Source organism: Carcharodon carcharias, chromosome 4, assembly GCF_017639515.1.
Source record: "Carcharodon carcharias isolate sCarCar2 chromosome 4, sCarCar2.pri, whole genome shotgun sequence".
Lineage (NCBI taxonomy): Eukaryota > Metazoa > Chordata > Chondrichthyes > Lamniformes > Lamnidae > Carcharodon > Carcharodon carcharias.
Window position 1 is genome coordinate 72,773,857 of NC_054470.1, and position 58,189 is coordinate 72,832,045.

Consider the following 58,189-nt stretch of genomic DNA (forward strand, 5'->3'; position numbering starts at 1 on the left):
ATTGGATCAGTGGGTGAGAGATATACAACTGATGATATAGATGCAGCAAAAATAAAAAGTTCTTGAGCAACCTGTGTCTTCAAAAATATTGGGGTAAAACGCTCAACAATTAAACTTTTACATTTGATTTAAGCTCTGCATTGTGTTTCTAGAATGGCTGCAAAACCCTACATGATTTATGTGTCATGACTTGGATTATTGTTGTGTTAATTATGGGGACGTATATTGGCCCAGAATTTCTAATCCTCTGGAGGTTGTCATATGGAGAACAATTTTGCACATCTAATTAAACTCTGATTTGAAGTGTTTCATTCAAATGGGTAAGTTTTCCAAAAGCTATTTCCTCACTGGAAGAAATTGATAAATGAAGGTACAATTTTATGGGATTTTACTATCTCCCACAATAACTTTGGGAAAAGATTGGCAGAAAATGTGAAGAAACTGCAATACTTATGGTGAGAAATCAAAAGAATCTCTAGAATTTTTACCTCTGGCTATATGTAGATTCAGTTACCTAAATGTTATGGCTTTACACAGTAAACACTCAAAAATGAAATTCCAGATCAGTTCTTTTTGTCATTTGATTTAGTAAATAAACTATATCATTTATCTTAATTGAAGCTTCTAGTTTGAAACAATTACATCAAAACAGATTTTTGAAACTGAGAATACCACAGTATCAGTTCTGGGATGCAAAAATTATTGCGATAAAATACCACGATGAAAATGTTGCAGAAATCATGAGTTGAAACAGGAAAGAAAATTTTTTAAAAATTTTAAATCAAAAAATTTCCTAAAAATTAAACAAAATATCTCTGGGAATAAAGATGCTGAATTGACCCCAAGAAATAGAAGATTTTTACCGAGCAAATGAAATAAGTTCCCCCTAAAAAAGACAACTATCTACTTTTTTTTAGTAAACAGCTCTTTATATTTCCCTTGTTGACATGAGTTGGCACAGCAGAGACCAAGAACCAACTCTCTGCTTTTCTCTGTGTCTGTTTGCTACATCTAAACTTTAGTCACTGAACCACAGACACCAAAAAAGAACAGGGAGCATTGTTCCAATCCCTGGGTCAGTTACACCAGCACCGGTATAAGGTCTCAAATGAAGAGCAGAAAAGGAACATTTCAGGTACAATTTCTTCACAGAGAAGCTATTGAAAATGTAAATAGGAGCAGTGAAAATAGAGGAAAGCTGGTTAAATTGTTGATGGGCAGGGCTGTTAGAGATCTCAACCACAAAGGGGAACTAAACAGCAAAATCACAGGAACTGTATCGTTTTCTATTTCCCCATCCATGTCACACATCATGGCCTGTAACTTCCAAGCTTCTGGAAGTTGTAACAGGTTTGTACCCCAAAGATGTGCTGGGGAAACACCAACCCCCCCGAAAGTCCCCAGGTAAAGATTGCCCGGTAATTTCTCAGGAACTTCAAACTTCTGTTGGGCAATTACCCTGCAATCAGAACCACCCGAAAGTATGATTTAAATCACAAAGTTCTGACTGTCTTACAGTAATAGTTACCCAGAAAAAGTTAGAAGAATTAAAACCACTTCTAACTGCTGGGTAACAATAGTACTGACACCCGCCACAGGGCTCCCCCTCCCACCCCAACCCCCCCCCCCCCCCCCCCCCCGGGACACCCCATGAACACCTGACCTCCCACACCCACTGATCACTCACCCACTGATCACCCCACCTGATCCCCCAACCCTCTCACTGACCACCTGACATGCACCTGCTGACCACCCAACTCCCCTGAGCACCCAACACACCCCATCAAACACCCAACACCCACTCCCCAACAGACACCGTCCCACTGACCACCTCACATGCCCCCATTGACCACCCAACCCCCCTGAACACTCATGCTACCCACCGCCCCTCCCATCCCTGGTGACCAACCCGGCCCCATATGCTGAACTCATGGATAAACCACTGCAATTCTGAATATTAATTCCTATACCTTTTGTCTATTTTTCAAATAAGTTATAATCAGCCTCTACTGTGGGTCCATGAGGTTTGCCTGGAATTCCTCCTTTGTCGCAGAGGAGGGCGTGGACTGTATTTAGTTTGTTGTCAGTGACATAGTGGCCTTGAAAAAGATTCAGAGGAGAGCAGCAAGAATGATTCCAAGTTTAAATAACCGTAATTACTCAGAAAGACTTAAAAACTGGGGTCTATTTACTCTAGAACAACCTAGATTTAGAGATAGCTTGATGCAGATATATGAATTAATGAAAGGACTGGATTGTGTGCATGCTTGGAGAGTATTTCAGTTTGACAGATTGAGAAAAGCCAAGGGACGTGCATTTGAACTATGCAAGAGGAGGAACATACTAGATGTTATGGTTCTTTTTTCAGAGTGGAAGTTGTTGCAGCTTGTCCACTGTGTGCTGACACCCTTCAGGCATTCAGGTGGGAGCTGAATCAGTTCTTGGCTGGAATAGAAATGGTACATGTAGGAAGTAAGTAAAATAACAGATGCCACACATATGATCAATGTGATCTCCTGTACTGTTTCAATTGCCGATGAGGGTTGGAGAGGAATTTCACACGTTTGTTTCCCTTATTCACCTGGGCATTTTTCATGCTTTTTTGCCTCTCTCAGGAGGTTCTATAGCTGCAGTTGTCATTGAGGGGGGTGTTGGGTGGAAAAGTGGGGCCTGGATGGCAGCGAAGAGAGGAAGGAAGTATCTTGTCATGATGTTCCAGGCATCATGAGTGTGAGGCAGGCTGGATGGACCAGCTGGTCTTTTCTTTCCAGCCTTTTCATACGTTCTATAATATCCATCACGTTTCTACTTCTCTTTAGCTTTGAAGAAGAGCCAAATGGACTCAGAACGTTATCTCTGTTTCTCTCTCCACAGATGCTGCCAGGCCTACTGAGTTTTCCAGCATTTTCTGTTTTTATTTGATTTCCAGCATCCACAGGTATTTTGCTTTTATCTTTTCATACGTTCATTAGTTTATGTGTTTCACCTATTGTCTTATTGGTGTTACTGTCTATTGGGATTTGATTGTTTTATCACGGCTCTGGAGTTCCAGTTGCAAACTAATGTTTGAAATAATAGTGGGGATTATTCAAACTGCTGGAAAATGGTCTATATGCAATTTTTAAATTGGCCACATGGGGAAGCTGTAACAAACATGGAAATGTGCTGAGAAAAAAATCATTATCAGCCTCCAATTTTATTTACATAAATGCTCATTTCAAGATTTTAGCTGAGTTGTAAGCTTCTCAAATCTCCTAAGATGGCATAAAGGAAGAACTTTTAAAAAATGGATTCCTTGGGACACAGTGTTGCTGTCAAGGCCAGCATTAATTTCCCATCTGCAGTTTGTGATCTAACTCAGTGACTTTCCAAAGAATTTGAGAGCGCAGTTAAGTCAACCACATTGGTGTGGAGTTTGAATAACATATAGACCATAGCAAGTAAAGGAAAATAGTGAACCACTACTCGTGTGCTTCGAGATTCACACAGGAAAAAGGTTGGGCAGGACAGACAGAAAAGGTCAAGCTCCTAGTTCTTTGTCAATGTTGGAATAAACCCAATGTTGTATGAAAAGTTAATTTTAAATTTAGAACTTGTCAAATTCAGAAAAAAAAACAAACCAGAAAAATAATTATAGAAAGGAAGAATGAACTTGAATTTATTTAGCATTTTTCACACACTCAACAGGTCACGGCCAATGAGTACTTTTGAAGTTCAGCCACTGTTGTAATGTAAAAATGTGGCAGTCAGTTTGCACACAGCAGGAACAAATATATGTTATATCCGCTAAGACTGCCTTATGCACCAATTCCACTGTAGCAATATAATAATAACCACATAATCTGTTTTAGTGGCATTTGTTGACGGATATATGTGAGCCAGGACACCAGGAGAATTTTGCAAAGCAGCAGAATCAAGATAGAAACACAGGTGGGGAGATTTATTGAGCAGGCCAAAGGGAAGCAGAGGGAAAAGTTCACTGTTTGGATAGTGCAGATGGGATGCTCCTTTAGTCTAAGAAAAGCCATCACTGCCTAGGGCACACTTGTACAATTTTGCCATTCAAAATGAGTGAGCATCCAGGACATGGAATGGACCCATGTCATGGGCTCAAGTGTCACAAGAAAGTGGCATAGAGACAATGTGCTGATGTAGATATTGGTACAATCAGGAACTATTTTCAGGAGTAGATACTGCACCAACTCTATTGTCCCAAGAACCTAGGCTCCACTGAAGAACCATGTTTCAGTTTCCTTACAGCACTTGATGCCTTTCCCTGCCCCTACATAAAAACTCCTGTAACTGAGGTGCTGATACTGCCAGCCACAGAGAAGAATACTGATCAGCACTTGTTCCAACATGGCTCTGGGTGTTCCCTGCAGAAGATTGTGAAGATGTCACGGTGCTTTGTTTTTCCGTTACATTGTTCTGCAGGGCTATAGTAATGCTGGAGGTACAATGTTGTGCATTCTTCAAGAATTGGTGCATAAGGCAGTCTTAGCAGATATAACATATATTTGTTCCTGCATCAACTCCCATCTAAAGGCAAACGTGGAAGGAAAACAATCCCAAGTGTAGAGCTGACATGTGTTGTAGGCTCACAGCCAGCCAAAACTTTCTTCCTTCTCTGCTATCTTCACCTGTTCCTGCCCACTTATGAATTGGGATTTACCTCGCCAACATTTCTCACTTCCTTTAGGGCCATTGAGTTTAACTAACCTGATGGCAGGCAGCCACAGGAGCTGCCAGTCTGATTTCCTGCATTCAGTTATCACGATCAAGAAGCCCACTCAAAATTGAATGAGGCCGGCCCTAGCTGGCAGACAATCCCGCACCTTGGCTAAGAGATTCCCTGATGCAGGCCCTGGTAGCATCACATTATTTTCTGCCTCGTCTGCAAGGTTCACCTTGCACACAGACCCCGCAACTGCCACAACACTTCAGTTATGCAGTGAGAATATGCAGCATTATCACTGAATGATATTCCCACCCATAAATGTGAAAAAAATCAGCTAGATTTCAGACACTCCGCATAAATTTATAAAAGATTACATTTCAAGCCAATTTTTTTTGAGAAGCTAACCATAACATGGTCAGTAAGGAAGTGTATGGAGATTATCTATATAGACCGTCTTAAGGCATTCAAAAAGGTTTTGCGTAAGAAACTTAAAAGAAATTACATGGAATTGGAGGCAACCTAGTTTGCTTGGATAGAAAATTAGATTGGAGGTAGGAAACAGGCATATATTCAAATCAGCATGAACAGACTAGTGGTGCCCCAGGGGTATTGGGGCCACACTTTTTTCTTATTTATAAATGATTTAGTTGAAGGAAGAGAACTTTATATCTAAGTTTGCTAATGACCCAAAAAGTTAAGTGGCATTAGTAGATGAGTGCAGAAAGTTGTAAAGGACCATTAATAGGCTATATGAATGGACAAAACAGATGGAGTTCATTGTGGAGAAATGTGATGTCATCCACTTTGCACCTAAGGAAAGCAATTCATTTTTTAAAAGCTAGGATCTATGAATAAGCAGAGATTTGAGGTTCAAATGGAGCTAGTGAGCATGTACAAAAATAATTAAAAAGGTAAATGAAATGTTGGCCTTTATCTCAAGGGGAATGGATTACAAAGGGGTGGAACTCATGATAAATTGTGAGGGCAAGTTGCATAGTCTAGGCTTGTATTCCCCTGAATATAGAAGATTAAGGGGAAATCTATTTTTTTTATCCATTCGTGGGGTGTGGCATCATTAGCTAGGCCAGCATTTGTTGCCCATCACCAATTTCCATGGAGAACATGGTGGTGAGCTGCCTTCTTGAGCTGCTGCAGTCCATGTGATATAGCTACACTCAGTGCTGTTAAAGAGGAAGTTCCAAATTTTGACCCAGTGACAGTGAAGGAACGGCAACATATTTAAAAGGCAGGGTGGTGAGTGTCTTGGAAGGGAACCTCCAGGTGGTGGAGTTCCCATGTGTCTGCTGCCCTTGTCCTTCTAGATGGTAGAGGTCATAGGTTTCAAGGCTAAGAAGCCTTGGTGATTTCCTACAGTACATCTTGTACATGGTGTACACTGCTGCCACAATGTTTGTGGAAGGGGTGTCAAACAAGCAGTTTGTCCTGGATGTTGTCAAGCTCGAGTGTCGTGGGAGCTGCACTCATCCAGGCAAGTGGGGAGTATTCCATCACACTCCTGACTTATGTCTTGTAGATGGTGGACAGGCTTTGGAGAGTCAGGAGGTGAGTTAATCTCTACAGGATTCTTAGCCTCTGACCTGCTCTTGTAACCACAGTATTTATAAGGCTAGTCCAACTCAGTTTGTGGTCAATAGTAACTCCCAGGATGTTGATAGAGGGGGATTTAGCAATGGCAATGCCATTGAATATCAAGGGGCAGCAGTTAAATTATCTTGTTAGAGATGGTCATTGCCTGGCACTTGGTGTGGCATGATTGTTACCTGCCACTTGTCAACCCAAGCCTGGACATTGTCCAGGTCTTGCTGCATTTAGACATTGTCTACTTCAGTATGAGAAGTCACGAATGGTGAACATTGTACAATCAGCGAACATCCCGATTTCTGACCTTATGATGGAAGCTCGTTGATGAAACAGCTGAAGATGGTTGGGCCTGACACTACCCTGAAGAACGCCAACAACCACAACCATCTTCCTTTGTGCTAGGTATGACTCCAACCAGCAGAGAGTTTTCCCCGATTCCTTAGCTTAGCTGCCTGATGCCACAGTCAAATGCTGCCTTGATGTAAAGTTTTATGATTAAACAATTTGATAAGCTAGATAGAAAAACTATTTTCTCTTGTGAGAGCCCAGAAAAAGGTGGCATAACCTTAAAATTAGAGGTAGGGTGTTCTGGGTCATGTCAGAAACCATTCTTCCCAGAAGAATCTGGAATATTTGTCTTCCAAAATACTGGGCCAACTGAAATCTATAATAATTTTGAAATTTCATGTTAGGCAAGTGCATTAGGGGTTATGAGACCAAAACAGGTAGTTAGGGTACAAAAACAGAAAGTGCTGTTAAAACTCAGCAGGTCTAAGTGTCTGTGAGTTAACATTGAGTCCTTATGACTTCTTCAGGCATAAGCACTCAAAAAGTTAATTATTTTCTCCCCACAGACACCGTTAGACCTGCTGAGTTTTTCCAGCATTTTCTGTTTTTGTTTCCGATTTGCAGCATCCACAGTATTTTGTTTTTATCTTTGATTTAGGATACCTTCAGCCAAGATCTAATTGTATAGGTTTGAGGCACAGAATGGCCTATTCCTGTCCTTATGCTGCCTGTTGATTACTAAAATTCTGATATGTAGGCATTACAGACAAGAGCAACTTGTCTACAAGGGCTTAGCTCTCTTGAGGGAATGGATCTATGTTTCAGCTCCACTTATAATATGTAGAGTGGAGAAAGAAGGGAAAATGCTGACTAAAAACGAACTGACTTAGGGTGTTACCTGGTTTATATTACTGTGACTCTGCTTTTGAGAGGAAACGGCTTGTGCAGATGCCACAAAGCAACTGTGCCAAAGCCATTAGTGGGTTTGGACGGCAATAGCTTGATTAAAGATAAGATAGTTGCTAAGGGACTTCCAATAGTAGTACCCCTGCCAATGTGTACAGCTTGATAGCCCTTCCCAGAAAGCATGAGAAAACTGCCTGGAAAAAAGCTGTCTGAAGACCAATAAACATAACCTGTACAGTTGACTCAAATTACATTACTCCTCAGGTCCGAGGTTGTTTCTACTGAAAATGAAATGTTCAGATTAACTTTTCAAAGCCATAGTTTAACAGTAATTACAAGCCAATGGCTACTCCATGCCTTCCACCCTGGAATCATGAAATGGTCTTCCCACATATAAATTCAAAAATATCTGAATAAACTTGTAGTTTCAAACCAGATGCTTAATTTCACAGGACTAATTGTTGAGACATTCTCAGGTGAGTGTGCTACCAAAGGAGATAAACTGGATGAAGCCAATAACCCAGGTAGCTACATTTGTTATAATAGGAACAGGATCCAGTTGTCTGATTTAACTAAATTTTCATTTGAAATTATATAGATGGTTCCCCTTCCCTGAATTCAAATTTCATTCACTAGATATGCAAGACAACATGCCCACTCATCCAGAACAAATGATGGTGCCTCCATCAAAATGTCTTATTGTCTTTAAGCAATTCCAGGGTTTTAAGTTCTATAGTCCATTCTGCATGTTGATCGCTGTGAAAAAGGGCTTCTTCAGGTCAATCCTAAAGCTATATCTTGCACAACAGCCCGAGGAGCTGAATGGCTTACTTTTATTCCCATGACAACATCAACCTGCAGCCCTTTGACTTGTCACGATTTACAGAAAGTTTTCTGGGTTTAGTTTTTCTGTAGCTTTTCCATCTTGCCCATCCCTCTGGATGCCACAGTTGTTTCCTCTTTTCAGTGTAAAAAAAAAATCCCACATCCTGTACCTTTAGTCCTTCCTCATAACTCAACATTAGACATTAGTATTTTTTTCTGGACTATGCATCTGTAGCTTCAATATTCACCTTCTGCCTTCATGACTTAAATGTAATATTGTACTGCAAATGCCATTTTTTCATTACTTTTATGTAACTAAAATACTTCACATTACGACATACATGTAGATAGCAACAAGACAGCAAACACATTTAACACCAGCTAAATTGCAGGGGTGAGGAAAGGGAGGAAACACTTGTTTGATGAGATATGGATAACCAACACTTTAATTGTCTAATTTTCTATTTTCAGAAGCTGTTCAAGTAAGATGAAATGGCAAACATTAATCATGAAATTAAATAAGGTGGCCATTTGACAACTTTTGATTTGCATTCAGCTGGATAATTTCTGAAGTTTTTGTCTGGGGCCTGACCAAGTAATCATGCACAATAATACCATGGGATGATACAGTTTGCATGCATATTTGATCCAAACATATCTAAATTTACTGGGATGTGTTATATTCTACCAGATCCACGCACACAAATAATTAGGTAATTTACCTAAATATTTATCACACAACTAATTTGATGTAATAAAAACAACAGAATTTCACTACTGGTGAAACATAGTGGCATGAAAAATTTTCACCTCAATGGCAGTCAGTTTTGCATTTCAGTCCAAATTGTTAAACTAAATCATAAAAAAAGTTAATTGCTTAAGTGCACATAAATTGCTCATTAGTACCTCTTGTATATGAATATGAATAGGTACAAGTGCACTCCCAACATGATCCTTCAACAATGATAATTTTACTAGAATCCACTTTCCAAATAATAAAAGTTTGGAATGTCAATTTTTTTCAAGCAGGTTAGGAAAGGGTGGTTGTTCAATCTACAGCCACATGCCACCCTCTAGCCATGGTAATTGAGACCCAGAGCAGAGACAACAACTACTACCAACCAGAGAGTTAGAAATACATTTGTATTTTGCAGGTCTACAAGTTTCAAAATAATTTCTTTTAGCACTGTTGCTTCATTGGCAGATCATTTCTAAATCTGAACATCGAGATTGAATAGTAACAACGTGAGATTTACAAATTAATGGGAACATAAATTTAAATTTTATAAGGCATTCCAGGGTTCATACTACAAATCTACATAGCCAAATACCTATATGTACAAATTCATCATATTCCATGGATGCAGTAACAGAATGGTCCAATGACTTGATAAAGCATCTTCTGCACAAGCTCTCATGCGTCACAATTTTGCTGAAGGGTAACATACAAAATGAGTCTAGAAACTAATCGAGATGTTTTATTTCTCAAACAGCAAGTGAACATGTCAAGCTACCGTTGTAACTTTTTACAATTGAGTCCACAAAATTTATTTTCACACAAGTAATTTAATGAACACTTTCCCACATTAACAGGTACTCATGTTTGACCAAAATAATTTCCAATTATCTAGCTTCCTAACCTTTTCAGTTTGGCAAGCAGATTGTTTATGAAGGCCTGGCTGCCAGTGTTTGCCTCTCAAATTTTATGCATCTGTTCAGAGGGGCATATGCCAGACAACTACTAAAGCACATCGGAAATGCCCAAAGCAAAATGAATTGAGGGACTTTTATCAATTACTGACTACCTTCAGTTTCTGGAAACTGCTTTAACATTTTAACTAGCTATTAAATAAAACAGCTGTGAATACAGTTTTGAAATTCCATTTCAGTATAACCATTCCAGATCTTTGCTCGGAAGAGAAAGAAATCAAAATCTTGACTCAAGACACCCTTATAGTTTGGTTACACCTAGTGCATCTTTTATGTGTGAAGGCATTTTGTGTGTTCCCCATGACAATAAAGTTTGCTACAGGTTACATTTAATATTTGAGAAACAGAAAGATTTAAATTCAAGCCTACTTTTCACATTTAAAGTTGGGATTCTACACCTGTTTAGTTTTATAACAGTAACTTTATTTCAAGACAAGTAAAAGCGATGATGTTTTAATTGAATGACATTAAAGCATTCTGTTCCCATTTTTCCAAGATATGACCAGCATTCAGCAAATCCTTCAACTGTAATATTACATTACTATACAAGTAATCAGAGGAACCTTTCCAGATCTTTCCAGTGCAGAATTGCATGGACTCTCATCATCTTTTTTAAAAACAATCACATTCATGGAACATGGCACAATGTCAAAAGGGAAGTCCAGAGCCTGTAAATTTATTAAAATTGAAGCAAAAGAATTCTGATATTACAATTGAGCATAAAGAACAAAATACCAAGGTTAACAATTTATCTATCTTCATGTGTGGATGCTTTAGGAAATGAAAACCATCCAAACTTTTTTGACATGCAAATAAGGTTAGCATATTTAACAATTTATTAATTCAGAATTTTTGGTCCAGACTATCTACATGAAACATTTTCATACCAAAAGACATTATCTGAATATCTACTTTACATCAGAAAGTACAAAGGAAGTATCACTTTCTTCAACACCACTTCTTTATGTAATAAAGCAACACACACTGAAAGTGATCAGTTTTCTCATTTATTTTGTACAAAAGTTTTGCAGTTAAAGGTAATGTAACAATTTTCTACCATAAACTTACAGTAAATCTATCAGGCCACTGCGTGCTTTTTTTTAATTTTGGGAGAAAAATAATGAACTTTAGCATTGATTAAATGCTATTAAGCAAGGGATTTCTCTTAAAAAAGTTAAAACTGGATTGTAATAGTGTCTTTGAATATTGCTTTCATCATTAACAATGAAAAAAGTTGAAATCTAAATGGAGTTTAAAAAAAAGTTACTTGCTACAACATAACAAGGTCACACAATCAGCCCATTATACTTAACTTGCATACTTATTAGCAGCAATATTTTCCTCATTAATCCATGTGCAACTACACACAACAAAGTCTACGCCAAGTGCAGATTTGTTCCTCACAGCTTTCAACTGAACAGAGGGCATATATTTTTGATTAGACATTAACATTCATAGATGACAACAAGTCATCAGCAAACTGCACCCCTCCCCCTGAAACATCCCTCTACAAAAATCTGTGCTTCTGGGTTCAAAATTCAGTTGATATAGTCCCACATGCATGAAAGCAATAGATGTACGAGGGTCATAATAAGTTCCAATATGTAATTTAACTTAAAAAAATAAAAATAAAAAAGGAACAGTTCTAAACACCTTTCTGCTACTGTAAACACAATAATATGGGCAGTGCTTCAGCCAACGAGTTATCTCCTATATCTTCCTCGTTCTTTGTCTCTTTCTCTCTCTCTCATCCTTTCCCTTTCTCGTTCACGTTCCCTGCCTCGATCACGTTCCCTGTCTCGTCGGCTATCTCGAGGCCGTTCACGCTCTCTCTCTCTTTCCCGTGGTCTACTTCGGCGATTGGTGACCACTGCCTGAGTGCGACGAAGGAAGTCATCTACTCTCATGTCATAGTCATGCTATTGGAATGAAGGAGAATGGTAATTAAAAATGAAATTATTTATCTTATAAAGAGTAACAGCTGGAACACATCTGATCAAAAGCTCTTCTAGTTGAGACTCAAGATTGCATTCAAATATATACTGCTGTTAGGACTATATTTATACTGCAACAAATGTCAATCTTGTATCTCTAGTTAGTTATGAAGGCAACAGTGCACTTGATAGTTACCACTCTAAAGATACTAGGCCAATTATAGGTCTACAGAAATCACGTACCAGACGCTGTTTACTAAACGTTAGATTATAACGTCACTTTGTAAAATCCCCAACAATTTAATATCCCATCATGAAAGTGGGTAATGACTGGAGCCACAACAATAAACATAGGTTCTTCAATTGCAAATTTAAAAAAGATTAAGCACCATAAATGTGTTGTCAAGTGTAAATGTGGGTTGTTTTTTTTCTTGACTATACCTTATTTGTTTATATTGCTTTGAGTAATAGTGTTTAAAACAAAGAGTGCTCACCAACTTTCCCTAATTTTCCCACCAATCTAAGATTTTATTTTAAAAGGGAGAAATAAACATCTAAATTTCCAAAATTAACAATGACTGAGCTTGATGAATCCAGCTTTCGCTTCCACTTCTGTATTTGTTATGAACTGTACCCATGGTTCTTTAAACAACACTAAGGATTCCAGCAACAGAGCTGGTAGCAGAAATTGCAGTAATTGGACTCTTTTGTCATTACCATGGGTAGTGTCAGAAACCAGATTGGTACTTCAATGCCAGACAGTAACAAGGCAGTGCAAAATCAAAGGGCAGTCCTTTCTTCTGTGCATGGCCTAACAATCCTTGTCATAAAACCATATAAATATTGCAATATAAAGAAATTCTCTGAAATGCCAGCCTATTCATGAAGCAAAGGCTGGTGAAAAGGCTGAATAAAAATAATCCACCCTATAACATTTAAGAATAAGGTTCTTAATCTCAATTGTCATAATTCCCCCAATGTTGACAAAATCTGTCAGTGAGCTATATTGCAGACTTATATTTAATTTAAGAGGAACTGCTTAACTTAATCACTGCAACAGTTGAATATGGTTGGGATTTGTTACTGCAATGAAAATCAGAAGATTGCAGTAAATTTGCGTAAAGTACATACCACTCGCTTGTCTCTGTATCTGGCTTCATGTGGGACTGGATGATGTCCAGAATATGGTGGATGTGCCTGAGGTGGTGGAGGGTGATGTTGGTAATAAGGGTGATGTGGAGCCTGCTCCATACCAGGATAAGGTGGCTGTAAATTAGAAAGACAAAACGTTAACACAGCATCCATGTCTTCATTTGCAGCATTTTTGAACTTTAAAAACATTTATTCCATCCAATATTGAATAAAAGCCAGCATCTTATTCCCAAAGGGCTCACAAAGCACAAGAAGCTGTTTAGCAACAAAGTGTGCAAAAGGCATTGGACACCATTAGACTCCAGGCCAACATCGCTATAGTCAGCCCAAATGCAGTCAAGCAGTAGGAAGGAAACAAGAGAGGATAACTTCATCGTCAGACTGTACAGGTACTGCTCTGAATGCTGAATAAGTTACCATCCAGTCTGGTTTACAAATGACTTGCAAGCATTTCAAAAAAAGAACTGGCGCATGGGGCCAGACTGGGCTACAAAGCGAATAGGAAGAATTTTCGTTTTTGATCATTTTGCTGGGGGCAAAATCACAGGCAGGTGAATTTCTTACACACCCACCAAGGATAACCTTTTTGAGGGGTGGACGACAAACAACAGACTATGTAAAGTGGGAGTAAAGTCAGCTACTTCAACTAACAATCAGACTTTTTCCAGATTTTAATAACCGAGAAACACTGATGGGCGAAATTCCTCTACCAAGTAGAGCATATCTTGGCTACTCACCATTCCCTGCCAAGGTGGTGGTGGACCAATGCTGTGATGAAATTCCCTCATATAATCATTGTATGACTGTGAAAGATATATTTGTAAATTGAAATCAGACATTGAAATGTATTTATCAATATATTAATATAAATATAATTCCAAGGTTTGAAATTTTACAGAAAGTTACTTACTCCATTTAGAAACACATCACGTCTAACGCCGGAAAATCGTCTGTAGGGATACAAAGTTCTGAAATTATGAATAAATTTATGTGAGAGAAATAAAAACTCGAATGAGTGACATGTTTAATTTAGGCAACCTACCTCTCTACTTCTTGATACCGTGGATCCTTCATGTATCCTGCCCAAAGATGAACATATTAACAAGAAAAGTTTTGTATAATGATCATTTACACAGGAAACCATTTCATAAATAAAGCTAACAGGGGCATTTAGACAATTCGTGGTTTTAATCAGCAGTATGAAAACGCCTACACTTTGCCAACGGGCTGTATGCATTTAAAAATATTTTTCAACATACACTAGTAGCCTTCAGGATTCCAAGTATGCCTAAGAAATCAATTTAGAAACAGCTATAGATCATCAAAACTCAAATAGGGCACATCATTCCTGCTGTCAGCTTTTGATCATGTTTTGTCAACAATATCCCATTCAACAGAATTACCTGGAAAAACTCAGCAGGTCTGGCAGCATCGGCAAAGAAGAAAAGAGTTGACATTTCGAGTCCTCATGACCCTTCAACAGAACTGAGTGTGAATTCCTTCAGTTCTGTTGAAGGGTCATGAGGACTGGAAACGTCAACTATTTTCTTCTCTGCCGATGCTGCCAGACCTGCTGAGATTTTCCAGGTAATTCTGTTTTTGTTTTGGATTTCCAGCATCCGCAGTTTTTTGTTTTTATATCCCATTCAAGTTTGCTAAGTCAAATCTTATGATATAGCTGCTTTTAGGAAACTATGGAATGAGTTTGAAGTTTCTTCCAAATCCATCACCATTCTTCTATCTAAAAAAAATCATCAACTGTCCATGGTCAATGCTATAGGCAATTTATTGTGCTTTTTCCTCACTTTGAGCATTTTGTTTTAAGCAGGAAGCGCTGTCACCCTTTATGGACATTGATTTGGAAGAATTACTGAGTTCAACAGCTCAGAGCTGAATTGGTCCCATAGGAGGTAGTTATTAACCCAATATTTCGCAATTATGACATTTCAATAAAGCTTTCTACAGTATGCTCTCTCCCTCAGTGAAAATGCCTTCAAGACATGGCACCAGGAAGTCACGTGCCAACCATTTCTAACTTTACCTAGGCTAAAAATTAAAGAGGCACAAGAATATTGGAACTATAAATTTAAACCAGTTTTGCAGTAAATATAAGTGTGCAATGCTATTGAGCTGTTTGCCCTGAACCGCTTAATCTTTCATTAAGGAGTTTTGTTTTAGTATAGGGACCAAGCAAACTCAGGCAGTTCACATGAAATAAGATACTAAAATGCCCTCTTTACTCAACAACATAATCAACAAATTACCCCCAGGGCAGCACCTTTTACACTAACTGACAACACTGTTGAACAAAGCTTACACTTTAACTGGGACAAAGTAACTAATTCAAGGTAGCGATAAAAGGCCATTCAAACCATTTAACAAATGCAAGCCCATTCCAGCTTTCAATATAAAAAGTCAAGTCTAGACCTTCAGACTGTGTATAATTTAAGCTATAATAACCCTATCTACCAAAAAGGAAACTCATTTCACACACAGTAAAGCTTTATTATTTTAAAAACATATTACCCAAATTTTATTAGAAAATCGAGATTCAATAAGAAAACATTCCTTTTGGAATTATTTCTAGAGAAACTGTTAATTCTGTGTACACCATTAAAATTACTGCCATTGCAATAGGTCTGAAAATATATACCATAATGGTGAAAATAAATTGAAAAGCAAACAGGAATAGCATTTACAATGTGCAGTGCCTAACTGATGACCTAACTGCACAATACTGAAATCTCAACCCACTTTATTGAATAGGCTATTTTCACATTTTTACCCATATTTCCAGTCACTTGCTTAACAGGTTAATCTTCAACTTCTAGATCTGAATTCCAAATATTTTTCTACAAGTATATTCTATACTGTCAAACAAGGACTGGTTTCTGAAATAGCTTACTCTTTTACGAATTGGCATTTGTTTACTTTTTAACTAATTGGCACAGTCACTTTTACATTCTGTTCATAAACAAAGCCTAAACAGTAATTTTAGGAAGTCACTGCAAAGTTGGAGACACACCATTAATTTCTGTAAAATTACAAAAAATCAATTATACAAATGGATGCCATAGTTCTCACTTAAAAATATAAAAATATGCTTATGGCCATTTAATCTGAAGCAATACCATTGTTTAAAAAAAAGGAAACTTGTCCAATGAGTAAATTGCATGCAGCATTTCCCAAGTTGCTGAATACTTTGCCACCTTGTGACATGAGCCTGCAACTACATAAAATTTGAAATAACATTTTAACGATTGATAAAGATAAATGCCAATAAACAAGCATGACCAAAAACCATGACAATGGGAAGGCAGGCTTGTGCATAGCAAGTGTCTCGTGCAACATAGAAATAAGCTTTTTATACGCCAATTTACTTGATTGTTCATGAGCCTCTGCACTGTTGTATGCAGTTACACCGATTTAATCAATGTTTGGGTTAAAAATTGTAATCATACATTAAACCCTAAATTCTGCCACCAATTACTGTCAAGCTAGCAAAACTCTAAGAATGGGATAAAATTGAATGCACTTCAGTTTGCCTGACAGCTCATTTTGTTTACAGAACTTTACTAAAAATGTAAATTATGGGAAGGTTCTTTCAATCTTTGTACTGAGAGAGACAAATATCACTACTTGAATTGCTTTACAGAAAGAAATGTTTTTATTCATTTGGAGCAGAACAAGTTGGCATTAGATTTGACTGAAGCCCTTCTAGGGCAGAACTTTGCATGACAATAGCACATTTCTGGAACTTGAGCGGATTAGCACATCTCTGACACTGTACCCTTTAAAGTGAATGGGTGGGAGGTTTATGGGGCACACTGACACCCTAATTCCCAAAATACATAACACTGTGCAAAGTTCTGCAAAAGGAGCAATTGCATATAAAATCTACAACAAAGACAGGTAAACAAAATAGCTTCAGTTACTGCATTAATTTCTTCTCATCTTATGCTAATCTCACACCACACAACATCCTTAATAAGACTTCCAAAAATACTTAGCTGGTCTGACAGCATCTGCCGACAGGAATACAGTTAACGTTTTGAGTCCGTATGACTCTTCAACAAAACAGACTCTTCCACAGAACCGCAAATGCTGTCAGACCTGCTGAGTTTTTCCAGGTATTTTTATTTTTGTTTTGGATTTCCAGCATCCGCAGTTTTTTGCTTTTATTCCAAAAATACTTGGTTGGCATGCTTTAAGATCCATGTTTAACATCATTGAACAGCATTTAACCCACTGCTTATACAAGTAACTAACAGGCATTTTTGAAAGTGATGCATTTCTGAATTATATATCAAGTTTCAAATATGGTATTAGCACAGTAAAATCGAAAAAGCATATATTAAATTTTTTGTAAATAATATCGTAGACAGGAATCAAAGCTTTATTTTTATGAGCGACAAACGGCTAATACTTCAGGAAGGATGTGTCAAAAACTTGAGTTATTCTCCATGGAGCAGAGAGAGGGCTAAAGGGAGATTTGTTTTTGAAAAAATAAATTTTGGCAAATGGAATTTAATCATGAGGAATGTGAGGTGATGCATTTTGGGAGGCCTAACTTGGCAAGGGAATACACAATGAATGGTAGGACGGGCAGAGGGTGAGGGGGACCTTGGTGTGCATGTCTATAGATCCCTAAAGGCGGCAGCAGCACAGGTTGATAAGGTGGTTAAGAGGGCATATGGGATACTTGCCTTTATTAGCCAAGGCACAGAATATAAGAGCAGGGAGGTTATGTTGGAGCTGTATAAAACGCTAGTTAGGCCACAGCTGGGAGTGCTGTGTGCAGTTCTAGTCACCACACTATAGGACGGATGCGATTGCACTGGAGAGGGTGCAGAGAAGATACACCAGGATGATGTCTGGGCTGGAGCGTTTCAGCTATCAAGAGAGACTGGATAGGCTAGAGTTGTTTTCCTTAGAGCAGAGAAGATTGAAGAAGATTGAGAGGGACCTTTTAGAGGTATACAAAATTATGAGGGGCATAGCTAGGGTAGATAGGAAGAATCTTTCCCCTTTAGCAGAGGTGTCAATAATCAGGGGGCATCAATTTAAGGTAAGGGGCAGGAGGTTTAGACGGGGTTTGAGGAAAAATCTTTTCACCAAGTGGGTGGTTGGAATCTGCAATACTGCCTGAGGGGGTGGTAGAGGCAGGAATCATCAACATTTAAGTAGTATTTAGATAAGCACTTGAAACACCATAGCATACAGGGCTATGGGCCTAGTGCTGGAAAATGGAATTAGAATAGATAAGTGCTTGATGGCCAGCATTGACACGAAGGGCCTGTTTCTGTGCTGTATAACTCAACTTAAAATCTGGAAGGGTTTCATGCTAAACAGTTTAGAGACTTCTTGGCAAATCCAATGGCAACAGGGCTGGTAACCAGAAGACACAGATTTAATGACTGGCGCAAGTAAAATGAAACATGCAGAATTTTTTAAAAACTTAAGTTATTGTAATCTAGAATGCACTGCCTGAAAGGATGACAGTAAATCAAATGGTAGCTTTCTCAAAGAAATTGAACAAATAACTGCAAAGGAAATAATCCACTGCACTACAGGGAAAGAGCTGGGAAATGCGTCTAATAGTTTTTGAGCTGGCATAGACATGATAGGCTGAATGGCCTTCTTCTGTGCTGTATCATTCTAAGATTCAATAAGATTTCTAATCTTTTCTCATCGATAGGCTGAATGGCCTTCTTCTGTGCTGTATCATTCTAAGATTCAATAAGATTTCTAATCTTTTCTCATCCAGATTAAAGCTCTGGATTGAAAGGAATGAATATGACTACACATTCTTCTGATTGCTATGTTAAGTCTAACTAAAAATCATTATATATGTACTAGCCCTTAATCTGCACTTTCCCAATTCCAGCCCTGTTTTTAATTGGTGCAGTTTCCCAATTCCAGCCCCATTTTTAATCGATCCACCATTGGTGGCCATACCAGAAGCTGCCTACAACTTAAGTTCCAGAATTCCCTCCATAAACATCTCACTTGCCTCTCCTCCTTCAAGGTGCTCTTATAAATGTACCGCAACCAAGCTTTTGGTCGTTTGTCCTAAAATCTTGTGGGTCAGTAACAAACTTAGTACAATATTCCCATGAAACCCCATTGGATGATAACTGCAGTAAAAGCATCATTTACACAGCGGGTATCATCAGTCTAGTGATTTTGACAATGGACCTGCTATCCAGTGGTAGTAAATTAACATCCCGCCACAGCAAATTGCAAAACCCCAACTGGTTCACTAAGTCACCGGAGGGACAGCATGACTGCAATGCCATACAACGTACCTGATTTCTTATGCCCTCTGGACAGTGCTGTTCATTTATTTTAATAGTTAACAGCAATATACTATTCAAATCAACTATAATAGCCAGGCTTAGGAATTCAACTGGCTACATCTAGACAACTGAAAAGGATTTAACTTTATCTAAGTTACCTGTTGTCTGTCGTCAACAGCTTCAGGTATTTATTTCTCTTTTCATTACTCACCTTTATATTGGCTAAATATGCTCAACACCTTTTAGTTTTCAACGTTAAATGGAAAATGTATCTTAAATTATAATTAGTCACAGCACTAACCATACATTGGAAATGGACACGAGAAACTTGTACAATGCGTGACATACCTGCACTTACCTGAAGTTTCTATGATGCATGATTATTGATTAGGAAATATGTAGCATGATTTGAATGGAAAACTTGAGCAAGTGTACACAGACTCACAACTACAATTACAGCCCGAAATACTTGACCCTCTATGTATTCGGGTCTATCTGCAGATCATATAACTGCAGTTATAAGTGAGGGTAGACTTCATTCAAATGCCACATTTCTCACTCTAAAAGTTCAATATGCTACAAGATAATGACCTGGTCTTTGTGAGAATTCTGGTGGGTAGTCAATCCTTGGTCTCTTTCTGGTGTTATATGAGTCAAAATCTTCTGCTCGACGCCTACGTAAATTAGGTAAACAGAATCATTATAAAAAAAACAACTTGATGAATACAATTGAAAAAGCTGACAAATGTAAAATTTTAAGATAGCAATCAAGAAATGCAAACATATAATGGGATTGATTTTTCCTGTGTTTCATTAATCAATATTACTGTACCAATGAAACAGTTCATCAATTTGATCAGCTGGATTGTTGTCTGTATATATCTGTGTACTTATATGTCTTGTTAACAGTGTATTAAACCCATGGTTAAAAAAAACTCAAAACTTCTTCATTTTGAAATAATGCAGGATAGTTACAGTTAAAGCTAAATCTTATGATTTAAAAAAAATTACAGAAAATTACAACCGAACAACTGAGCACACAGAAGTGACCAGCTGCATTTCATGATGGCAGTTTTATGTATATCATGGCAACAGAAAGCTTACTTAAAAAAAGAACAATTCTTCATAAAGTCGCAATGCAAAATACAAGTTACCACATGAACATGAAGAAGGAATGTATGTTTTGTTCATTCTTAATGATTCTGGCTGATTAATAAACATTTCAAATATTTTATACTTCTAGTTTAAAATACAGCTGTCCAAATATAATTTTATCCCCACAAAGAGGAAGACGCCATTGAGACCTGGTTTCAAATTACAACACAACCTTTTTTTAAAAACTCGGAACCAAACTTAATTTTCCCTGTTCTCTTTCTGCTAAACAGGACATGTGCAGTCAGTTTTAAAATTCAAATTTTGTATTATATAAATATGACAAATGAATAAATAATGGTGAAAAAACCATGAGAGTCAAATTTTATCATTCACACAATGGGATTCATTCAAGTGTGCACTTTAAAGTCACATTCAATTCCTACTGTCTCCATGGGGATAAAACATTAAAACACAAAAATTTTAAACAAAATGACTGGAAGCCTTAATAGCCTAAAGTCAACAGGAAGAGTGATGTCAATTATATTCATACTAAATGACTTTTCTCCAGCTTTCTGTTGCATATGTTTTATATATTAAACAAAAAATAAAGCATAAAAAAAGCTTTCACGGTGAGAAAAATTCATTAATTCTACATCGATTCACACTATTGAATTGAGTTGCAAGATGTTAAGGTTCCAAAGGCCATCAACATTAAGGCTTCAAAATAATCAAGTACGACTGCCAAATTTGACGTTAAAAATATATGGGAATGCCTATTAACTACGTGAATGGATTAGAAGTTTGAGAACTATGTGTGCATCAGTAATAAGGAGGGAGCTGATTAAACCAATTTTATGATAGGTTACCCAATTTTGATTAAGCAGAAATTAGAGTGAGATATTTTGGAAGATGAAAAATGATTCATATTCACAAATCAAGAGGATGCATCAACCCAGTAACTCAAGTGTGAAGAAGAAAAAGTGGATTTTTCTCACCCTATCATTCAAAACAAAACAAGGGCAACAACAGCAAGTTCATATAAAAATGCTGGTTAAAGGAGGAACATACCGCTTCTTGTAGTTGATTTTTGACCACGCAACGAAGGTTTTAATTTGACAGTAAAGTTCATAAAGCAGTCCCAACTAATGACTTATGATGTGAGCCACAAACATAAAAGGAGGGCCTGGCAGGCTGAGTAGAGGTGCTGTGGTAGCAATGCTATTGCAGTCCAGTGCAAAAAAAAGAATAAATTCCATTCACAAAGACCTTTAAAATAGCACAGTGAACCCCTTGGCTCATAACTTCAAAAGACATCTGGCCGCACAGTCCATAATAGCCACAAAGAGAGGGGCACTGCCAGGTTTCCTCCTACCTAATCGACAGTCCACTACATCAATGAAATGGGCCATTGTTGAATTATTTTCTACCTACCACAGGTGCGTTTCATAAAAGGAAACATTTGTCAAAGGCTGTATCCCAGCAAACTACATCAATCCATAGTCCTTTGACAGAGTGGAGGGTATTGAAAGACTTAAATCTGTCGTTTGATAGATGGCTACAGGCAAAAGCACTAAGCAGAGTGGTTACATCAGTTCTTTGAAATTCTCCGCTTTTTTCACCGTGTTAACACCCCTTTTCTCCCCCCAAGATTAGGAGGGAAACTGTATACTGTTCATAAGCAGTGCTCAGTGAGGTGGCTTCAAACTGTAAAAGTCCAGAGGCACTGTGGACATCTAGGAAGATCGCACACGGACTCAGCAACATCCACACTCTGGTTTGTTGCCAGGTCTCCAAGGGCCATCGATTTTCCCTTTTTAAAAAAAACCTAATCACGTGGATGCTTTCAGAAGCTCAGCAGCTTGATGGAAATGTATTCACTGTGACTAATACTTTTTTAAGGAATACTTTCAATAGGTGTATGCGTCACGGTGACCAGGGTGTAGCACCAAGTGAAAGAGTCCCATATTTAATGCTCTTCTTGACCAAGATAAAATAACTTAACCCAAAATGAGATGTCATCTTCTGCAAAATTAACAGATACTGATCCTTTTAAAGTCCCAGAGCACATTATTATCCACAGGAATACACCTGAAAGAAAAGGCTTTCACAAGATTATAAATGCAAGTTTACCATTAAAAATATAATTTACACTCCACCTACCACACCAAGATTTCATTAGTTCTACACAATACCTCAAACTCCCTCTACCCCAGTATATGTACAGGATGTACCACTCTGTACTCATATATTGGAAACAGTAATATGATCACCCCATTTCTTTATTACAGTTCATTTTGGACATTTATGCTTTAACCATGTATGGCTCCACTCTTTCACTCTTGAAGACGAAAAGCCACTGCGAAAGCACCCACAGCTGTCAAGGGTAGACTGTGCAATCCTCACTGAAGCCACAGACTAGTCCATGCAGCTTGGCATGAGGATTTTAAAGTGATCTTCGGTATCGCTGGTACAATGAATGGTGACTCTTAGTGCTCCATCATGTTATTCCAATACAAGTGCCTACTATCAGTCCAAAGAACGTTTCTAACCTTCCCACTTCCCGGACAGGATCACGCCGAGAAGGCCGGCCTCTTGATCGTGGCTGAGAATGCACTCTTCTCTTGTGCCGCATTTTATGAATGAACTGATACAAGTCAATGCTTTCATCAGGTGGAAACAGAAGACAAAGCTGTGTGCCACATTCAGGTTCAATTTCCTAAGGAAAAAAAAGACCCAATGGCACAGTTTTAAAAAAAAGACAAGCAGTGTGAAGTCTGCAATAAGTCTGAAAAGTTATATTTGTATACCTGGCCATCCCGTCCAATTTTAACTGGTTTATTTTCATTCCACAGGTTTACAAGATGTCCCGTTTTTGTGAATGGCAATTCACGTCTGGAAAGAGAATATTTTTTTCAGTAAGCATAACGGTCTAATATTCTACCCCATGCAAGCTGTTAATTTACAGATCACATTCATGCAGCTTAATTCTTAATTATATTATTCTTGACAGTACCTTCGAAAACCACAACCAGTACCATCTAGGACAAAGACAGCATATAGATGGGAACGCCACTACTTGCAAGTTCCCCTCCAAGCCACTCACCACTCTGTCTCGGAAATATATCATCGTTCCTTCACTGTTGCTGGGTCAAAACCCTGACATTCTCTCCCTAACTGCACGGTGGGTGTACCTATACCACATGGTCTGCAGCGGTTCAAGAAGGCTGCTCACCACCACTTTCTCAACGGCAATTAGGATGGCCAAGCCAGCGAGAGACACATCCCACGAATGAATGAATTTTTTAAAAAATTCATCCCTCTTAGGTCTCAGTTGTTAAGGCAGATAGGTAACTAACTTGTTCTGTGCCAATTCACATCTTCACTCTGGCACAGGGACACAAGGAGGAATGTAGGTCATTTAGTGTGAATAGGAATACCAAACATGATTGAACCTATGCTCAAGAGGCAAACTACTCAGGCGTGTGTTTAAGATCCTATATCTCTATTCAAAGATCAGGAAGTTCTTCCAGCATTCTGGTCAATGCAAGAAGAAAGGACAGTAACATATATAAGCCATAAATAGTGCTGAAACAACTAAAGATTATCCCATTGTCACCTCTGGACTTGACTATTCCAATGTTCTTCTGGTTGGTCTTTGATCTTCCACCCTGTATAGTCTCTGCTCTACGACTGGCGTAAAACCATGATCCATGTTAGTGCTTTCCAGCTGCCTTGGCCCCAAGTTCTGGAATTACCTCCCTAAACCTCCCTCTCTTCTTTTAAGATGCCCTTTAAAACCTACCTTTTTGATCATGTGTTCTGATATCTTCAAAGTGGTTCAATGTCACAACTGTTTATTAATAATTCTCTTGCTAAGGGCCTTGAGATGTTATGCTATGTTAAAGTATTTTATAAATGCAAGCTGCTGTTGATTAAATTAAGAGGGTTTAGGGGTATAAGCACATTTGACAATTAACACAAGCAACAACTGCAAAATATCAATTAACAAAGTCAACAGGATGCTGAACCATAAAGGCAAAAAGAGCAGAAAAGTGGACATAATGCTGTAATGGTATTTTGCACTAGTCAAACCATATCTTAAGCACTGTCCACTTCTGGTCATCAAGGCAAAAAAAGACATGCAAGCTCTTGAGGAAATGCAGGAAAGAGCTATAATGTTGGTCCCAAGTCTCTCATGTTGACTCCTTCCCTTCATCTTACACTGGCAGCTGTGCCTTCAACCATCCACATTTGGGAAGTCCCTTCTAAACACCCAACTTTCCTTCTCAAAATTCACCTATTTGATCAAGGTCTGGTCAATTATGGGAGATTTTTTTTAAAAAGAGGCTACATCTTTGAAGCATAATGACACTTTTCCTATATTAAAAGGCACCACATAAATACAAAGTTGTTGCTGTCAGAGGCCTGACTTGTGTGGAAAGCAAGGAGAAACTTAAGACTTTTCAGTCACATAATGAGACTTTGAACACAAGAAATAAGAGTAGACCACATACATGGCCTGTCAAGCCTGTTCCATCATTCAATACGATCATGGCTGATCTTGGGCTTCAACTCCACTCCCCATGTCCCTCAATTCCCTGAGACCAAAAATCTGCCTATTCTAATCTTTTAGCTGACCAGGATAGGACTGGAGATATATAAAAAAAAAATCCTGGAAGAAACTAGGTGCTGCTATAGTGGGAACGTGGGTGAGACTGCAGGGCTTTTGTGGATGGATAAATGAAGATGAACCGAAAACTCTTCTTCAGCCATAGTGGTCACAATCCTATGAACATGACTTCCCTTAAATATTCCTTTCCTCCCCACAAAGCTTGTACTCAATGCCACCCAAGCAGTCAGTTCATATAATAGAAATTGCTGCACAATGCATCTCAAACATCTGCCTTTAATGTTTCAGAATTTGTTATAGCTTTTAACCGAGAGTACCTGCAAATCCAGTCAATTTTGAATACGCCACCTAACATTTTTGCATTCATCCCTGCAGGCAGTACCCAGTGAATTGGAGATCCTCCATGGTGCGACTCTGATGAAAGTCTGGCAAACCCTGAAAACAAATGAAAAATGTTAAAGTAAGTTACATAAAATTAATGGACTCTGTTCACCTATACATTATGCACATACTCGTACCATGTAAACAGTTACTGCATTTCCAGGTATGAATTTCTGATTCATTATATATCAAGGGTCAAGCCATTAGGGAGTGATTTGGCCTATTAAAAACATGGCCACATCCATATCCTCAAGTAACATTTACTCAACTACACCTATACATTGTAACTGAAAGTATAAATATTAAGCAGTTTACATTGAATGAAATTAGATTTTTTGGGGAGGGAGAGGTAAAGTGGTGAAAAAAATACAGGCTGGTGAGAAATTAATATACTCTGATATCCATCTAACAAATAAAGATTTGATTTTACTACCAACGCCCTGATCCTATTCCCAGACAGCACCAACAGAAAAAGTTTGTATGACTTCTAACTTGACAGTTATGTTTAGAATGGCAATCTATGGAACAACGGCATCGAGTGGAGGAGATCTTGATGGTTCTGCATCACATCTGCTAGGCCAAGGGAAGGAAACTATCAAAAGGACAATGTGTTTTTTATTTTTTAAAAAATAAATAACATACAACTCACGTGGATCATGGTTTTATGCCCCAGAGGGTGGTAACTTGTACATTGTCTGCATTTCTATAAAAACACTCTAGAGTACGATTCTTTAATCTCTTCCCTGCTTTAATTATTGATAAAACAAAGCAAAATACAGTTTTGAATACAGCAAAGGGGGGAGAAAGCAAAGAACACAACCCATTTGAGTCCAGTTCCCAATTGGTAGCACAGATACGTGCAATATACTAGTTCAACTTTTAGTCATAGTCAATCAGTTTCATCGTCCATTCCGATCTACTGTCATATCTCCTAAACTCTCAAAACAATTGGAAATACGCAATAAGAGTATGGAGAGTACCTTCCACTCAACTTCCTACTAGGGTTCAAATTTTAGTCAGGATTATATTGAATCTTGACAAACTAAAAAATATAATAAATGTATAAATAAAAAACTCAAATTTGTTTAACAACATTGAAAATGGGTTGGTTTCCAACACATGCTGGAAGATGTCGTCAACAGTGCAATCAAGCAGTACTTACTCAGCAATAACATGCTCAGTTGAGTTCTGCCAGGGCCATTGTGCTCCTGACCTCATTACAGCCTTTGTCCAAACATGGACAAAAGAGCTGAACTCTAGAGAGGTGGTGAGAGTGTCTGTCCCTGACATCAAGCGAACATTTGACCCAATGTGGCATCAAGGAGCCCTAGCAAAACTGGAGTCAATGGGAATCGGGGGGGAAAAAAAACTCTCCACTGGTTGGAGTCATACCCAGCACAAAGGACGATGGTTGTGGTTGTTGGAGGTTATTCATCTCAGTCCCAGGACATCACTACAGGAGTGATAGCCCAACCATCACCAGCTGCTTCATCAATGTCCTTCCCTCCATCAAAGGGTCAGGAGGGGGGATGTTCGCTGATAACTGCACAATGTTCAGCACCACTGGTGACTCCTTAAGACAGTGAAGCAGCCGGTGTCTATATTTAGCAAGGCCTGGGAAATATTCAGGCTTGGGCTGATCAGTGAGTGGAAAGTAACATTCACACCACACAAGTGCCAGACAATGACCATCTCCAACAAGAAAGAATCGAACCAATCCCCTTGACATTCAATGGCATTACCATTGACCAGAAACTGAACTGGAGCAGCCATATAAATACTGTGGCAACAAGATGTTAAAGCCTGGGAAATCTGCAGCGAGTAACTCATCTCCTGACTCCCCAAAGCCTGACCACCATCTACATGGCACAAGTCAGGAGTGTGATGGAATGCTCTCCACTTGCCTGGATGGGTGCAGCTCCAACAATGCTCAAGAAGCTCAACACCTTCCAAGAAAAAAAACAGCCCGCTTGATTGGCACCCTATCCACCACGTTCAACACTCTCCCTCCACTATCGACAGTGATAGCAGAGTACATCATTTACAAGATGCAGCGCAGCAACTCACCAAGCCTCCTTCAACAGCATTTTCCAAAGCAGTGACCTCTAACATCTAGAAGGACACAAGCAGCAGATGCATGAGAACAACATCCCCTCCAAGCCTCACACCATCATGATTTGGAACTATATCGCCATTCCTTCCCTGTTGCTAGATCAAAATCCTGGAACTCCCTTCCAACAACACTGTGGGTGTACCTACACATCATGGACTGCAGCAATTCAAGAAGGCCGCTCACCACTACCTTCTCAAGGGCAATGAGGGTTAGGCAATAAATGCTGGCCTAGCCAGAGACACCCACATCCCATGAAAGGATAAAAAAAACGTGGTAGTACTATTTCTTGGTCAAAGTATTCCTTTCTTTAATAGAAGGAACAAAAATTCTAAGATTCAGAACAGACCTAGTAGCTCAAAACTGGGTATCCATGAGACACTGTAGGCCATTAGCAGCAGCAGTGTTTATTACATTCCACCACAATCTGCAAACTCATGGCCTAGCATATTCCTCACTCTACGCTGCCATCAAGTCAGGGAGTCAACCCTGGTTCAATGGAGAGTGCAGAGCATGCTTGGAGCAGAACTAGGCATACCTAAAAATAAGGTACCAACTTGATGAAGTTACAACACAAGACTACATGCATGCTAAACAGTGGAAGCAGCGCACTGTAATATGCTAAATGATTCCTCAACCAACAGATCAGATCAAAGCTCTGCAGTTCTGCCACAACCAGTTGTGAATGGTGGTAGGCAATTAAACAAGTAACAGGACAAGGAAGCTCCAGGACATCCCTCATCTTGACTAATGGTGGAGTCCAGCACATGAATGCAAAAGGCAAGGCTGATGCTTTCGCAACCATCTTCACCCAGAACTGCTGAGTGGATGCTCAATGTTAGCCTTGTCTTGAGGACCCCATCATCACAGATCCTAGTCTTCAGGCAATTTAATTCACTCCACGTAATCAAGAAATAGCTAATCACACAGATGCAGGAAAGGCTACTGGCCCTGACAACAATCCGCTGTAGTGTTGAACCAGCTTTGCCTCTGGCCAAACCGCTCTAACACAACTACAACACATACCTAGCGGCCAAAATTAACAAAATGAACGGGTACGACCAATACACAAAAGTCAGAACAAAATCCAACCAATTACACTCCCAACAGTCTACTCAAGTGATGAAAGGTGTCAACGGCAGGTATCAAGGGACACTTACTCACCAATAATCTGCTTATCAAAGCTTGCAACGGTTCACAAGAAGCACTCAGTCTCAGACCTCATTACAGCCCTGGTCCAGACATAGACAAACAAGGTGAATTCCAGAGGTGAGCCGAGGGTGTGGCATCAAGGAACCCTAGCAAAATTCAGAGGGGGAAACTCCACACTGGTTGGAGTCATGGTGAGCAGGAAGGAAGATGGTTGTGGCAGTTAGAGGTCAATAATCCCAGCTCGAGGACATTGTTGCAGGAGTTCAATGCCCAACCATCCATCAATAACCTTCCCTCCATCATAAGGTTAAGTGGGAATGTTCGGTGATGATTGCACTGTTTAGCTCTATGCACAACTCCTCAGGAATCAATTGGTGCCTACATGCAGCAATATCTGGACAACATTCAAATTTGGTTTGATAAGTGGCAAGTAACATTCTTGCCACACAAGTGCCAGACAATGATCACCCCAACAAGAGAGAGTCCAATTACCTTTGACATTCATCAACAATGACATCGTCAAGTCATCCACTATCAAGAGCTGGGGGGCGGTGGGGGGTCACCACTGACTAGGAACCTAACTAGGCCTGCCACATCAATACAATGCCTACAAAGGCAGCTCAGATGTTGGGTATTCTGCAGTGAGTAGCTAACTTGACTTCCCAAAGACATCTACAAGGTGCAAATCAAAAGTGTGATGTGCAGTTCTAACAATATTCAAGAAACTTGACACTCTCCAGGTCAAAGAAACTCACTTAATTAGTATCGCACCCACCAAGACAAGCATTCATGCCCTGAAGCCACTTTGCACTGTATTGTGTACCATCTAAAAGATGCAGTGCAGCAACTTGGCAAGGCTTCATCAACAACACCTCCCAAACTTACAAACTCCTAGAAGAACAAGATCGAGAGGCACACGGGAACACCACAACCACCTGCAAGTTCCTCTCCAAGTCACACACCATCCTGACATTAAAATGCAATCATTGCTGGGTGAAAATTCTGGAAGTCCTTATCTAAGAGCACTGTGGCAATTGTGAGGAATATCTAGTTCATGGTTCATGTTAATATTTTAGAGGTTAATGTTTAGTTTCAGGAAGATTAAAGTTTAACTGTAGAAAATGGGATGAATGCAACTAAAGCAGCTTGGAGTCTGTTACATTTAAAAGGTTGGGACTAAAGTAACTTAAGGGATTAACAGCTGGAAAGATTAAGATCCTAAAGCAGCAGGTGGGCTTACTTAGCTGGGGACGCAGTGTCTACACTGCTTGTAAAGAAGTGCAGTCCTGAGAGATGTTCTGTTTTGAGAATTAGAGTTAAATTCGTTTAAAAGCATTCAGTGAACCATGAAAGACTACGTCATCATGGGAGATGGGCCGAGCTTAAGAGGCTCTCTGGTTTCAACTTGTACGTGGGTTTGCTGGGAGATGGGGTTGGTTGCAGTTTGGACCTTGTGTGGTTTGTAGCTCACTGAAGCCACCCTGGGAGACATTCGGTGCAATTAGGGCTCAGGAAAAGTCCTGGGGGACAGAGAAGATGGCGAAAGGTCATTCCATGCTGGAGAGGGCCAAGGCTCAGGAGAAATTCTGGGAGCCGTTTATAGCTTGGGGTGCCGGGAGACTGGAATTTGGGGAAACCAGTACCAGCTTAGTGAAGTTATTGGTCTGCGAAAGAGTTGGAATTGTGCTGGTAATTAGTGGCAGGAATGCAGCATTGTGAATCCTGTGGAACGCAATCTTAGGCGAAGAGATTGAACCATTAAGAGGTGAGCAGTCGCAGAGGCAGAGTCCAAGTGGGTTTTGAGGGAATTCAGAGGCTAGATTTTCTAAAGTGAGGAATTGAAATCCCTCCTAAGGGAGAGTTATGCCAAGATTTTATGACTCACAGTGATCACTGAAGTCTGGGTGGGTTGCTGAGAAATCTATGGGATGTGCCTGTATCACACAAAACTTTATCAGTTCAAGGGGAGCAACTGGGGTTGGGAAATAAATGTAGGTGTTGCCAGTAGTTGCCACATCCCATTACCAAATATTTTTTAAAGAAATGGCTACACCACAGGCAGTCCTGGAGCACAGATGAATGTCCCAGAGCCATCCGATTGCAGAAAATACATTATGCATAGTTTGATCACTGCAATTAACTCTGCAAAGCTTAGCAGACCGTACTAACAACTAACATGAAGAAATCAGAGATTTCTGACTAGACAGTTTGCTTCTATTTTAAGCTTATGTTCAACTAATAAGAAAATTACATCAGGATCTTGGGATTTGCAATAAATGCAGGCTCCCCTGCAGCGATGCCCAAATGCTGTATATGAATCAAAAAACTTTCCCTTGAAAAAAACTAATTAGAAAATACCTACAAAACCAACAAAATTACTCAATTTCTTCATACTATTTTCTCACCCTGAAACTTCCCACTTTCTCGAACAGAGAATACCAGTATAACGCTCCGAGCATCTCGGAATGCAGTGTTGAGTTTCTTCTCATTTACTGGCAGTGTTGACCATACACCCTAATAAGAAAGAGAGAGGAAAAAGACACACCTTAAAGTTAATTATCCAACAAATCTGAACACTTTAACCTCAAGTTGGACCGAAAATGTTTGAAACAAAATGAACAGAATGTGGGAAATACTCAAGCAGGCTAGGCAGCATCTGTGGAGAGAGAAACCGGATTAAAGTTTCAGGCCATGACCTTTCTTCAGAACGGTCACAACCTGAAATGTTGTTTTGTTTCTCTCGCCACAGATACTTGCAGATTGCTGAGAACTTCCAGCAGTTTTCTGTTCTTATTTCAGATTTCCATCATCTGCAGTATTTTGCTTTTAAATTTTTGAACCCAATGGATGTTTACACTTAATGCACATTTTCCAGTTGAGAGCAATCTAAACACCTGTGTGGGAATGATCTTTGGCAACTATTCCAACAATATAATGGGAAACAGACTGGCTTATTGTTCAAACAACTCTTGCAATGTCTCCCATTCCTTGAATGATGCAAACATGGCCAGCTAGAAAATTCAGATCATCTTCCAAAAAATGAATCTCAACAATATATTTGAGGGTTATTCCATTACAGCTACACAGTTTACTCATTCATGGAGTAAGAGTAGATAGCCACGTTTTTTTTTTTATTGGAAAGCAGTTACTCAAACATCCAACTTACTTTTCACATTCCTAAGGTTTTAGTAGTCTTAAGTTTTATATTATGCTGAAGCACTTGATAAATACCCTATGAAATTGTTGATTTGATGGGAAGTATCTATACGGAGAAACTTAGGGTGGGATTTTCCGCACCCGCCCGCTGCCGGGATCGTCTGGTCCTGCTGCAAGTCAATGGACTTCTGGCTGGGGCACTGCTCGACCTCAGCAGGTCCCGCCCACGACAGGGCCAGAAAATCCCAGTCTTAATGTTATGCACTTATTACATAGAAAATGCTACAAGGCAAATAATCCTGCACTCATATCATTTGGTCCCACTATTCTAAAATTATGAGTCAAAAACCCTTATCTGGTTCCAAAATGTCCAAACTTTTCACAATTTTAAATGCTTTATATCACCTCTACCTTCTCCACATGTTGCTTGGCAACTAACCATTTTCCAACTGTATTTCATATATTCCCATCTAATTCGTTGTCTTGGACCCGATGTATGAGTTTGTTGTTATGAGACACTGTCAAATGTCTTCCTGAAACTGAGGAAGCTTTAGATCCTCCCTTATATTATGTCTCATAAGACTTTCAAAACACTACCAACACTAGAAGGCTAACATATTTATATAATATATATAATTTAACAGCTGCTTCCTTGTTCATTTTTTTGAAAAAGGAAGTCAGATTTCCTGTTATCCAGTTGTTTGCTTATTCGCAAATAGAACTTATGGAAACAGGCAATATTAGTGAAATAATGAACATTTCAATTCAATACTAAAAGCCTGTAAAAAAACAATTCACAAACCCAAGCAAGTCTTTTGAAATCTTAATTGCTTCTCAGAAGAACTTGATGTGATGAACCTTCCAGGAAGAAATAAGCAATCTTACCCCTCAACAGAAACAGAATTTACTTTTCTTAAGGAATACGCATGTTAGTTTAGGGAGCTTAATTCACTGCATGCTCCAAAGCAAGGGTCAGAACTGGCAGTCTAACATTTATGTCTAGGAGTCAAATATGATCCAAAAACCTGCCACTTTTAATTCATTCTCAACAACATGTTTTGGTGAGCTGAGGACAAATGCATTATTTATAAAATAATGTAAGGCAGTTAAGAAATGGAGTCTGACAAATCCAATTAATTAGTAATTAATGGGATTGCTAATAAGTATTGTTATTATAAGTTAATTGCTAAAACTTTTCAATCAGAACATTGGCTTGTCAAAATGCTTAGCAGTAAAATGAACTCATCACTTGAGCAAACAAGTTGAATTCAAATGAAGAAATTACCTCTATTTTGAGTGATATTTAAGTTGGCTAAGGCAAGAACAAAAGAAACTGTGGACAAAAAGAAAAAAAATTATGGACCAATTCTTCCGATCTCAATAGCAGCAAATGCTGAGAGGATTGCCGGTATTGTGAACAGAGTTATTTTTGGCTTATAGACAGCGCTTAATGCCCTGTCTATCGGTGCCGATGCCACTGATCTCGGATACAATCTGACACATTTAGAATTGGACCTGCTTAAAAGGCATCTTTCAATCCTGCAAATATGTCCCCACTTTAAGGGAACCTCTTTAGTATTTGCCTTTCAGGTCAAATTCATTAATGGCAATACTGTGTTATCATAACAGGAATAAAATCTTTTGCTGTCTAACTCTTGGTAATGTGTCAGGGTCAGCTTTGTCTGGTGAGGTTCTGAGATTTCCCTGAAGCCCACATGCTGAACTAGGTGCAACAACTAAATCCAAATTATATAAATTGATTGCTCAGCTATAATATCAGTGACAACCATCACAAGTCAGTTTGTAGGCAGAACACTTCAGAAAACATCCTTTTGACCCACTTTTACCTGTGAACTAGGTATTTAAAAATTAAAAGTAGGTTTATACGTTGTCACAACATAAATTTAGAATCTAAGACCTCAAAAAATGTTAGATGATGTGTTGGACATCATACAGACCAACTGAACTGAGAGCATTCACAAATTAGTGGCAAACACACTCCACATTAAAACACTAAGCTGCTGCATGTACTGTGTAAAGTATAATTAGGTTCATTTCAGGGATATCTGGATACACAAGACTATACCTTAGCCTTTGCCAGGGATACATTCTCATGGTTGTTGCTTTTTATGAGGAAAAATCGTGCATCTCGAAGAATGTACTTCAGTTTACTAGTTTGATCTGTAAAAATGCAAATATAAAATTACTTCACATAATAGCAAATAGCACAACCAACAACTGTTTACAGCACATTATGCTTTATGTTCAGAGACATCAACTTTGTACTAGAGCTGTAAATGACGCTTGCACAAACATCCACCCATAAGAAAGCAATTTCAGTGAAAGAACCGTTATGATCATTTAAAAAGAAAAATCAGAAGTGGAGTGCAACAGATCATCGCACAGTCTGATTGCCACTGTAATTTGTGCAATAATTTGAACAAGACTTTTTTTATCAGCTGTAAGACTTTGAAGTGAAACAAAATCAGACAGACTCGATGGAATTCCAAGACAGCAGGGCTGAACAATTCAGAACTGCAAATAACTGCCGGCACTGCAAATTATGGAGAAAATGCATGGATGGAGCTATGCACAACCGCTCTTTCAAGGATCAACATCAGCAGAAGGAACAAATGGGTTGTAAGTTTCTATGAGATGATTCTAAACTTGTTCAATGGATGATCGATTGGGGAGTGAAACTTTACACCCATCAGAAGGTTAAGGTCAGGAATATTGGTACAGCTTATAGATCATTTCCATGCACTACATGTGACCAAACAGTGCTTTCATAAGCCGTTCCTTTCATGACTCTCTCCAAGTTTTAAAATGGATTGACTTCTTTGGTCAAGTTATGCAATAATTGTTGTTTAATAAAACACTACTTCAATTTGAGTTGCCAGCCTTGCCATATTTCTGATGGGCAATAACACCTACCGTTATTTGTTGCTGGTTACATAGCCAGTATTACCGAAAAGTAAGGCAACTAAATGCCATGCTTAAGCATTCATCCTTGGAAATACAGCAAAAGTGGCAACTTCAACTGAGAGGTTAATCACACATTGGAATCTGAACTTTTAAAAAGAAATGGGGCATGAAATTGAAGCCAAACTGCACAAAATGGACTAATACATTACAGCAACAAACTTGTTAGCAGAAACAGGATTGAAGCCTTGATTTTGTTAGCATTAAAGCCTGCTTGCATAGTTCCACACCAATAGTATCCAATATATTAAGCTTCAATTCATTCACAAGCAGCTTCTTCGATTTCAGAACATGCGCCATAATCCCTTCAAAGTATAACTTTTTACATCTGCTGACATATACAATTGTTTCATGTAAACATAACTGTATAAGTAAAAAAATGGAATGAAGCTCAAACTGCAATAAAACGAGGTCATACAAAAAAAATCATAGACAGAAAAATTAATCATTTTTAGGAAGGGTGCCAAATCATTCCTCTAAAATTTTTCTTGTTGCCAGGCCTCCCGATGCAGCCAAGAGTTCAAAAGCCACCTGGAGAACTTGTTGCTATGCCAGCTGATTTCCACTGCTGGGAAGTAAAGCTCTATCTCACTTTGTCACGGCTCAAACATTCTAGTCTCCCGATCGTTGGTGACTGGACGTGTGACCAGAGATGCACATCAGGATCCTGCAGAAGTTATGACCCAATGACCTACATGGGAATTGCCTGGAAAGTTTCAACTTACAACGGGCAATTTCCCTGCTCCCTGGGGCCCTCAGTAAACATCTGACTGTGAGTCAGAGTCAGCGACTTTGGACAGTTCCAATTTATTGATCTGAATAGATATCCAGGAAATGTTAGACAGAAAAAAACCTAGTCTAACTCTTGGATAACTCCAGAATTGACACCCCAATCACTCACACTGACACCCCCACCTGCCACTCTACCCATTTACATCACCCATCCTACCCTTCACTCATTCATCCGTTCACCCATTCATTAACATTCAAACTGGACCTTTAACCTTACCACACGGAGCTACTGCCATAAAAAACAACACGTCTTCTCTTCCCCCATCACCCCTGCCCACCCCCACCCCAGGCTCAGCATGGCCTGGCAAGAAATACAGAGCAGCACCGAGTTAGAAAGTTCAAACAGAGCTGCAATCAGACGATGATTGCTGCTTCTCGGAAGATCTGGGCCAAAATTTCTGGCAAAATACCTCATTAAATTTCAACAAAAATCAACTTAGATTTCCAGAAAACTTTGTGCAATTTCACTTCCCACACTGTACGGTCAAGCCTGAAGAACTTAAGCTATAGTAAATGCACAGGGATGGTAAACAATGTAACCCCCCATTTCTTGTAGCAATCATGTGCAGGAGGAAAAAAAGGAAAAACTAAAATGCTATATGCAAGCCACATTTATGAAAAACTCAGGCTAATTTATGAAATTGTAATGCCACCCAATATAAAAATTGGAGGCAAGACATTTACGCTGATGCAATCAATTCAACTTAAAAGTATTTATATTTGCATAAAAGAAAACTAAACAAGCATCATGTTATTGAAAGGAACCAAAAACAAGTTTTTCAACTAGCTATAAATTCAATGGAAAACACTCAGGTACTGCATTATAGTGACACTGTAATTTGGAGAGACAATTTGGAAAAGCTGTGAAATCTAAAGTCGTGGATGCAAGATGAGCAGGTAACCAGTTCAGGAAACAACCATCAACAGAAGGAACCGTTAACAGTGGATATTTTGACAATCTCACCAAGCTATGTATCCTAATTAAGGTAATTCAATCATCAATAAAGCAAGACAAATGTTTGTCAAAATCAATTACAATTCATTTTAATTCTGCTCCCCCAGCCTCTTTCAAGAATTTGTGCAAATAGCATTACTGATTAGAAAAGAGCACTTTTGACTAGAACAGTTGATTGTTAGCAGGAGAAACAGAACAGGATTTTAAACATAAAAAGGTCCATTACAAATTAAAGGATTTACTCCAAAACCTTTAGTCCATAATTCATAAAGTTGCATGCTACACAATTTCTCAATCCCCCATTTCAAAAGTCAAATTCATTAGCTTTTAGATAAGCAATGTTATTTGGAACCAAAGGCTTAGGACATGTTAACACTGCACAACTAATTCAAGAAGCAGTTTGCTGAAGAATCTAGGGTTTCCTCATGAGGGAGCAGAGTGGAGACAGAATCCACAGAAGAGCAAAAACCCCAAATTCAGGCAGCAACCACCTCAAAAATCACCCTTGCAATATCTGTACTAGCAAGTTGTCACGAGAAGAGTGTGATATAAAAATAGAACTAAATTTGCCTGAAAAACACCCATTTTAGTCAATTAAAATCCTTTAAACCAAAAAAAAGCCATTTGGATTTGCACTGAGAATTAGTAATGTCCTTACTGATGTTGCATATTGAATGATTTAGAAATGACAGAAAAAGCTTTTGCAATTTAGCAATGTTCCAATTCACTATTAAACTTTATCTCCCAGCTTACAGTTAAGGTTTATAAATTATGGAACACAGCAACTTCAATAAATTATAAAGGCATATAATATTTTAAAGCCAAGTACATCCAAGTCCATAGATGTCAAGCATGACACTTAACCTAGCAGCTACTTTTCAAGATGCTCAACAGCACATTGAGGGTGTGGGGCCTTATGCTAACCTCTAAGCTAGTCGTTTCCATACCTTTACGAACTGCACGTACAGATGATGACAGCTTCTCATGTTTCTTCTCTGATCCTGCATTACAGTACACAAAACCCATTAGGCCCTTGCTGTTTAAGCTCCACACACAACAAGTTCCAAATGAAACACAAAACATACCTGCATATGAATCGGATGCTGAGCTTTCACTCCTATCAAACACAATTGGAGAAATGTCTCTAGATCGCTTTTTCTTCTCCTTTTTATCTGTCTCATCGTCTGAAGAAAAGTTAATTTGTAACAATTCTATTTAATGACAGTCTAAGAATCACAGACTGCAGTATGATGACGGGGGTTGAAAATTCCACTAAATTTGGTCTAGGCCTGTTGAAAATTACGAATCAGTAAAATTACGGAAACTGAACCATATCGTTACAGTGTCCAGTATCTGCTGCAAGGCACATATTCAGCACAGTAGCAGCTTTCAGGATTTGAAAATTATAGTCCAATCCAAATAATTACAGAGCTGATTTGAAAAAATAAAACCCGAGCTAAGGTTAGCCAATTTATAAATCTTTGTTTTGACATGAAATTTTGTGTTTCAAATTGAACTGTTCAATTAACAAAACAAAAACTGTTGCTATCATTATACTGCTCGCACTGGTGGAGTACCAACACCATATTAACAGTGATGCAACTGAGAAACCATACACTGATGTAGGATAGGGATGAAGGTACAGCTCCATGTACACATACGGAAAGCTTTGGTTACTTGCCTCAAGTCTTTTAGATCAGTTTTAGGACAGTTAGCACCTATCAAATGGGAAAAATCAAATTGTGCCTCCAAGGACAACTTAAAAGCCCAATATCTGGGGAAGTGTAAAAACTAGTCCTTCACCTCTCATATTAGGCTTAAATCTAGCCCAGAATGATGATTTGAAAGTCTCCTGGTCTGCAAAAAATAGCTTGAATAGACTTAAGGCAGTTTCATGGAGTCAATAACCACAACAAAAACTCTAATTTGATCCTAATCAGAGGGTGACAGAATGGCAAACGGAGGAAAAGTGGAAAAATCATTCAGCAAGTGCTCTCCTGAGGTTTTGGTTGAACGGTTAAAGCATATATTTGGGGCGGCGCATAGGGAGTTTTACTTTGCATCTGACCAACAGGAATAAAAAGCACAGTGACTTGTCACTGAGTGAAGGAGGGGAATCTTGAACAGTGAAGAAATTGATCATTCAAAGCTAGTCTCACACAGAAGTAAAGCAATACCTGAACCTGAGGTTCTAGAATCTTTAAAAGCACAGCGGATATCTTAATCGACCAGGGAAACGAATAAGAACCGGGAAAGAAAGAAGTGCGAAACTAAAATGGCTGATGGTTTAAGTACAAAAGTGCTCAGAAATTCCAGTTTAATTGCTGCCTGCTGAAAGCTGAAGCTAATGAGTGTGTCTGAGAACTCGGTGTGGAAAGGCTTAGGCAAAGAGATTGTTACACACCAGAACAGCTTTGATTTCTGTTGCTTTTTTGCATTATAGAATTTCCTGTTTTATCATAATCTGTGAGGTTGCCCCAAGTGGTTGCAATTAAGTTGCTTCATCTGTATAACATTTTAAACTTGCACATCAGTCCAGTCTCACTAGCCACATTGTCCATCATTTAAATGGACAGCCTCATGAGCAGCCATGACCACCACAATGTTAGCAACATAGAGTCCTGACCTGAAAAGCTAAAAGAAAATAATTTTCAACCCCCTCAATCATTATACATTAGGCTGACATATTCCCACTCTCCCACAAACAAAAAAGAGGGGGTATTTCTACATATATTACCTGACAGTGCTCTAATTCTGATTAAGCCCATTGCTAAAAGCCACAAAAGAAAGAAATAAGAATTTTTAAAAATTGGAAGTTTAGATGAATACAATTGATTCATGTCTGGAGATTTTAGCTAAATGAATTACAGATTAGGACACATTTACACAGACCGCTGTACTGCACCTATTTTTGTAGCTGCTGCAAACATATTTTTTAAAAAACAATCTCAGTTTGCCCTTGCCAGGGCCCATTTCCACACCTATCAGGAATTGGAGCATCTACAAAAACAGGTCAAGAAACACAGACTACCAATTTTATAAACTCTGATTACAATAATTCACTGTAGATTTCAGACAGGTTTGATCGCTGCACTGTAGTGGTTTCAAGGTAATCTTTCTGGCTTGCTGGACTGAGATTTTCTAACCTTCCAAAAACTGAAAACACCAACCTTACAGTAATGAAGATACTCAACATGAATGGATTTTACGCTAAATTAAATGGCAAACTGCAATGTTCAGCCTTGTAATGTACCTGATGCATCAGAACCAGATCTGGTGGCAGATTCTCCATCAGTAAATGAGACAGACTCAGAGTCAGAGTCACTGGCTTCACTACGTGTATCATAATCCTGCTCATGGCCTTCTTCCTTACTTTCTCTAGGATCTCTCTCTCTGAAATCATCTTGTTCAGACATATCCTGTTCATATTCTTCCTCCTCTACTACTTCTTCCTCCTCCTCCTCTTCCTCCCCCTCCTTCTCTTCCTCAGCATCATCCTCATCTGGTATTATGGTGTCTACTGGTTCATCTTGATTCTCTTGGTCTTCAGATGAAGTATTACCATCACTTTCAACCTCTGCTTCAGACTGATAGTCAGATTGAACCTCTTCTTTAGAGGAATGGCTTGATCTATGCACTTTCGCGCTCTCGATGTTCCGTAAAGTCTTCTGCATTAAAAATAGAAGATTGGTAAAACAGTATTTGTGAAATAAACAGAGTGCTAACAAAGACAAGTTTTATATATATATATATATGAGAGAGAGAGAAAGATTGCCAGCAGAAAGGACCTGTCAAAAAAAAATGAGATTAAAACTGTAACTAAAACAGTGAATGCTGTATAATTGGCAAAATTGGCTTGGAGGCATTAAAAGGCCAGCACTGAAAGGGAATTAACCCCAAGTGCCTCAAACATGCACCTTGTTCAAAATAAACTTTTAACTGATTTTCTTTGCTTTTACAGATTCCAAGCCAATAATATTAAATATAAATGAAAGGATCAATAATATAAAAACTTTCCCCCGATATGACGAAAGAATGTCAAGGTTAATCATAATCAGTCACTTATCAGAACTTGAATACTGCTGAAAAGAGAGACACATTGCCAAAGCTTTGTCTTGCACTAATAGGGACAAATGCAAGAATGCCAAATTTCAAATGATCACAGGACAAAAGGGGTGATTAGTTGGCAAGTCAATTCTGATTGGCCAAGGTGTTGCCACAGAGAAAACAACGGGGAACTATAGACTCCCCATGCTTCCCACTAATGCAAAAAAAGGCCCCAGATTTGAACATATTACTTTTGTTTGCAGACAACGGGTTCCTACATGTAAATGTATGCCTCTTCGAGCAAACGTAAATGAACCATGTTACAAGCTAAACTGATCATCTTAAATTGGTTGTTAACATAGCTATTAGCGCACTCGGGATATTTCAGCAAGTGATGCTCAATCATGGAATCACATCTAAAAATAGGCATTTTGTTTTGGGTTTCGCAAATAGATTACGGTTTACACTCTGCCAACTACGGATAACCAAAGGAACACGCTGCTTGATTCAATCAGCCAATCGTTGGGATATACAACCTATGTACCTGGCATCGCACTGGTTCTGAGATTCATACGTGATGTTGCTCAATTGTGTGCTAGACAATACACTGTGATCTGATCAGGACAGCCACTATCCCACAACATAGCTTCAATGAACTGTTTGTGCATTGAGCTTGCAAGGTGGGCAAACAGCTAGGCCAATTTTGTAACACGTGAAGCTTTACGAATCCAAGCACGTATATCAACCGGCTTGTGTAGACAGAAGCGTAGAACCCATTTGCAGATTTCTTAACTAACACACCAAGGAAAGGGAGCGTGTTAGACTGCTCCATCTCATAAGTGAATCTGAATGAAGTGCATTGTGTGTTAGGAAATCCTTACACTCGCAGCAGATTCAAATCTTGGAAATATATCATCTAATTATTAGAAAAATCCATCAAAACTGGGACACTCGTGGAAGCCAACAAAAATCTTAGTAAGCACTGAACCTAGAGAGGATCCCAAGGGCCGTCAGTCCAAAAAGATGTACTGCCTACCACCCAACTAAGTAACATTGTGTATGAATTTCAGTGCCACTGCAATGACACATATGTAGCCCATATGCCCCAACAACTGGCTTCATGTTCCTCTGGTTGCAGTAATAGGCACAGTACAGATCATACTCAGATTGCGCTTGCAAAACCCAAAATAGAACGTCTACTGTTAAGGCGTGCTTACATGATTGGGCAGCACTTCCTGAAGAATTCCGAGAGTGGTAATAGCTACTGACTAATTTAAGATTCTCAGTCAAGCAGGTAACGTAGCTCATTTATGCTCGCTAGGAGCGAAATACATTCCTATGTAGGGACCCGTTCTCTGTAAACAAAAGGAATACGTTCATGTATTGCGCTTTTTGAATTACCCTGAAGCATGGGGGGGCCTCAAATTCCCCATTACTTTCTCCATGGCAATGCCTCAGCCAGAGTTGACTTACAATCAGCACCTCTTTTCTCCTCAGGTATAAATTGTTGTGATCATTCAAAATTTGGCATTCTTTCATTTGTCCCGATGAATCAAGACAAAAAACTTCGGTAACATGAACTTGAAATGTCTTTTGGAAAGGGGGCAGATACTAAGTATACAGGGAATAGTATAAATTTTAAGAAAATCATTTATGTAAATCATTTGTGAATTTAGTTACAACTTATTTTGAAAAGACTGAGTTTAAGCAGTACTATCAGGATAATTTCAAATAATATTAAAGACTTGGGAAATTCAAACTGAGCTTGGGTTTGAGTGGAATAAAAACCAGCTAGAGCAATCTTTTGAATGCACAAGAAAAAAATCCATATATCAGTTACGCCATGCACAGCATGCACTTCCTGCAAGTATCACTCCATAGGACAAAATTCTCCCAATTGCACAGTTATAACCATATATTGTTAAAGTTACCACACCCAACACTCTTCAGCTCATATTTGTTTTTGTCCTGCAATTTAAAGTGCAAGTTGATACGGGCAACAGGAAACTTGGTGAACAGCGTATCTCCTTAATCAATTAGATTTAAGGATTGAGAAACAAATAGGCTAAGAAGGATAGCGTATTAGATGGGGTGAATTCAATGTCAAGTGAGAGATAAAGAATGGGAAAGAAAGATTAGAGAGAAATTTTTAAAATCACCAATAATTCACCAGCTGAAGGGATGGGTCACTATACTTAATTGTTCATTTCTGAGCCAGAGAAATCTATTCACAGTGATCAACAGTTATTAAGTCAATAAAAGGGCATCTAAGAATTAATAACTAGACTTAATTTTCTGTGGCAAGTTATGTGCAACTATAAAGCTCACAGGGAGGTTAAGGACAAGATACTATTTTCGCAAACCTAATTGTAAAGTGGCACAAATTATTCAATAATATGCTGCTTCACAATCCATAGAGTATGTGCCACAAGTTACTTGCTTTTAAGTAAAATTGTTGCCACTGCACTATTTTCACTGTGCACCACCACATTGCTGCCACTTTACAATATTCACATTTCAGAACACAAAGTTCCTTCAGGAAAAAATTTTGAACTGTAATCATACCAAGTAAATAATTTTGCAGCGACCTCAAAAATAATGAAAATGAAAGACTAGTTCACTAGCCCTAAGACACAAACGTGCAAGTCACTACACTGAATTGCCATATTCTTCCTCAATGACTGGGTCCAGGTGTGACAACTCATTTAGACATCTGACAGAATATCTCAATTTAGTTTACGTGTTAGTAAGACCTACACATCATTTATGGGATTTCTTAGCAGAAACCATTTTAGCACAAGAGGGCAAGAAAGAACTACTGAGGAGTTTAACTCATAAACCACACTCTAGAGAATTACACTGAAACACCTCAGTTTAATCTGGGCCACGGCCACAATGAACAATTATTCTCCTTTCTGGAACTTCCCCCACTCCCCCATTTCCTCCAATCTTTCCAGTTCAAAGTGCACACTACCAATTTTTACCTCCTCGTAAGATTCATAATGTAGAATGTATTAGCAAAACTACTGCTTCAACTTACCACTAAAATCATCTCACAATCTGCCTTTTGTTCAGCCTCTCTCTTCCATTTCCCCTTGTTTAGACTCTACCCACCCAGAGCTTTGACTCTTTCTGCTATTCTGTTTTATTCCTCTGGTTCCGCCTACATCTCCATCTGCAACTGGAATGATCTCCAAGCCTTCCATAGCTACAAACAGATTTCTCTAATTATAAGTATTCTCCATGGAGCACTATTTTGCAGGTGTGTTAGGACAACTAAAGCAAATGTCTCATTGCAATGTACCAATTCAAGATAATTAATTTCAATGGGCTATGTTTAGAGAAGGACTTGCCCATGATTGTATTCACCCCAGGGCAGCCACCTTTTTAACCACTACTTAACTGCTACATCAGAACTCACGGTTTCCAATAGCAGGAATATACCAATGCACTTAGCAAGAGGTGGGTGCATAGATAGTTGGTTCTTCTTCACAGAAAACACAGTAAATGCAAACATTAACATTTCAGAAACTAGCTTTGCATTACCATGCTGTAAGTTTCTGACTCGTCTGGGGTTGTCGATTTAACTTTTCTGTCGGATTCTCTCCTCCTACTCCCCATTTTGTCTGTTCGATCTTTCTGTGACTCTCGGGAACTCCCACCTTGGGTATGGTTCTTTCTGTCAGTGCTTGCAGTTTTGCTTCGTTCGTATCGCTGATATTCATCCTTCTTAAAGGTAGATACATGTCTACCTTTTGAAATGGAAGCCTTTATGTTGTCTCCTGCAGATGGGCAGGAAGACCTTTTGCTAACTTGCCGCATCGAATGGCTTGAGGATTTCTGCCTTTTCCCATCACCACTGTCAGCCCTCTCCTTTTCATTTTTTCTTTTTGATGCTGTTCAATACAGAAATTTAACACCCTTTATGTCTCAAAAAAATGTATCAAAATCATTAGTAAGCAAAACAAACAGCTTAAAGGTATTGCACAAGTGAAAGTATAATGGTTCCATTGTAAGGGAGGCTGATATCTATTAACTATAAACAAAAATAGAAAGTTTGATTAAATAAAACATGCGCTTGCATGTTTTTATTTGCAATAAAGGATATCCTTTCAAAAACATATTGACTGTGGTTATGTAGAGTCTGCTGAAATTGCCTTTTGTTACTGGCTGTGTCACAAGTTAAAACACATGAAGTAATGTTTTAAAACATTAAAGCTACTGTACAATCAAAAGCAGAATTTTCTTGATAAAGTACAAAACATGCTGACCAAATAAAGTGTGGCTGAGCTGCACTTTGCCTTCAGCATAGAAATACAAGTCAAAACTGATGTATTGAGACAGGACACATGCTAAGCAATCCAAAACAAGATGAGAAAAATTAACCCTTAAACAGGTGATCCACTTAAAAATCTCTAGCCTAGCCATTTTCCTCTTAATTAAAAAGTTTTCAGCTCACAAATTAGTGGTGAATCAAACCCAAAGATCATATACCTTAATTTTAAAAACTGAGCATTCAGTTTCAAGGCAAATCCAAAATGAAAAAAAAGTCTATTATAGGCTGCATTTTCAAGTACCATACACCAAGAAGCATTATTGCTTTCATAGTGTATGCAAACCAATTGTACTCAGCCACATTAGCTCAAAAAGCTCTTCCAGTGGCATCGTGAAACCATAAAACAAGAGTCTGCGAACCAAAAAGCACCATGATGCCAAACTCACCTTTCTTCTCACTAACGTCTTGTTCACTTTCGGGATTATAAAGCTCATCATCTTGGTCGGGAGCTTCCGTCAAGATATCATCCAAAACATTGACTTCACCATCTAGAAGACAAGAAATGTAACTTGCCTTACACCACTGCTTTGCCACAAGTACATCAAGTACAATAGCTTACAAAGGGTGGCGTGTTACAATTTTACAAACAAATTTTTACATAGCCTTTCAATATAATTTTTTTCTGCAAGAATAAAGAGTGAATTTCTGTGAAAATGTTTATTGTTGTATTTTCAATCAGGATGCACTCTGAATACATTTCACACTTCACATTTCCACCCATAAACATTATCTTGTCTGCTCTGTGCAGTGATGATGCCAGAGCTGCTGTCTTACTTTTTTTGTCAGTTTCCACCTCAGTGTTTTCTTCTCTTCTCCAACTGCCACCTGTTCTTATTTTCCCATATTAGAATCAGAGAATGTTACTGCATAATAATGGACCATTATGAGAAGTGGCGGAGTGTGGTAATGTCACTGGACTAATAATCTTGAGGCCCAGGCTAATGCTCTGGGGGACAGAGGATCAAATCCCACCATGGCAGCTGGTGGAATTTAAATTCAATTAAGTAGTAAATCTGGAATTGAAAACTCATCTCACATCCCATGGAACTGTCAATTGTCATAAAAATCCATTTACTTCACAAATGTCTTTTAGGGAAGGAAATCTGCCATCCTTACCTGGTCTGGCCGACATGTGCTCCAGACCCACAATAATGTGGCTGATGCATAACTGCCCTCTGAAATGGCCTAGCAAGCCACTCACCTTAAGGGCAATTAGGGTTGGGCAACAAATGCTGGCCTTGCCAGAGATGCCCACATCCCATGAAAGAATAAATTAAAAACAAGGCTGCACCAGTCCTTTTTTCCCCAAACATGATGCCTTGGCTAACCACATTATAAACCTCACCTCTGCATCCAAAAGAAAAATTCACTCTTCCACCATAACCCCACTGTTCACCCACCGCCCAGCTTCTCTCAGCAAGATCGCATGCAGACATGAAGTGAAGTCCTGCATGGTGCCATGCTTGGAGCTTTATGTTTGCCATCTTTCTGACAAGTGTTGACTGGGAACAAATACTAAACCGATAGGTTAAATGGCTAAGCTGGGGACTGGGCTTATGGGTGGCAGATATAGTGATGCAGTTGAGTCCTAGAAATCAAGCAGCTGGATTGGTCACTTGAGACTTGAGGGGTCACTTGAGGGGCGGCAGAACCAATGAGCATGTAAAACAAGTAAATAGGCAAAGAGTTAGATTAGCCATTACCCAGTATTTCTTTTTCACAGACTGATTGCCCTCTGGTTCAAGTATCGGGCAAATGTGGATTCTGGCAATCCCGAAAAACAAAGTTTAGCAGGTCCTTGGGGGAAGATATTTCAAATTATCAAAGGCAAGTTGCAGAGATCTGGGAGGAGATTCATTAGTTGTCACGGTTCCTAAGAGATCACTTGTTTTTTTCAAAAAAGAAACAGCCTCTCCCAGGAGAACATGCAACATGCAGATTAATGATGTTAATGATGAGCTGCTCCATGGCTAGATAAGGCAGGTTAGATCAATCACACTCATTTTCTCCTCTTTCATATTTCCATAACTATTTATAGGCAACTAATAGACTAAACTACAGAAAAGATATCCCCCATTAACGTTGAACACAACCAAAACCCCATGCCGCAGTTATACTTTACATCCTGCTCTCTGCAGAACAACAGCTTCCACAAGATCCAGTCCAATATCTCACACAGCTTCCAATGGGTTTGCTTCTCTCCATTTCCCCGAGTTGTAACATTGACCAACTGTCATGAGGTGTTCCTCAGTTTTCAAAGAAGTCCCGAACCAAATCGCCAACTCCAGCTATTTTTTTCACCCTCAAGACAAACTGCCCAGATTCCTTAGATGGCCATGGGGTGCATTCCTTCGAACAGAGACCATCTTCCCTCCCACATTCTGCTTCAGTAGCAAGCAGGGAACCAGCTTCTCCTCTCTGCTGGTCACAATAACTGCAGTCCTTTGGGTGTGCTTCTCTCTCAGGTCTCATTTTCTGCCCAAAACTTGGAGACTGAAAGTCTATCCACAGTCAGCACAGCTGTTCATGCTTTTATGTATAGGTGTGAGCATCTTGCACCTTCTCCCCGGTAAGTCAACCGGCAGCACCCCACAGTAACCAATCGACCCAGACTTGTCCTCCAGCAGAATGTGGAGCTAGTCACATGACTCTTCCTTCCACCATTTTACCTGGATTTATTGACAGACTCAAAACAATCATATAAAACCTCATTCATAACAATACACCCAAAATTACTCAGCCTCTCATCATAGGACAATTCTTTCATCCCAGAAGCCAATTTAGTACCTTTGCTGTATCACCTCCAATGTAAGTATATCCTCCTTTAAACACCAAAACTGCACATTCAACTCCAGCATAGTCTCGCCAAAGCCCTATACAGTCCCCTTGCAATAAAAGCCAAAATGCCATTTGCCTTCCCAATTCCTTGCTGTACTTGCACGCTAATTTTGTGTTCCTTGTAAGGGTACATCCAAGAGCTCCTGAACATCAACAATTCCAGCTCTCTTAAAAAATATTTCTTTTTCTGCTCTTACTGCCAACATGAATAACCTCACACACCTCACATTACATTCCATCTGCCACCTTGTTACTCACTAGCTTAATCTATATCTCTTCGCATCCTCCTCACAGCTTATATTTCCACCTAGCTTTCCATGGTCAGCAAACTTAGATACACCACTCTTGGTCTCTTTGTTGAAATCATTAATAGGGATTGTAAAGTGCTGAGGCCCCAGCATTGATCCTTGCAGCACTCCACTAGTTAGTCTGCCAACTTGAAAATGCATGTTTATTCTGACTCTCCGCTTCCTGTCCATTAACCAATCCTGTATCCATGCTAACATATTACCCTAAACTCCATGCGCCCTAAATATATTATTCCCAATTGTGTTATAGTCCTATAAAACCAGTTTTATAAACAGAATAAGAGCAGAGTTTGAACACAAGTAAAAGGATAATATTCAGACATTGAACCACTGTAAAATATCTGCACCAGTGAGGGTTGAAATGCTTCAACTACAACAACTTGGATTCAATTGTAGTAAAATGTCTCAGGGTGCTACACAGGAGCATTAAACAAAGTTTAACAAAATACATAAAGGGATATTAGGGAAGATGACCAAAGGCTTAGTCCAGGAGTTAAGCTTGAAGGAGCTTCTCAAAACAAGAGAGGAATGGAGGGGAAGCTTAGAGAAATTGCCATAAATTAAAGCCTTCACAGCTGAAGTCAGTGGTGAAATGATTAAAATAAGGGGATGCTTGAGACCAAAATTGAAGGAGCAAGAGATATGAGAATTGTTTGGCTGGCAGGATTACACAGATAAGGAGGAATAAAGCCACTGAGAAATTTGAAAACAAGGATGATAAATTAACCAAAAGTCAATGTAGGACAGCACACAGGGTGAAGAACGAATGGGACTTACTACACATCAAGACATAGGCAACAGTTTACATAGGCCAGGCTTGCGTCCAACTCTAGAGACAAGGATGAGGATTTCAACAAATGAACTGAGACAAGTGATAGCTAAGTGATATTATGATGGTGGAAGTAGGCTGTCTTAGTGGAGTGGATGTGTGATCGGAAGCTCATCTTCAGTGAAATGTTACACCAAGCTTGCAAAGAGTTTGGTTCAGTCTCTGGCAGTTGCCAGGTATAGGGATGGAGTCAGTGGCTAGGGGGTGGTTTGCAATGGGGGCGGAAGACAATAATCTTCCCAATACTTAGCAAGAGGGCATTTTTGCACCAGTGCCAGGTGCCAGACAAGCAGTGTGATAATTTAGAGGCAGTGAAGGGGTCAAAGGAGGTGGTTGAAAGATACAGCTAGGTATCATCAATACACTGGTTTCCAGAAGATGCTGGGAGGGGCAGCATATAAACAAGGAATAGGAGCAGATCAAGACCGATCCTTGGGGAACACCAAAGATTAATAGTGCAGGAGCAGGAAAAGAAGCCATTGCTGTTTCGCTGGCTACAACTGGATAACTAAGTATGGAACCAGGCGTATCCCAGTTGGATGATTGCAAAGAGGCACTGGAGGAGGATAGTGTGGCCAACTGTGTCAAAGGCCGCAGACAGATCGAGAAAGACAAAGAGGGGTCATTTATGGTACTCTAGCAGGGACAGAAACCAGATTGGAATTCCGGAAAAAATAGACAAGGGTTTTGGAGGTGAAAACACATTCAAGGGCTTTAGAGAGGAAAGGAAAGTTAAACATGGGCTGGTAATTTGCAAGGACAGAGCATGTCAAAAGTTGTTTTTTGATTGGGGTGGGGGGGTACAATGGCAAATTTGAATGGGGGACCGTTCCTGAGAAGATGGAGAACTGTTAACATCGCTAACATGGGGACCTGAAAGGGAAGCTGAGCAGTCAGTGATTTAGTTGGATTAGGGTCAAAGGAGCATAAGGTGGGACACACAGACAAGATGAGCTCAGAGAAGGCACATGAGACAGCAGAGAAAAGATTAAAGTTCCAGCTCGTGCAGAAAGGAACCTTAGACGATGTTTAGGCTAGAAGGAAGTGCAAAGGCAGCAGATTCACTGGTCTTAATCTTAGGGAACGGTGATAAGAGTCATACCAGGTGGAGCAGCCAGTCTCTGTGAAAGCAATGATTTTAATGAGGAATTACAACATTGAAGGTAGAGGCAAGAGTGTAGTTCAGGCCATTAGCTGAAAAACGTTGTATGAATGGTCAGCAAAAGGCTACATAGTTGGGAATCTGTAGATGAATTGGGAGGGAGATTTTTTTCCAGGGGCAGAGACTGAAGGAAGTACGGTTGTGAGGTGAAAGTGAATGGAAAGCGATTGAAGAACGTGATCAGAGATGGCCTTATCCATGGCTGACGTCATGAAAACAAGGCCACATGAGATGCAAGGTCAAGAGAATGAATTGTGTATATTAGTCTGGCATGGTAACTTAGGTCAGGTCACCGTCAGTGAAACAAAGCTGATTTTTGTTTTCATTTTCTCACCTCAAAAGTCACAGCTGGATTGCGTGCTAGATAATGATATTATTTTTAAACGTACACTGGGGAATAGAAGAAACTGAGTAGAGTATCAGTGTAGATTTGTCTCATAACAGAAGCATTACATTGTGTGAAAACGTACTCCAGGTGTTATGTTAGCAGACAATTCCCTTGATCATCTAATGCATGTGTTTTCTCATCAGGCAGCTGGTGTAAACCACCTCAGCATTAACAAGAACCAAAGTTAATGTTCCCTACCAAATAGGAGAACAACCATGGATAATCTTTGGATTTCAGATCTTTAATCAACAATTCCAGGCAGACCAGCTCAGGAAATCTATCTGGAGCCTTACTAGTTTGAAAAGCTTGGCTTCTCATTCTTTTAGTCAACTTTGGAGGAGATTACATCCTTGATTTCATACAAATCATGTAAAACACAAGTAAACTGCAACTACTTTTGGGATATTTTCTTCCAAATTGGTCAATATTTACGGCCTAAGGAACTGCACCTTTTAAATTTTGCACTATAGCAGTGGTCATCCTTCTTCCCACTCAGGGCTAACTAGAAACAGGACTAAATAATGAATGGAAGAGACACAAGAAGAGGTGCACGCTTCACTGGAAAAGGCTGAATAGACTAGGTGCAGGATATTCAGACAGTTGTGGCAAGATTAATACAGCAAGGGAGCAGCATTTTGAGACTCAGGGCAAAGGGCATTTGATTGTGAGAGAGGTGGGGATGGACAGGTAGAAAGGGAGAGGATGACAGCAGACTAGAGAATAGGAATTTGCAGCAATCTGGAGCAAAGGTACGGAAGCAGGGTTGGGAGGTGACTTGTTTGAACACAGCATTTCCTTCAGAACCAGGAGCAGCAGAGAAGCCACTGAAGTGCTAAGTGAAACCTGGGGCTTCGACTGTGGCTATTATTCCTACTGGTGGGCAAACAGAGAAACAAAGGGACAGAGACAGTTGCACAATTGCAGGTCCTAATTTTACAGCTTAAGTACCAACCGTTGTTATCCACAGGCTGAGAGAAATGAGCAAAGTGCAAAACTGTTAAACAAACCCCACAAATATTCGAGAAATATATTAAAAATTCTAATCCTTGGAAAGAAAGGCAAACCAGGCAACAGTCTTACTTTTTACAGAGAATGCACTGCTGGCTGATTCTTCATGCTTAACAAACTAACCCAAAATTAAACCACAGCAGTACCCTCCCTAGAATGGTACAAACTAACGTTGTCCTTAAACTGAGTGGTTGCGAGGCTAGTCCAGAGGGCAGTTAAGGGTCAACCACATTACCGCGGGTCTGGAGTCACATGTGGGCCAGAATTAGGGGACACTGTTTAAAAATAAGGGGTTGCTCATTTAAGACAGTAATGAGGAGAAATTTTGTTTGAGGGTTGTGAGCATTTGGAACTCTCTTCCTCAAAAGGCAGTAGAAGCAGAGTCTTTGAATATTTTTAAGGCAGAGCTGGACAGATTCTTGATTAACAAGGGGGTGAAAGGTTATCGGGAGTAGACAGGAATATGGGGTTGAGGTTACAATCAGGTCAGCCATGATCTTATCAAATGGCAGAGCAGGCTCGAGGGGCCGAGTGGCCTACTCCTGCTTCTATTCATATGTAAATAAAAGCAAATTACTGCAGATACCGGAAATGTAAAAGAAAGACGGAAAATGCTGGAAGAACTCAACAGTTCTGACAGTGAAGAGGAGTCGTGTGGATTCAAAATGTTAACTCTTGTTTCTCCATCCACAGATGCTGTCAGACCTGATTATTTCTAGCATTTTCTGGGCTTCAAATTTCCAGCATCACACTATGTTGCTCTTGAATCTGCTTTAGCTGTTGACTGAGGAATAATAATAGTCTGAACAGCAGGAGAATGCCCCTGATCTTTTCCAGTGCTATAGGATCTTTTAGGATCACCTGAGGGAGCAGACAGGGCCTCAATTTAAGATCATCTCTGAAAGCCAGCTCCAACAATATAGCACTCCCTCATTTCTGCTTGGAGCGTCAACTAGGATTGTGTTCAGGTCTCCAGAATGCCACTCAAACACAGTCTGACTCTAAAGCAACAGAGAAAACTACAGCACTTCTCCAGATGATAGACCTGCTGGTGCAGCATTCCCAGGACACACGTGCAGAGGCAGTCTCTGATTCCCCTGACTGGGAGGAATCATACAATGGTCACAGCACAGAGGAAGACCATTTGGCCCATTGTGTCCATACTAGCTCTCTATAAAAGCCACTCAGCTCATCCCATTCGCCTTAGCCCTGCAAAATCAGGAATTTACCCAATTCCCTTTTGACAGCCCCCATTGTCCCAGCCTCCACCACACTTTGGTAGTACAATCCAGATCCTAACCACACTCTGCACCAAATACTTTTCATATCACCATTGACCATTTTGCCATTCACCTGGAATCGGTCTCCTAAGGTTCTCAACCCTTCAGTCAGCTGGAACAATTTCTATCTGCTCTATCCAGACACCTCATGGTTTTGAATAGCTATCAATTCTCCTCTCAAACTTCTTCTCCAAGACTAGCAGCCCTAGTTTCTTCAGTATATATATGAAACTGAAGTTATTCATCACTGGAACCTTTCTCGTGAATCTTTTCTGTACCCCCCGTAATGCCTTCACATCGTCCTGGTGTGATGCCCAAAATTGGACACAATACTCCAGTTGAGGTTGAATCATTGTTTTATTCAGGTCTGTCATAACTACTCTATGCCCCATTAATAAAACCCAGGTTGCCGTACCCTTTATTAACCATTTTCCTAAGTTGCTTTACCACCTTCAATGGTTTCTGCACAGATAACCCCAGATCCCGCTACTTCTGCACTCCGTTCAAAATTGCAACATTTTATATTGCCCCTGCGCGCTCTGCTCTTCCTGACACCGGGGGGTGGGGGGGGGGGGGTAGGGTAGAGGCCTCGGGAATCGGCTCCGACATCAGTAACATGGCGGCGAGGTCTCCACACCCTCACCCCGGAGCTGTCCAAATGTTGTAGCACCACGCAGATTGGGGGGGTGGGGGGGCAGAGCAGGAGATGGAGCCGGGCACAATGTTATAATTTTCCCCCCACCCGAAAGGCGTGCATCGCCGCCATCCCCGTAGCTGCTTGCCTTCCCTCTCCCGCTTCCCAACTCGCTTCTTCTAAACAAAAGAGGCCCTGACCCTTCGCGGTTCTCTTCCCCTCTTCGGCTCGCAACCACGCACCAAGGCAGAGTGGCGGCGCTGGTGCCTAAGTTTACCTTTATCGTCCCGAATTTCGGCCGCCATGGATGATGTGGGGAGGCTCGCCTCGTTCCGCCCCAAGGGCTGTGCTGTCGCCACTGCCGACTGTCCGCTGCTCGCAAAATGGCGCCGCCAACCAGGGCCGCCGTCATCCCACAGGCCTCCGCGCCGCCTCGCGTCACAATGGGCGCCGCCACGACGTCACAATCAGCATTCCCCCTCCCCCACGCGGACTTAGCAGTCACCAGGAGGACTAAATTTTGGAAAGTTTTCAGTGGGGAACTTGCTGAGTGAGCCTTGCATTGTTTTTGATTCAATGTGCAACAGATTTAAGCCGCTATTAACATAACTCTAATAGTACAGTTTAAAGATAAACTCAAAATCTGCAATCAAATTGCTGGAACACAACAGTATTTATGACAAAAGATCCACAGACTCTCCCATACAATGGCCTTTCTTTTTCTTATGGTCTTACTCTGTGATAGTAATCCCAGTTTTCTATTATCGAAAAATGTTTAAACCATCCATGAGAAAATAAATCGAAATGACATTTAAATTAACACAAAGGAATTATAGCAGGAACATTAAGTGGTGCCTATAAACTAGAGGATGTTAAACCATATTTGTGTCCTTGCATCTGTTTTATCTCCTTATTGCTGTAAGGAAGAGTTCAATCACAACAGGAAAGTGGTTTTAATGCACCTCTTAAAGGCTACTGCTTTAACCAAGCTTTTGCCACCACTCGCGTAGGGACATAGAAAAAAGAGTACGCCATTCAGCCCCTTGAGCCAGTTCTGCCAATTGTTTCGATCATGGCTCATCTACATCTTAACTCCCTTTACCTGTCTTTGTTCCATAATCATCTTAAACTCTTCAGTTAGATTACCCCTTAAACTATGCTCAAGGAAATTTAGTATGTTCTGTCTCCATAATTCAACCCCTCAAGCTCCAGTATCATTCTGGTGTTTCTTTGCTGCATCCCCTGGAGAGGCAGCGCCCAGAACTGAATGTAGGGGGTGGGATGGTCTTAGAAGAATTTTCAAAACTGCAGTATAACTTCCACCCATTGTATTACAGCCCCGGGGAGATGATGGCATAGTGGTATTTTTGCTGGACTACTAATCCAGACACCAGGGTAATGCCAAGGGGACACAGGTTCAAATCCTGCCACAGCTGTTGGGGGAATTGTCAACTGATGTAAAAAACCCGCCTTTAGGGAAGGAAATCTGCCATCTTTACCTGGTCCTCTAGCCTATATATGATTCCAGACCCACAGCAATGTGGTTGACTCTTAAAAATGGCATCAAACTGCTAAAGGGGAAAAAAAACAAGAAAGAAAATGGAGGGATCGCCTGGCATCGACTTAGGCACTGGAAATGACATAGGCAATCTCAGCCCTGTCGACCCTGCAAAGTCCTCCTCAGTAACATGTGGGGACTAGTGCCAAAATTGGCAGACTAATCAAACAACAACCTGACATAGTCATCCTCACGATCATCCATACATACCTTACAGATAATGTCCCAGACACCACCATCACCATCCCAGGGTATGTCCTGTCCCACTGGCAGGACAGGCCTGGCAGAGGTGGCAGCACAGTGGTATACATTTGGGAGGGAGTTGCTTTGGGAGTCCTCAGCATTGACTCTGGACCCCATGAAATCTCATGGCATCAGGTCAAACATGGGCAAGGAAACCGCCCGCTGATTACCACGTACCACCCTCCCTCAGCTGATGAATTAGTGCTCCTCCATGTTGAACACCACTTGGAAGGTGGCAAGGGCACAGAATGTACTTTGGATGGAGGACTTCAATGTCCATCACCAAGAGTGGCTCAGTAGCACCACTACTGACTGAGCTGGCCGAGTCCTAAAGGACATAGCTGCCAGACTGGGTCTGTGGCAGGCGGTAAGGGAACCAACAAGGGGAAAAAACATACTTGACCTCATCCTTGCCAACCTACCTTCCGCACATGCATCTGTCCATGACCATATTGGTAGGAGTGACCACCACACAGTCATTGTAGAGACATTGAGGATACCCTCCGTAATGTTGCGTGGTACTACCACCGTGCTAAATGGGATAGATTTTGAACAGATCTATCAACTCAAGACTGATGCATCCATGAGGCACTGTGGGCCATCAGCAGCAGCAGAATTGTATACAACCACAATCTGTAACCTCATGACCCGTCATAACCCCCACTCTACCATTACCATCAAGCTAGGGGATCAACCCTGCTTCAATGAAGAGTACTAGAGGGCATGCCAGGAGCAGCACCAGGCATACCTAAAAATGACGCGTCAACCTGGTGAAGCTATAACACAGGACCACATGCCTGCCAAACAGCATAAGCAACAAATGATAGACAGAGCTAAGCGATACCACAACTAGCAGATCAGATCTAAGCACTGCAGTCCTGCCACATCCAGTAGTAAATGGTGGTGGACAATTAAGCAACTCACTGGAGAAGAAGGCTCTACAAATATCCCCAATCTCAATGATGGGGGAGCCCAGCACATCAGTGCAAAAGATAAGGCTGAAGCATTTGCTACAATCTTCAGCCAGAGGTATTAAATGGATGATCTATCTCAGCCTCCTCCACAGGGCCCAGCATCACAGATGCCGATCCTCAGCCAATTCAATTCACTGCACGTGATATCAAGAAACAGCTGATGGCACTGGATACTGCAAAGGCTATGGGCCCTGACAATATTCCGGCAATAGTATTGAAGACTTGTGCTCCAGGACTTGCCACGCCCCTAGCCAAGCTGTTCCAGTACAGCTACAACACTGGCATCTACCTGGCTATGTGGAAAATTGCCCAGGTATATCTTGTTAACAAAAAGCAGGACAAATCCAACCCAGCAAATTACCGCCCCATTAGTCTACTCTCGATCATCAGTAAAGTAATGGAAGGGGTCATCAACAATGCTATCAAGCAGCACTTTATTAGCAATAACCTGCTCACTGATGCCCAGTTTGTGTTCCGCCAGGGTCACTCAGCTCCTGACCTCATTAAAGCCTTGGTTCAAACATGCACAAAAGAGCTGAACTCCCAAGGTGAGGTGAGAGTGACTGTCCTTGACATCAAGGCTGCTTTTAATGCAGTGTGGCATTAAGGAGCCCTAGCAAAACTGGATTCAATGGGAATCAGGGAGAAAACTCTTCGCTGGTTGGATTCATACCTAGCACAAAGGAAGTTGGTTGTGGTTGTTGGAGATCGGCCATCTCAGCTTCAGGACATCACCACAGGAGTTCCTTAGGATAGTGTCCTTGGCCCAACCATCTTCAACTGCTTCATCAATGACCTTCCTTCCATTATAAGCTCAGAAGTGGCGATGTTCACTGATGATTGCACGATGTTCAGCACCATTCGCGACATCTCAGATACTGAAGTAGTCCATGTCCAAATGCAGCAAGACCTGGACAATATGTAGGCTTGGTTGATAATGGCAAACATTCACATCACACAAGTGCCAGGCAATGACCTTATCCAGCAAGAGAGAATCTCATCATCTCTCCTTGACATTCCATGACATTACCATCACTGAATCCCCCACTATCAACATCCTGGGAGTTAATATTGACCACAAACTGAACTGGACTAACCATATAAATACTGTGGCTACAAGAGCAGGTCAGAGGCTAGGAATCGTGTGACAATTTACTGACCTCCTGCTTCCCCAAAGCCTGTCCACCATCTGCAAGGCACAAGTCAGGAGTATGATGGAATACTCCCCATTTGCCTGGATGAGTGCAGCTCCCACAACACTCAAGAAGCTTGACACCGTCCAAGACAAAGCAGCCTGCTTGATTGGCACCACATCCACAAACATTCACTCCCTCCACCACCAATGCACAGTGGCAGCAGTGTGTACCATCTACAAGATGCATTGCATCGCCAAGGCTCCTTCGACAGCACCTTCAAAACCCATGACCACTACCATCTAGAAGGATAAGGCAGCAGATAGATGGGAACAACACCACTTGGAAGTTCCCCTCCAAGCCACTCACCATCCTGACTTGGAAATATATGGTCATTCCTTCACTGTCACTGGGTCAAAATCCTGGAACTCCCTCCCTAACAGTGCTGTGGGTGTACCCACACACATGGACTGCAGCAGTTCAAGAAGGCAGCTTACCACCACCTTCTGAAGGGCAACTAGGGGTTGGGATCGAGGCGAGGGGGGGGCGGGGATCGAGGCGAGGGGGGGCGGGGATCGAGGCGAGGGGGGGCCAAGCCAGCAAAGCCCACACCCCATGAATGAATTAAAAAAAGATAAAGGAAGGCTAGCACTCCATTAACCTTTTTAATTATTTTTGTACACGAGTTTTTAGTGATTTATGTAAATAGTCCTGCTCCACCACAGTTCTTGTATTTAGAGATTATGTCTCCCTTTTAGGCTTGGTGTCAGTTTTGTATGACGGCGCTCCTGTGAAGCACCTAGG

General features: G+C 40.1%; 1 protein-coding gene across 6 annotated transcripts; it reads right to left on the reverse strand.

Moving 5' to 3' along the window:
• Positions 1-10,410: 10,410 nt before the first annotated feature.
• On the reverse strand, positions 10,411-53,886 carry ythdc1 (YTH domain containing 1). 6 transcript variants are annotated; one of them, XM_041185796.1, is made up of 17 exons: positions 53,755-53,886; positions 45,417-45,518; positions 44,241-44,590; positions 39,901-40,315; positions 37,733-37,831; positions 37,595-37,648; positions 34,005-34,099; positions 31,168-31,276; positions 25,437-25,554; positions 23,297-23,381; positions 23,039-23,205; positions 19,986-20,068; positions 14,138-14,174; positions 14,006-14,045; positions 13,833-13,898; positions 13,075-13,209; positions 10,411-11,928 (listed from the first exon to the last, which is right to left on the reverse strand). In XM_041185796.1, the coding sequence occupies exons 1-17, from the start codon at positions 53,780-53,782 to the stop codon at positions 11,713-11,715; spliced, it is 2,199 nt and encodes a 732-aa protein (XP_041041730.1). In that variant the 5' UTR covers positions 53,783-53,886; the 3' UTR covers positions 10,411-11,712. The 6 variants fall into 6 exon arrangements, with proteins under 6 accessions (XP_041041730.1, XP_041041729.1, XP_041041734.1 ...); XM_041185795.1 differs by having other exon boundaries at positions 14,006-14,063; XM_041185800.1 differs by lacking the exon at positions 37,733-37,831 and having other exon boundaries at positions 14,006-14,063; positions 40,021-40,315.
• Positions 53,887-58,189: the final 4,303 nt, after the last annotated feature.

Excerpts from the sequence above, each read along its gene's own strand:
- ythdc1 (XM_041185795.1), bottom strand. The coding sequence starts at position 53,782 with ATGGCGGCCGAAATTCGGGACGATAAAG. Across the intron at positions 40,316-44,240 it reads AGTCAGAAACTTACAGCATG|AAGACTTTACGGAACATCGA; the intron begins GTAATGCAAAGC and ends TTTTTAATGCAG. Across the intron at positions 31,277-34,004 it reads TATCCCTGGCAAAGGCTAAG|GGTGTATGGTCAACACTGCC; the intron begins GTATAGTCTTGT and ends CTTTCTTATTAG.